This window comes from Triticum aestivum, chromosome 4B, assembly GCF_018294505.1.
Source record: "Triticum aestivum cultivar Chinese Spring chromosome 4B, IWGSC CS RefSeq v2.1, whole genome shotgun sequence".
NCBI classification, from domain to species: Eukaryota; Viridiplantae; Streptophyta; class Magnoliopsida; order Poales; family Poaceae; genus Triticum; species Triticum aestivum.
The window spans coordinates 403,902,410-403,974,498 of record NC_057804.1 but is presented as its reverse complement, the minus strand read 5'-3'; the positions used below and the strand labels follow the sequence as shown (position 1 = coordinate 403,974,498).

At 44.7% G+C, this 72,089-nt stretch overlaps 2 protein-coding genes across 2 annotated transcripts; both read right to left on the bottom strand.

Annotated features, from left to right (window-relative positions):
- Nucleotides 1-19,911: 19,911 nt before the first annotated feature.
- Nucleotides 19,912-26,392, bottom strand: LOC123092374 (acetate--CoA ligase CCL3). The gene is made up of 3 exons (XM_044514142.1): nt 26,025-26,392; nt 22,915-23,505; nt 19,912-21,078 (listed from the first exon to the last, which is right to left on the bottom strand). Exons 1-3 carry the CDS (start codon nt 26,238-26,240, stop codon nt 20,182-20,184), a joined length of 1,704 nt encoding a protein of 567 aa, XP_044370077.1. The 5' UTR covers nt 26,241-26,392; the 3' UTR covers nt 19,912-20,181.
- A 790-nt stretch (nt 26,393-27,182) lies between these two features.
- Nucleotides 27,183-30,862, bottom strand: LOC123092373 (acetate--CoA ligase CCL3). The gene is made up of 2 exons (XM_044514141.1): nt 30,509-30,862; nt 27,183-28,269 (listed from the first exon to the last, which is right to left on the bottom strand). The coding sequence occupies exons 1-2, from the start codon at nt 30,761-30,763 to the stop codon at nt 27,373-27,375; spliced, it is 1,152 nt and encodes a 383-aa protein (XP_044370076.1). The 5' UTR covers nt 30,764-30,862; the 3' UTR covers nt 27,183-27,372.
- Nucleotides 30,863-72,089: the final 41,227 nt, after the last annotated feature.

The following is a 72,089-nucleotide window of genomic DNA, read 5'->3' as shown; positions in this document are numbered from 1 at the left end:
CTCACAAAGCCATGTGTGCTAGAGGCATGGGTGTGAGTGCTGGAGAAAACAGATCAAAGGGGTTGCTCATCCCCAAAACACAAAAAAGGCTAACTCTCTGGAATGATGTTCCTTATCCTTGTGGCATCGGCCCTGGCCCAAACTGGAGAAAAATCCAAAGTAAGCCGACAGACCCCCCTCCCCCTCAGTCATAACAGTCGATGCATCGCGGAAGTCGTGGCTGGAGTGGAAACGATGAGGTTTCTGAAGCCAGGCGGTAGCCCTTTGTGCCGTCGTCGAGGTAGCCGAGAGCGTGGGTGGTGTAGTCGTGGTCGAGGTGGCCGTGCGAAGAATGTCGTGGTCAATGTTGAGTCAGGGTAGCCGATGTTGAGGAAGTGGCCATGGAGCCGCGGGCGCAAGGAGGCGTCGAGTTAGTCATGGGCGCAGTGGTGCGCCGGGAAGAAGACGTTGTTGACGAGGCGTCGCGACGGATTTGCCAAAACCGGGAACACGGCGTAGACGAAGGCACACGTCGGTGTTGCCATCACCGCGCATGCGTAGATGGACGAAGACGAAGTTAACGAAAGGCCACACCAAGCTTGTCAGGCCTAGGGACACGTCGTGGATGAAGGCACACATCGATGTTGCCAGCATCGGGCATGCGTAGACGATGGACTTGCATGAGTTGTACACCATGTCGAGGAGTCGGAGGGGCTAGCAAACAAGGAGACTCGGTGATGGTTGTGGCGCCATTCGGCGTGGGGCCAATGTCACCAACGATGGTCGGAGTAGACAAAGTGGTCAGGGAAGATGACAGCAGTGCTGGCGATGAGCTGGTGCTGGATTAAGACGGAGAGGGTGGACGTGCGGTGCGGCTTAGGTGAGCGAGCGGCAGCCGTGGCCTGACGACGACGGCGGCTAGGTTAGTAGCGCAGCAACGATGCTCGAAATAGGCGAGAAGGAACTCGACAGCATGACGAAGACCGGCACAGACAGTGCCGTTCCCACGGCGAGGAAGGCGGCGCGACGCATACCACAAGAAGTCGATGCGCGGGATGGCGAAATGGACCGCGTGCCGCAATGCTATGGCCCAAAGGGGTGACGCATCGGCAACGCGCGGGTTGGTGCGGCGGCACGGACCGCGTGCCACGCTTGCTACGGCCTGATGGGGCGACGCAGCAGCAGCAGCGCGAGGGTCGGTGCAGCTACGAAACAGCCTCGGGCGACGGCACAGCCGCGGAGAGAACCACAGCGTGACGGTGCTGCTTTCCGATATAACGATACAGCGGCAAGTCAGTGCTCGATCGGTGAAGATGTGCACTGTATCCGTTGACTCCTCAAGGGATCCTGCGAAGCTGCGCGCAGACGGCTGATCGGACCAGAGGCGCGGCGAGCAAGTCCGAGAAGACGTACGGATGATGAGGTGCGTTGCATAGTCGACGTAGGAGGAGCACCAGACCGGAACACGGGTCGGCATGCACGATCATCCGTGCACACGTGTTATACAAAGAAGTTGATTCATGTACATGCAAGGAGCAAGTCCAACGCGAGGTCCGGATGCACGGTCGTTCCGGGCCGTCGCTTAGCATGCAAGGCCCTTGAGCCAAAGAAGACGCCAGTGTAGTCAATGCCGATGTCGAAGTAGAGGCATGCGAGGGTGGACGGCGACAGCGGGCGACATAATCCGATCTTAGATAGGAAAATCAAAGGGGAACACCGATCAATGCGATCGACGGCAGAGAGAAAACCCAGATCAAGCAATCGGGGAAAAAGACTCTCTAGGACAGCCGATCAACATGACCGGCGGATGAACCCTAGGTACTGGTGTGCGTGTGCGTGTGCGTGTGCGTGTGTGTGTGACCACACCTACACAAGCTGGACTAACAACAAATGTTTGGAGAGTTGCATGATCCGTCCACTCTAGCAGATGAGAACCTTAAGGGCCTCTTTGATTCGCAGGATTTTAAAAATGTAGGAATAAGAAAAGTATAGGATTAGAGTGGCATGTCAATTTGAATCCTATAGGATTAGCAAGGAGCGTTTGATGCCACATAAAAAATAAAGGAATTGTAAAAAGAGGTTGGAGTGAATGTTAGATTTTCTATAAAATGTAGTGCAAAAGATTCCATAGGAAAGATTCCTATGGGGTCCAATCCTATAAATTAAAGGGCTAACATAGAAAAAAATCCTAAAGATTTCAATCCTTTAAAAATTCTATAGAATTACTTTAAATCAAAGAAGCCCTAAGTCCTTGAGTGCATTGTGTTCAAGAACGCAACCTTTGTAAGATAAACTATCGTATTGTTGCTCCATCGTCGTATTATCATGGAAGAAGATCGAGAACACGAAAGGATAAATAGGAGAATCACCAACCAAACAGGATTACCACAATTGTCATCTCCATCACCTTCGAGACATGCCTAAGCATCGAACGAAAAACCACTAGATCAATTGGGTGATGGTGCGCGAGACCAAAACACCACATGTTCTCCAATGTTTCTATCAGTTTGCACATAAATCTCACATAGAAGAAGCTTAATCTACACTTGAATACGATGATTCTTGGTTCATTCACCTTCCAATGTCGAATTGGCCACGAGGGCAAGAGAACCGACGTCCAGGCTTACCGGTGGCTAGGCTTTTCTGCCACCAGTCGCATTACTAGAAAAATGCTAATAGGTAGGGTCACATTAGTGGCGGGCCAGCTCAGGAACCAGCCACTTGTAACCTGGCCACATACTAGTGGCATATTCTAAGTTATGCCCTTTGTTGTAATTACTTATCAATGGCAGGCTATTAAAACCGCCCACCACTGTAATTATGGGTTAAGATTAGACGTACGCCATAATTATCAGTGGTGGGCAACTCACATGTGACGGCGAGCGCGACTGGTAGTTCCTGAAGTGGGGATCACTAAGCCTTCCCCGCCACTGCACAAATTTGTAGGTATTTTGGCTTTCTGTTTTTAGACTTTAGTCTATTATTTTCTATGACTGTGGTATTGCATGAAAACTTGTTTGAACTTTATAGGTTTCATTATTTGCTATATTTTGGACATTTTATTAATAAATTTGCATTTCATTCGATATAAAAATTAAAATTGAATTGCAAATACAGTTAAATTTTTCCAAAGATTGGAAGAAAGATCCTAAGTAAGGTAGTTAACATATATTTTAGTTCTTTCGTGACTAAAAATTTCATACTTTCAAATGTGTGTATTTAAAAATTCAAGTACATGAATTTAATTATAATTGTGTACAATTTTTTTAACTTTTAGAAAATTTAAATGTTTTCTGAAACCTATGAACCTTTGCATGGCGTCATCAAATGACATGTAGAGTATGTGGTATGTTTTTGCCAATATTTAGTCATTTTTTAATGTACAAGTAGTTCAAATTTAATTTATGTCTATGAAATCACTAGAAATGCATTAAATACCCTAAATATATCATATTAACCTAGAATACTCATAAATTTTACCATGCAACTTGCAATGATGTATATTCAACATAGAAAAAGTTTGAAGGAAAAAATTCTAAAAAAAGGTAAAGTTCCCTTCAAACCCGCATGTTTTCCTTCGAAACCCTAATACTTTCCTAGAGACTCTTCAATTTCTGGACGAAGTGCATCAGAATTTTCCTTAACTTACTCAACATTTTACCACACCCTCTAGGGACCATGCCAAGTTACACCATTTTAAGACTTCATTTACATCTAGTTTTAAATCAAATTTTTTATTTTTAATAGGTAGCAATTTGTTTAATGCCCTAAAAAGAGAAATCAACCTTAAAGTGACAAAAACTTCCCTTGACTCTTTTTATGAAGTAACTTCAACTCCAAAAAAAGTCACAAAAATCTACCCCTAAAACACTAAAACCATAAGATTATAAAAAAATTGTGGGCACAAGGAAACACCTTCTGTTAGTGGTTATAGGAAACATTTGGCAACCCCAAAGCAACCACCTGGTATCAAGGTCTACGATATTCTCATGGTCCCGAGACATGAGTAAACATTAACTTATTATATGATAATACTAACAACTAAGTGATGATGTGACACCACCAGTGAGTCCGCCCCTCGCGTGGCGGTTTGCATTTCGTCCGTAGGTCGCAGAGGCGATCGTGTTAGGGCTTCTGGTCTAGTGCGGCGCCTTTGTCACCGCGATCAGGTTGATATCTTGGTGCTAATCCTCCCCTGGTGATCGCAAACCATTCCCAAGAGTGATCCCCGTCCCATCTACCAAAAGGCCTTCTGTGTGATCCTAGGGCATACGGTCGTAAAACATGAACCCTAGGCGACAAAGGAGGAAGAGCTCGGGTCGGAGGTGAGATGGAGGATGTGGCAGGGTTGATGAAAGGGCTGAGGCTGTCAGAGGAGGAGAAGAAGGGGGTGAAGATCAGGATCTCGGTGAAGGAGAAAGGGAAGAGTGTGGAGCTGCAGGCGGTGGGAAGATTCTTTCGGATCGGCCTGCGCACCCGAAAGCAATCCGCCTGTATTTAGGGCGTGTCCTGTGCCCCATCAAGGGTATCGACTTCAAGGAGGTGGGTGAGAACTTGTTCATGTTCACATTTTACTAGGATTCGGGTAAGAGGAAAGCGTTGAATAATGGTCCTTGGATGTTTGACAAAGATCTGATTGTAGTGGAGGATTTCGTACCCAGCAGGAGGATCGAGGACTATGAGTTTAATAACATCCCGATCTGGGTGAGAGTGTGTTCAATCTACCACTAGGAATGATGAACGCGGACTCGGCGGAGCACATTGGAAATTTAGTTGGTCAATATGTGAGGCAGATACTGGAGCTGATGGTAATGCCATTGGAGGTACATGAGAATCAAAATATGCATTAGAATTGATGAGCCGCTGATGAGGGATTTCACGCTGGACGACGGGGAGGGGGACAGTGGAGAAGGGAAGAGGAAGGGGAAGAAGGGGAACGAGGAGCAGCAGGAGGAGGAAGGTGGATGGTGTCGTTTTGAGTACAAATTTATGCTGGGCTTCTGCTACACATGCGGCATCATAGGACATGGAGAGAAGGACTGCAACATTATTCTGAAGAAAGGGGAGAAGCCACAGTTTGGGAAGTGGTTAAAAGCTAATATGAACTACAGGAGGGGTTCTCAGGAGGATGGAGGTTGGAGGACTTGAGGAAAGGGGCCGGGAGGCAGCAGGAGCTATGGTTTCAATCGGCCGATTGGGAGGGCCGATTGGGAGGTCAAGGAGTGGCAGTGATAGTCTGTCTTGGCGGAAGGATGGGTCATGGGGTACGGGAGGTGGAGGTAGTAATGTGGAAAAAGGGGAAAAGGTTAACAGCCCATCAAAAGTTAACAAGGGTGGGGAGAGGGAAGGTACTCCACGACAGCTCTTACTGGGGGATGAAGACACTGGTTCGGAGAAGCCAGAGGAGGTCGGGGAAGGTGGCAGGAAACATGAGCGTAACAACAATAATAGTGAAGGTGCTAAAGGAATGGAGGTGGACAAACAGTTACTGGACGCGAATCGTATGGCCGGCGAGATGGCAAGTCAGGGGAACAACAAGCACAAACAAAGCAAGAAGTACAAGAAGGTGGTACGGGAGGACAAGGCCACGGTCAATGCTACAAGAAGAGAGAAGGTGTTGGGGGATAAGAGAGGCATGGAGGACGGTGTGGAGGAGAAGGATGGGAAGAAAGGGAGATTGATGGAAGGAGTAGGAGGAATGGAGAAGGGGGAGAGAAAAAGGAGTCGGACAACACTAATGGTATATCAGACGGGCTGCTAGAGCAGCCCCGCCGGGCACAATGAAAATCGTAAGTTGGAACTGCCGGGGACTCGGGAACGGCCCGGCAGTTCGTAGCCTCCTTGACATGGGGAGGAAGGAGGAGCCCGATATTTTGTCCTTAGCTAAAACGAAGATGACGGTGAAGGAGCTGGAGAGGTTTAGATGGATGCTGGGACTAACAAACATGAACGCTTGGAACCCTGATGGGAGGAGTCGAGGTGTGGCCATGTTTTGGATAAGAGGAGTTGATGTGACACTAAGATCGTATGGCCGAAGGCATGTTGATGTGGATGTATGTGAGGAAAATGGTATGGTTTGGCGCCTTACAGGAATCTATGGGGAGTCAGTGTCAGAGAGGAAGATTGAGACGTGAAGGACTATGAACATTCTCTGGCAGCAACAACAAACGGGCAGACCATGGCTATGCATGGGCAATTTCAATGAGATACTCACATGCGACGAGAAGTGTGGGGGTTCAGTTCGGTCACAAGTATGCATGGACAGATTCCGGGGGAAGTTGGAAAGCTATGAGCTAACTGACGTAGGTTACACGGGGGACAAATACACATGGAGAAATCATAGCAAGGAGTTGATGTCATACATATGTGAAAGACTGGATCGTGCAACGACGAATATACATTGGTGTGAGGCCTTTCCTAAATTCTCTGTGATTAATGGGAACCCGAGACACTCTGACCACCAGCCCGTTATTGTTTCCACGGAAGGAGGGGTAGTAGGGTGCAGAATGGTGTTAGAAGCTTCAGATTTGAGGCTTGGTGGCTACAGGAGACGGGGTGCATGGAGGTAGTGAAGGAGGCTTGGGATGAAGCTACTGCCGCAGGTGGGGGAGTGTGAGCCAAGGAGTAAAATCCATTACTAGGTCTATGAGGCGGTGGTAGAAAGAGGTGGTGGGTGAGCTCGAGGGATGGTTGAAAAAGGCCCGAAGTGCCCCAAAGGAATGCATGCATGCCCTAGTAAGCGAGGAGAAGATTAGGGAGGAAGCTGAGTTGAGGTGTGTGGTGGAAGATCTGGAAGAGAAGAAGAATACGAAGGCAAAACAATACTCACGGGTGTCTTGGTTGAAGGATGGGAATAGGAATACAAGGTACTTCATGGCGTTTGCGTCAGCAACGAAGAAGATGAATAGAGTGAAGGAATTGTGGAAGGAAGATGGGACAGTAGTGAAAGAAGGAGAGGAGCTTTCTAATTATGTTTGTTCGTTGTTTTAGGAGCTCTTCACATCCACTATGGGCAATCGGCTCGATGAGTTGATCGCTAAGGTTGAACCATGTGTTACGCAACCTATGCGTGCAATACTCGACACCGAGTTTACTCGAGAACAGGTGAAGGCTGCACTCGACCGTATCGGAGACCTAAAGGCACTGGGTCTAGACGGGATGCCTTCTATTGTGTATAAGAAGCACTGGGATTTTATGGGTGACAAGGTTGTGGAGGAGGTCCTGGCAGTTCTTAATGGGGGCCCAATTCCAAAGGGGTGGAATGACACAATGGTGGTGCTTATCCCGAAAGTTAAAAATCCGAATCGGATTAAGGATCTCTGCCCAATCAATTTATGCAACATTGTCTACAAGCTTGTGTCTAAGGTGATAGCCAACCGCCTGAAGATAGTCCTGCTGAACACCATATCCAATAATCAGAGTGCATTTGTCCCAGGAAAGCTTATCACCGACAATGTGCTAATCGCCTATGAGTTGTCACATTTCCTGTTGAATAAGAGTAAGGGGAAAGAGGGGATTGCTGTTGTTAAAGCTGACATGAGTAAGGCGTACGGCAGGGTGGAGTGGAAGTTCTTGGCAGCAATGTTAAGCAAGTTAGGCTTCAAGCAACACTGGGTTGACCTGATTATGAGATGTGTGACCTCTATGAGATACCAAATTAAAGTTAATGGCAACCTGACCCAACAGTTTAGTCCATCCCGTGGGCTGCAACAACGCGACCCGATTTCACCGTAACTCTTTGTTATTTGCGCAGGGGGCCTGTCAGCCCTCCTTCATGATGCGGAGAGAAGTGGTCAGATTAGTGGAGTAAAGGTGTGCCCTAATGCACCGGTGGTGTCGCAATTGCTCTTTGCCGATGACTCGGTGCTGCTCATGAAGGCCAAGCAGGAGGAAGTCGTGGCTTTGAAGAAATACTGGAGCTCTACGAAAACTGCTCGAAGCAATGCATCAACACTGAAAAATCAGCAATAAGGTTCAGTCCCAACACACCGGCGACAGTGAAGGACTTGGTAAAAGAAATCCTACAAATTGACAACGAGAGTTGGAATGCTAAATACCTCGGTTTGCCAGTCCACGTGGGGAGATCTAAAAGGAGAGCCTTTGCATACATAAAGGGAGCCATGGTTGGGCGGGTTTACGGGTGGCAGGAGAAGCTGATCGCGAAGACTGGGAAAGAAACATTGGTGAAAGTTATAGCGCAAGCAATTCCAACGTTCGCCATGTCATGTTTCTATCTAACCAAAACCTTCTGCCCAGAGCTAAGTTCTCTGATGGGAACGTACTGGTGGAGTCAACAGGAGAAGGAGAACACACTCCATTGGATTAGTTGGGATAAGTTGATTAAGCCAAAAGCACACGGTGGGTTGGGGTTTAGGGATATGCATGCATTCAACATTGCAATGCTGTCAAATTGAATGCCCGGAGTCCTTGTGTGCACAAATCCTGAAAGCTTGTTACTTCCCTCATACTCATGTGCTGGAGGCCAAAGCAAAAGATGGAATTTCCTATTCATGGCGGAGTCTCCTACATGGTTTACAACTGGTGAAAGAAGGATATGTGTGGCGAGTGGGTGATGGCACTAGGATCAGGATATGGAGTGACCCATGGCTTCCTAGGCCGTGGTCAAGGAAGGTAATTACTCCAAGGAGAGGGAACCTGTTGGAGGTTGTTAATGACCTGATCAGTCCCATCACTGGACACTGGGACGAACAGTTGGTCTGGGACACGTTTGGCATGTTGACGCAGAGAGCATCATGCAAATACCGCTCCGAGATGGGGTCGAAGAGTTCATAGCCTGGCAATTTGATCCCAAAGGAGTGCACTCTATCAAAAGTGCATACAAGCTGCATGTCCAGTTGGAGAAGATGGAGAGAGATGGGGTTGCAGGCAGCAGCACGACGCTTTCGGGCAACCTGGATAGTTGCCATGATGACTCCTGGAAACGAATATGGAAGCTTCCCTGCCCGAGGAATATTCAGATGTTCGTTTGGCGCATCAGGCATGAATCACTAGTGCCGAGGACAAATTTGGAAAGGTGGGGGGGGTCACAATTGAGGAGACTTCATGCTTATTTTGCGGACGGGCGAAGGAGGATGGGGCGCATCTGTTCATAAAATGCAAAGTGGTGAAGGGCATGTGGAGAGAACTGGCAATGGAGTCCGAGAGAATGGCGCTGGAGGATATCCCATCCGTGCATGCAATGTTGGATTTCTTGTGGGGGCTAGATGAAAGAAAACGAGTCATGGTCTTGACCTTTTGGTGGCTGTGGTGGAGCAATCACAACAAGCTGTGGGAAGGGGAACTTCCGTGCACAGCAGGCGAAGTGGCGAGGCGAACTAGAGGCAGCACCATGGAATACCAATAGATCTTTTGTGCTCGCGCAGGGCGGCAGGAGAACATTGCTGATGCGTTCGGCGCAGAAGTGTATGCTATGTCACAGGGTGTCTTGCTTGCTGCTGACTTGGGTATGCTTCCGATGATTTTGAGACTTATTCCCAGCTTGTCGCGAAGGCCATGGACCTGAGGAAGCTAGATTCGTCCACGTATTCTGCGGTCATTGAGGATACTAAACTCCGGCTAAAATTATGGTTCTCGCGTCATGTAGTTGTGTCCTGTAAGAGAAGTGCAAATTATGTAGCACATGAGCTCGCTAGTTTGAGTCATTTCTGTGATATGAACCACTCAGTGAAGTGGGAGTCAGACGTACCTGCCGCTGTGGCAGCCTGTGCCCAAGGTGATTTGCTTGGGCACCGTTAAGTATAAAGCTATGCTTTCCTTAAAAAAAGTGATGATGTGAGCTCATAATATATGATGAGTGTTGGGTCTACCCAACACCATTGTTCTGCCAACAATGTATTTTCACTACTACTGACATTCTTGTTACTTTAACAATTCCATGATTAGGAAAACATGATCATCAACAATACATGAGCTAGTCTTAGAGACTAGACCATTTTGGCATTTATGTTTCCACACATGCAAATGAGTTTTTCTCTGAATCTCTCATTTAAGAACCATTGCAATTATAGCACAGAAATATAAACTTAATTTGAACATGGAAATAAAATAATAATCTTGCCCCTAGGTTATATTTCCAACAAATATGTCGACACTACTTGAGCCACTGATTTGAGAAATACCTCTTTGCCTCTCGAGAGGGGTTTCTCTGTCCATCCTTGTATCTTGTTCCATAACCGACCCTTCACATATTTAAAGATGTCATTGGTGGACCGCCCTACATTAGTAGGCCTTCAATGATGCCTATCATGCAAAACTTTTACTGGATCTCCAAAATAGTTTTTATCTCCCCTCTTACCACCTCAAGCCATCCATTCGTAAAATGGATAGTGGACTTGCTCAAGTTCGTTCGTTGCCCCGAGGAATTTCAATAGGCTTTCAGTGACCATTTAACACCTAAAGCACCTTTCCAACTAACCCCAAATAAACCAGAGTATCGTCAGCAAAAAAATAAATGACTCGCAGCCACCGCCGATGGGGTTGTTTAAATCCTTCCAGATTGGCATAGGGTCCACTTGCTTTAAGCGCACACGACAATCCTACCGCTGCAACAAGAAATAAATATGGCGACGGTAGTTGAATATGATGACAATTCCCGAAATCTTGTCTGATTCTTGTGGTGAGTTTAAACTCTTCTAGGGGTTCTACATTGAAGAGAACAATAAACATGTCTAACAAAAAAAGACACGCAGAACACATTGGGAGTTGAATTTTTCAAGAATATGCACGAGCGTGGATATCATCTATTAAACATAGAGAAGGCTAGAAAGCCATTACAAAATCCGCGCAAAGATTACAAACATGTCAAACACATGTCCACCTACACACCATCAAGTATTATACAGCAAGATGCCCACTCAACGCAACACACTTGTAGTTGAATTGTTCGGAGGTGCTTTGTTGTGGCCAGAGTGGGTTATAAATCTTAGCCCAAAAAAATATTCTTGAGTAACTCTCAATAGATAGCCCATTTACATGACCATATGGCCACGTGCAGAGTTGTCTTTTCTTTTCTCAGGTGTTTCCTATTTTGCATGTAGCGCGTAGCCGTGACCTTGTCTAGCAAACGGGCACTTGCGCACGCTGGTGGGTCGTCCCATACTTTTGGTAAGCTTCGTCCAACGTTTGGGAAGTTTTCAATCATTTTTACTCTGCTGTTTTTTTTTCTTTTTTTTCTTTTTGTTCATTTTCTTAATTATTAATTCCTGAACATTTTTATTAATGTTCATGAACTTTTTTAAAATACAGTTATTCTAAAATTGTGAACATTTTCCTAATTTGTTTGAAGATTTTCTTAAATATGCGAACATCTCTAAGATTCACGATTTTTCTAAAATTTCATAACATTTTCTGAAGTCTATAAGCATATTTAAAATTCCAGAACATTTTTTTTGAATGGGTGAACATTTTTTAAAATTCATGAACAATTTTCAAGTTCTTGACTAAAATTCATGAACAATTTTCAAAATTCATGAATTTTTTTCATAATTAGTGAAAATGTAAAATCCATGAGTATGTTTTTTATATTTATGAAAAATTTCTAAAATTCACGATCAGTTTTAAATTTTTCCTGAACATTTTTTTTTCAAATTTCTTAAAATTTTCCTTTCCCGAAAAAGAGATAGCTTGACGAATATTAATCCTCTCTTGTATTGCGTGTTGGTCCTGCCTACGATTTTTGTCATGCTCCGCAAAATACAGGATGTAGCTCTAATTGTTCGTATACAACCGAGACAATAATACAAGTCAAATATTTTCTAGTCTTCTGTTATTGTCCATTTAACCAATAATTGTGTGGTGTGATGATCAGGTGCATTTGCACCTAGACTCGTGAACAATAAATTGAGATAAAATAGCTAAAAAATAAAAATAAAACAAAAAAAATTAGCAGCGAAGATGCTCCAATGCATAAGTGGGTGCAAAAACTCATGGTAAAATGACATTCAAGGAGCTCTTGCCAAAATTTCTAGTCTCACAGAAACTTTAGAAAAGAACAATGTTCAGAGCAAAACTTTGCATGCGCCTAGCACGTTGGAGCATCTTCGATGCCATTTTTTTTTACTATTTTTTTGATATATTGTTCATCTGGTGCAGATGAGCTTGGGCTCATATGCCAATTACCGAATAACTCCGTGCTTTGTTTTGTTTACAGGGTATAGATTGTGTTCATCAAAGAACCACAATGTCATTTTTAATAAAAGCCGAAATGAAATTAGGCATGTCATTTTCCTAGGCGGAACAACTCGTTGACATAAAGACTTCTTTAGTTAAGGAATATGCCACTTGGTTTGCTTCCCAGTTACATGCAGAGAAACAGAAATGTCCAAATTCTTTTGCAAGTTGTGAGCATGCAACGATTGTTGCAGCCCGCGCCCCAATGAATCAAGATGTGTCTTTAACAACATCAATTATGATCGAGTAATCAAATTCAGCTTCGATCTTGGAGCACCCTATATTCGCCGCCAAATTCAATCCATTCTGAAGTGCTATCTTTTTCGCTGTAGCAACATCAGGAACATGAGGGATAAATCATGTTGCGGCAGCTATAAACTGCCCCATTCTCCTCTCAGTATTGCTCTATAGCACCAGAAAGCTCCTCCTCATGACACGAAGCATCAACATTTACTTTTAAAAACCCGTACATAGGCTTTCTCCATTTTAGATCCTCCTTCCTCTCAACCTTGTACTTGTTGCTCGCATGAAATTTGTGACTAAAGCCTTGAGAAGTTGTTGTTCTCCCCGACGACTGAACAATCTCGCCCTTCGTCGATTGACGACGTTGTCAACATACATACCAAGAAGCCACGACTACAAGCTCAATAATTACTACATCACCTGGCATTGTCAGTAAGCAGCTAACTCGTGATGACTGAACCTGATCTATCTCAACAAGTAACTTTGGTAACCAACTCCATAAGGCCCAAGAGCTTCCAGATTTCTTGATGCGCTTACGCTTGAACAAGTAGTGCTTTATATCCTCGGACCCCAACCTACGAACTAGACATTGTGATAGAGGCAAAGGTGTCCCGTCTTTTGATGAGATGGTGATTATCGTTTCGGAGGAGTAGACTTTGATGATCCGACTACGTACGTGCGAGGCCGTCGCGCCTTAGCAATTGCTAAACCAACTCCGAGAGATTATTGACCACGCCGGAGCACGATCAACCTGACCACGAGGATCTATTTCCTGCGAGCAAATGAAGAACAAGCAAGAAACTGAGATTGCAATCTGGATATTGCGAATATAAGATGAAAGCTTTATTGATCAAGATGGGGTTCTATGACGTCTTGGTCTGGCTATTGAACACAAACAAAGTACGCGAAGTTGCAGCTATGGCGAACTTTTAATCTAAACAAAACCCAATGTCTAAACGACGCCCTAAGGGCTGTATATATGGAGGAAGAGGGGGGAATTTCGTGGCCCTTGGGGAAGGGGTCCGAAACCAACCCTCTCTCTTATTTCCCCACATATACAGACTCTAAAAACAGCTTATACTTATGTATTTCGAAATTACATGGACCTGGCCCAATAATAAGGTGACGCAACATCTATAATAGCCTCTGGACGAAATTTATGAAGTGGCATCTTGTATATTTTGTCCAAGACTTCATGCACTTGTTACGGTGGCTTCAAAGTCATGAAATCATCACTTGAAACTTCGTTCTTGTTTCCCTTGCGGATGCCATCATCTCCATGCTTGTTCTTGCTCCAATGTTCATCCTTCTCCAAGCTAGGCCCTTCATTTGTAAGCAAAACAAATGTATCCAATTTAGACAGCATCATATTCTCATGAACATTAAAATAATTACCAAGAAACGAAAGTACCATGGCAGGACCACAAGCCGACGAGATTGACTGGGAGAACATAACGAACAAGGAGTTGCATGATAAATTTCAGCAAATGATGAGTGGCCAGGTAAGAGATGTGCTAAACAGATTTGAAGAGACTATGGAGAAGATAGATGGCATGGAGAAGTCGTTCGATACAAAGCTGGATAACAAGTTTAATGAATTGCTCACGCGTCTTCCCAACCACCAGCCGCTACACCTATCGCACCTCTGCAACGACAACAACAAGGCACCCTTCTGAATCAGTTTGAACGAGCGAAGCGTGTTCCTCTTGAGGACGGCCAAACTTCTGGTGATGTTGTACCTACTATTGATGCTTCTTTGGCTCCTGCTATTGCTGCTGCTGGTGCCGAGGAGGATGACGATTAAAGACCTAAAGTTAATAATTTATCAATGGATAATGTTGCTCCAATACCTAACCGGGCGATTACGAGGATGAGGTTGATCAAAATCAGAACTACGTGCAACCACCAGCACCAGGTCGTCCACAGGCATATAATCGCAATGGTAGGGCTGCACTACCACCCCAGGTACGAGATTGTGACCATCTTCCTAAACTGAAATTAAATATTCCATCATTTGAGGGTAGATATGTTCCTGATATATATCTTACTTGGGAATTAGAAACTGAACAACGTTTTACATGTTTATAATACCCCGAGGAGAGACATGTTGCTGCTGCTCTTTGTGCTTTCACTAGTTTTGCTTGTGTGTGGTGGTTTAAACATCATAGATTATATCCGAATAATATTCCAACTACTTGGGCTGCTTTAAAAACTGCTATGCGTACTCGATGGGTTCCACCATATTATCAACGTGAATTACTTCAAAAATTACAGCGTTTAAGACAAGGAAAAAATTATGTGGAAGAATATTATCAAGAATTACAAACAGGCATGATTAGATGTGGTATTGTTGAGGATAATGAAGCTATGCTTGCATGTTTTATGGGTGGATTAAATAAAGAGATTCAGACCATTCTAAAGTATAAGGAGTATAATAATATCACTCGTTTATTCCATCTTGTTTGTAAAGCTGAACGTGAAGTGCCGGATCGACAAGCATTGGCGCGAACTAACTTTTTTGCAGGTTGACCTTCATCATGGACACCGCGTGCATCCTCTACTCCCACACGTCCTACTGCAGCACCACTGACTTGAGTTGCCAATTTCAACCGAGATACAAGAAAACATGCACCACCACCACCATCTGCCAGGAGTACACCTCCCGGTTCCGCACAGAGCTCTTCTTCATCCATGGCATCAACAAGGCAAACACATGATATTATTTGTCATCATTGCAAGGGTGGAGGTCATTATACGAGAGAATGCCCATCTAAGCGTGTGATGATTGCTACTAAGGATGGTGGGTATGAGTCCGCTGGTGACTATGAGGAGGAGACTTTGGCTCTTATTACATGTGAAGAACACGGTGGAGATGGTTCTGATCATGAGACACAATACATGGCTCCTGAAGACGCTGATAGGTACGAATGTTTAGTTGCTCAACGTGTTTTGAGTGTGCAGGTCACACAAGCTGAGCAAAATCAGAGGCATAATTTGTTCCATACAAAGGGAGTTATGAAGGAATGTTTTGTTCGCGTCATCCTAGACGGAGGGAACTGCAACAACTTGGCTAGCATGGAGATGGTGGAGAATCTATCTCTCACCACAAGACCACATCCACATCCTTACTATATCCAATGGTTCAACAACAATGGCAAGGTTAAGGTAACATGTACTGTTCGTGTGCATTTTAGTATCTCTACATATGCTGATTATGTTGATTGTGATGTGGTACCTATGCCAGCATGTTCCTTATTACTTGGTAGACCATAGAAATTTGATAAAAATTCTGTACACCATGGTAGAAACAATCGGTATACTCTTGTTCATAAGGATAAAAATATTACTTTGCTTCCTATGACTTCTGATTTCATTTTGAAAGATGATATTAATAGAGCTATAAAGCAAAACAGGAGAAAAAAAAGAGTGAAAATCAGATTGTGTCAAAAAAATTCGAGCAACAAATGAAGCCTAATAATAAACCATCTACCGTTGCTTCTGAAATTAAATTAAAAAGTGCATGTTTACTCGCCACCAAATCTGATATTGATGATCTAGATTTCAGCAAATTTGTTTGCTATGCTTTTGTGTGCAAAGAGGCATTATTTTCTTTCGAGGATGTACCTTCCTCTTTGCCTCCTGCTGTCACTAACATTTTGCAGGAATTCGCTGACGTCTTACCACAAGACGTGCCACCGGGATTACCACCTATTCGAGGGATTGAGCATCAAATTGACTTAATTTCCGGTGCTTCTCTACCAAACCGTGCGCCATACCGTACCAATCCAGAGGAGACGAAGGAGATTATGCGTCAAGTACAAGAGCTGCTCGACAAAGGTTATATACACGAATCTCTTAGTCCTTGTGTTGTTCCTATTATACTAGTGCAGGATGGTACGTCACGTATGTGTGTTGATTGTAGATGCATTAATAATGTTACTATTCGTTATCATCATCCTATTCCTAGGCTAGATGACATGCTTGATGAATTGAGTGGCTCTACAATATTCTTCAAAATTGATTTGCGTAGTGGATACCATCAAATTCATATGAAATTGGGAGATGAATGGAAAACAACATTTAACACTAAGTTTAGATTATATGAGTGGTTAGTCATGCATTTTGGGTTAACTAATGCACTTAGTACTTTCATGAGATTAACGAACAAAGTTTTACGTGCTTTCATTGGACGATTTGTGGTAGTCTATTTTGATGATATACTGATTTATAGCAGATCTTTGGAGGAACATTTGGACATTTACGTGATGTTTTTCTTGCTCTACGTGATGCACATTTGGTTGGTAACCTCGAAAAGTGCACCTTTTGCACCGACCGAGTATCTTTTCTTGGCTATGTTGTTACTCCACAGGGAATTGAAGTTGATAAAGCTAAGATTGAAGCTATTGAGAGTTGGCCGCAACCCAAACGGTCACACAAGTGAGGAGTTTTCTTGGCCTTGCTGGTTTCTATAGGCGTTTTGTGAGAGATTTCAGCACCATTGCTGCACCTCTCAATGAGCTTATAAAGAAGGATGTGCCTTTTGTTTGGGGTACTGCACTGGAAGAAGCCTTTACGGTATTGAAAGATAAGTTGACACATGCTCCTTTACTCCAACTTCCTGATTTTAATAAGACTTTTGAGCTTGAATATGATGCTAGTGGAATTGGATTAGGAGGTGTGTTATTACAAGATGGCAAATCTGTTGCATACTTTTCTGAAAAATTAAGTGGGCCTAGTCTGAATTATTCTACTTATGATAAAGAATTATATGCTCTTGTTTGGACTTTAAAAACATGTTAACATTATTTATGGCCCAAAGAATTTATTATACATTCTGATCATGAATCTTTGAAACATATTAAAAGTCAAGCTAAACTAAATCGTAGACATGCTAAATGGGTTGAATTCATTGAGATTTTCCCTTATGTCATTACACAAGAAGGGTAAAGAAAATGTTATTGCTGATGCATTGTCTCGTCACTATACTATGCTTTCGCAACTTAATTTCAAAATATTTGGTTTGGAGACCATAAAAGATCAATATGTGCATGATGCCGATTTTAAAGATGTAATGCAGAATTATAAAGAAGGAAGAATGTGGAACAAGTTCGTCGTTAATGATGGATTTGTGTTCCGTGCTAACAAACTATGCATTCCAGCTAGCTCCGTTCGTCTTTTGTTGTTGCATGAGGCGCATGGAGGAGGATTAATGGGACACTTTGGCGTGAAGAAGACGGAGGACTTACTTGCTACACATTTCTTTTGGCCAAAGATGAGACGGGATGTTGAACGTTTTGTTGCTCGTTGCATTACATGTCAAAAAGCTAAGTCACGACTCAATCCTCATGGTTTATATATGCCTTTGCATGTACCTAGTGTTCCTTGGGAGGATATATCTATGGACTTTGTTTTAGGTTTACCTTGAACAAAGAAAGGGAGAGGTAGCATATTTGTTGTCGTGGATAGATTCTCGAAAATGGTACACTTTATACCATGTCATAAAAGCGATGATGTTGTTAATGTTGTTGATTTGTTCTTTCGTAAAATTATTCGCTTGCATGGTGTGCCAAATACTATTGTTTCATATCGTGATACTAAATTTCTTAGCCACTTTTGGGGATGTTTATGGGCTAAGTTGGGGACTAAACTGCTTTTTAGTACTACTTATCACATTGAGCTTGGGTTACCACGTGTCTATTTGTGAGAGTACCCATGTAGAGCAAGACCACCATTGTGGGTTGCGTCTTCTCCAACATCATATAGCATTAAATTCTCTCATGGACTCGATGCACTTCTACCCCGCCCGATGGCACAAACCAGTTTATTCCAATGGTAGTCTGATGCCATGCAACAATCCCCACCCGGCCTGCGCAAGGGCTTGGCTTCGATCACCATCCTCACAACCCGGGAGATTTGGAAGCACCGGAATGCAATCATCTTTGATGGTGCACGACCCTCTATTGTCGTTCTTGTGGATGTCATCAAGGACGAGGCAAGATGTTGGGCGGCCGCCGGTGCCATAGGGTTAGATAGGTTGTTATCTATAAGCTGATCATCTGTATTGGCTTTGAGCATACCCTCCTACTGGTCACCAAGCATCCTCGACGTCGCCTAACAGTGTACGCCATTTGAGGATTACTCCATGTATTTTCTCCCCTCCTATCAATGCAAAGATACACACCTAGCATATTCATGAAAAAGAACATTCCACAGGAAGATCCTGACTTTCTCGGGAACCATCAGTTTCCAAACCAGACCAGCTAGGGTTCATGTTTATCTGTCTTTGTCCATTCTCCGGGTATAAACAATGATCACATTTGTGATCCCATTCCCTCTGATATGCCGAATGGACAAAGAAGGTCCCGGATTTAGTGTAATGCCATACAACAAAGTCATCAATACCTTCTACACTAAATGGGATCTGCAATAGCGGTGAGCATCAAATGGACAAAAAGTTTCTTGGATCGGAACTTATCCCATGCTCCAGTATATGGGTCAATAACATCTTCTACTTTTGATAGCGTTCTTTGACCTCTCAGCGTAATAATCTTCCTATCATTGCTTGGAGGGATCCATGGGTCATTCCATATACCCCCTCCATTTCTAAATATAAGTCTTTTTAGAGATTTCAATATAAACTACATGCAGATGTATATAGACATATTTTAGTGTTGATTCACTCATTTTTCTTCAAATGTAGTCCCTTATCGAAATCTCTAAAAAGACTTATATTTAGAAACAGTGGGAGTATTTATGTTTTGTTCAGTACTCACTCTCCAAATACATCCCCTTTCAAAAGTTTGGACTCCTACAAATGTACTCACCCATGTATTCGAAGTGGAGGCCTTCAAAATGTAACCATCTGAAAAATATCTTGCGCCAAGAACACGTGTACATAAATATTCTGGTTTCTGAATTAGTCATCAACAGTGCTTTGCCAACATAGCAAAATTAAAGCTCGAAGGTACCTAAAACCCATATCTTATATCCTCTTCAGAATGCACATATTTCACCACGCCACCCAATATACTTTTTTCTTCAAATAATCATCTCCCACAGTTCCACCAGAACGCTGAGTCCTCTAGTCATGTAAATTGTTTGTAATGTCGCGACACATATTCTAGCTACATCTTCTGAGTCCTCCGGTGACTCTATTTTTCATGAAACCCCGGATTGTATCCGGGAGGCACTCTCTCTTAATTATCCTTGATCAATAAAACATGATATTTCTCAAAAAATAAATAAAATAGACACTGAGATTTCACTAGTGATTGCCTTACCAATTCCCAAGGGCGCCTTAAGAATTCCCAAGGGCAGATTAAACACTGACATAGCATAAGATGGGTTTCCTTGTGCCACAACTTTTAACAAGATCTTCCTTCCTTCTAGGGATGGCATTTTCTCTTTCCGGCCTTTTAATTTCTGACAAACTCGATCAACAAGATATATGCAACTAAACTGAAGGAATCGCCTATTCTGAACCCCTCCACAAGAAAGAGCTGTCAGTAGTTGCCCGGCCTAATTTTCAGTTTTCACCAACACCATGAAAAATCAGTGCGTCTCTGCCTTCCAGAAGACTTACAACACTCTAATAAGTACATCCGGCATATACACGATAAGCAGCCAGTAAGAAACAATTCAGCAAGCACCTTAGTTCGTACAGAAGCTAGGTGATATAACAAAATACAGTGTGGTGTCCTAAGAATACAGTACACCGACGCCAAACGACAGCTCTGGAGTGGACGAGGGCACAAGGAGTTTTAGCCTAGCTCACATCCTGCTCTTCCGGACCGGGCCCAGCTCCTTGGCCTTAGCTCTCAGTTCATGCTTCTTGATCTTACCCGTCGCCGTCTTGGGCAGCGGCCCGAACACCACGGACTTGGGGACCCAGTAGCCGGGCAGGCGCTCGCGGCAGAACTTGATCACGTTAGCAGCCATTGCTGCTTCGTCGGAGCCGTCCACGCCGTCCTTGAGCGTGACAAAGGCGCATGGCGACTCCCCCCACTGCTCGTCGGCCCGCGCCACGACGGACGCCTCCAGCACCGCCGGGTGCAGGTACACCGCCTTCTCCACCTCCAGGCTGCTGATGTTCTCCCCGCCGGAAATGATGATGTCCTTGGCTCGGTCCTTCACCTCGATGTAGCCGTCGGGGTGTCGAACGCCCAGATCGCCGGAATGGAACCACCCGTTTTCGAATGCCTCGGCGTTGGCCTTGGGGTTCTTGAGGTAACCCTTCATGACGGCGTTGCCTCGCATGACAATCTCTCCCAGGGTGGAGCCGTCCGCTGGGACTGGCGCCATGGACTTTGGGTCGAAGACGTCGAGCCCCTCCAGGCCTACATAGCGAATGCCCTGGCGAGCTTGGAGGCGGGCACGCTCGTCATCTGGCAGGATGTCCCACTCTGGCTTCCATGCACACACCGTGGATGGCCCATATGTCTCCGAGAGGCCATACGTATGAGAGACACGGAAGCCGAGCTTCGACATTGCCGCAAGGACCGAGGGCGGCGGAGCAGCGCCAGCAGTCATGACATCCACAACGCGAGGCAGCGGGAGAATGGTGTCAGCTGGAGGGGCGTTGATGAGGGTGTTGAGCACAACTGGCGCCCCACAGAAGTGAGTCACTCCTTGGTTGGCTATCGCCGAGAAGATAGCCTTCGCTGTGACCTGTAAATAAATATGGGTCAACACAAGAGAACCATATATGCTTGTGAGATGAGATAGTTAAATTGCTCACTATACTGAACACAAGAATGAATGATTCAGAGAGTTGTCAACAACATTTAATCCCAAAGTTCAAAATCAATACAAGTGGTTCAAAGTGAACTCATCTAAGTGATTCTTTGTTTCAGCCACGGGGCTGTTGTCAAACTTGTTTTGCTTTCCCGTCTGTTTCTCATTTTCAATATTTCGTATGAACGTTGTGGCTCTGTGTATCCTACTGAGCAGCAAAAAGAAGAAGATCAGCCAAGCTAAATCCCTTAATTTCAAGCTTACACATTCTAGGCATCGACATCCTTGTATCAAAACAACAATCCAGTATGCCAAACTTGTTTTAGGTAGTTCATCACAAAGCAAGTTCTTGTTACTAGCATCTGGATCACAAATCGTAAGCTAAACGTGCAGTAAAACTAATCGTTATGGTGAAACGTCAAGTTGGCAATGAACTGGGTGCATAATCATATGGCATGAACAGCAATGGTCCAAATTCCAAGTTTTCAACCTATCAAATACAACCTCCTCCCGAATTAGTTGTCTCATATTTGTCTAGATACGGATGTATGTAGAGTTATAGACATGTTTTACTGTGAGTTCTAGACACGTTTTACTGTTAGATACATCCGTATCTAGACAAATCTAAGTCAACTAATTCCGGGTGGAGGGAGTATATGTTATCTTAATCATTTATTTATGTGGCAACTGCATCACATACAAAGGCATCAAGGAGCATTTGTTTAAGTGAACCTCCATCAGAAGCTGACAGTGGAAAAGAAAGATGATCTATAATTCTCCTCCAATTAAAAAAGAATCAAGAGATCAGGAAAGTAATCATCTTAAAATGCAGACCACGTATTGCACTGATTCTACTACTTGGGCTTGGTTCCGTGCGAGGCCATCCTTTTTACCTCCTTTTATATATCTTGGTGGGAGAGGATTTTTGGGACCTGGGTACAGCGGAATCCACTTCATAAAACTTGGTAGAAAATGTATTTCTATGTTTTGGAAAATTCCAAACAAACCATGCAGATAGGTATTTGTTAGAAGCTTACCCATGTAAGTTTTCGTAAAATAATATGGCCATTTGTAACCTAGATAAAGAAGAGAAAATGATAGTGCTACAATTTATGTTTCGAAACTTAAACTGCAGCAATCTCATTTTATCGTTTTCATACAGGTAGCTGATTGCCATATTATTTTGAGAAATTTTACATGGATAAGTTTCAACTTGATACCTATGTGCGTCATTTTTTCCAGAATTTTTCGAAAACATAGAAATATGTTGTTCTTTTGCTAAGTTTTGGAGAATGGGTACACCAGAACCCAGGATCGTTCTACTATTTTGCATATGTTGGTGTCATATTTTTTATGATTCAACTGCGTTGCTATTGCAGGTTTAGTGTTCAAAGTAAGGCTGATACAGTGAATCAAGCTAGTTATCATTTGTCTTTGAGTATTCATACTCAATGACTCGATGAATGATTACTTTCAGTAGAGTAGCATCATTTATTGTTAGAATTCATCATAGTATTTTACATTTATTGCATCAACCTATGAAATATACTTCTCAACCAGATCATTGTGGTCTCATACTTACTGTTCTATACATAAATAACTTCCATTCATATAGAAATAAATATTCGCTGAAGCATTATATTTCGTGAGTAGCTCATATGTGTACATTCGAAATAATGTTACTACTTAGTCTGTGCCAGGTTTATGTTACAGACATTTCACAGTAAGAAGGTCTCTAATGAAGCACGATTACAAGATAGTGAGGCATACCTGACGAAGACATATGCTTGTTCCACAGATAGCAGCAAGCGTCCATGTATAGCACCAGCCGTTGCAGTGGAACATCGGCAAAGTCCACAGGTAAACTGCGCCATCGTTCATTTTCCATACAAGAGCACCACTGAGTGACATTAGGTAAGCACCCCTGTGATGCAAAACCACACCCTTTGGGCTAGATGTCGTTCCAGAAGTATAACCTAAGGCAATGCTCTTCCATTCATCCTGCGGTGGTTTCCATGCAAATTCAGGGTCGCCAGTTTCCAAGAACTTCTCATACTCGATTGCCCCTGTTCTCAGAGCATCTTGGAGGGCTGAAGGATCACAGGTATGATCACCAATAACTATTACAATTGGCTTTTTGAAAGAACCTTTCTTTTGATCTGCTATAATCCTCAAAGAATCCTCTGCCAGGGAGAAAAATTCTTGGTCAACCATCACAACTTCAGCTGACGAGTGCTCCAACAGAAACGCAACAGTGGGAGCATTTAATCGAATGTTGACACAGTTGACCACTGCTCCAGCCATGGGGACTCCAAAATGAGCTTCATAAATTGCTGGGATATTTGGAGCTATTACAGCCACCTAACAGATATAAGAGAAGATAATCAATATAAACATAACAGAATATACTCTATGCATGCAGTAGTATTAGCTAGCACGAAATAGTCAATCAAACTACTATAGTAGCACTTGAAGAGATATTATTGTCTTCAAGGTGATTTCTGCAGTTAATCTTCTATATAACGCAAATCTATTGAACGTTCGAACTTAGAAAACACAAGTTTTGGTGTCGACAAGATGAATAGAGTGATGGGAGTAACAGGTTGTAAATCTTCTGCTCAAATTTTCTGTTGCCAATTGGGGTCTTTTCCCATCAAATACTTGGGTGTTTCACTGCACTATGATAAATTGCGTAGAGAAGATCTACAACCTATTATTGATATAGGGGAACGCATCCCTGCATACGTTATGGCAATTATTAAATTTCCAAAATGGGTGATAAATACAATCAACTCCCAGATGGCCCACTTCTTTTGGGAGAATATAGATGATAACCATAAATATCACCTTGCCAACTGGGGATTGGTGTCCAGAAGGAAAGATTTTGGTGAACTGGGTGTTCCAAATATTAGAGATTTTACTATGGCTCTTCTGGCCTCTTGCGGGAAAAAGATATTTTGATAGTGAGGGGACGGATTGGGGAATTCTGATTGATCATAAGTACAATACAGAAAACCCCAATGTATTGGTCTAGAAATGGGGTTGGATCTCCATTCTGGAAAGGCATTACCTGGGCTTTAAGTGCCTCTAACACTTTTTACAAATGGAATGTGGGGAATGGGAAAAGTGTTAGCTTCTGGCATAAGACATGGCTGGGGGATTGTTCCCTTAAAGTTAAATATTGGCCTCTGTTTGAAATTTGTAACCAACCTCTCTGCTCACTAGCCCAAGCGATGGTGCAAACTTGAAACTAACTGGTTGTACAGAAACATGGAAATGTTGAAATACATTGTCCACCCTTCTCCATCAGTTCGAACTTTTGGATGAACTCGCTGCTGTATGCCATTCATTCAATAGAAAAGACAACACCATGTGGATACAGCAATACATGAAACAATATCCTTTATAATTTCACTTTGAGAAGTATGCCACTCCATAACTGTATTCATGTGAACCATCAAATCTCAGCATGTGTTTGTTTAATTGAAATGCACAAGACATGTGTGTTGAAAGGAGAAGCTTTTAACATGCATTCCTATCATAGGAGAAGTTGAGGACTGAAGAAGTACAACATTCACCCACCCATCTATTAATACTCTATCAAATGATGGGGCCTCATATCTGTTACAAGAAATCCAAGGGCTGAAAGCTCATTTATGACCACAAATAGCTACGTATATAACCTGTTGAAGGTAGCATAAGGGAATAACGAGAATATATATATATTTCTGACTCTCCGAAAATAACGTTTTACCGCTCAAGGCAAGTTTGAATGATCAAATGGAAAGTTTCTATGTTATGTTTTTGCAATAAAAATTTGAAGGTAGCGTAAGTGAATCACGAGATGCTATCTATTCCTGACTCTCCGTAAATAACGTTTTACCGCTCAAGACAGGTTCGAACTTTGAATGGTCGAATGGAAAGTTTCTATGTTTTTTTCCTCCGAGTAGAATGCATATAGCCAGGTCCTTTCACTTGTGTGAACTTGAATCTAAACATTTCAGTCGATTATTTGTAAGTAGAGATGGTATGACACCTGAGCTAAATCCCAATTGAAATTTACCATGCGCTCAAAATTGAAATCAATGGGGAACTGTTATATGGAATTCAAACATTTGCTGAAAGTTTTACAAGATCTGGTCAATCTGATTAAGCAACTACAGGGTCAAACATTGGGTTCAATAGGGTTAAAGTGTCACAGGGTCATTGGTTGATAATCAAAACTGTTTCGGGTCTCTACTGACACACTCAGAAAAAAACATTTTACTGCTCAAGGCAAGTTTGAATGATCGAATGGGAAGTTTCTATATTTGTTTTTTCGAATAAAATGCGGTATAGCTAGGTCCTTACACTTGTGCGAAATTGGATCTACACATTTCAGTCCATTATTTGTATGCAGATATGGTACGGCACTCGAGCTAAATACCAACTGAATTTTATCATGTGCTCACGAGTGAAGTCAACGGGGGGCTGTTATATGTAATTCGAATATTTGGTGAAAATTCTGCAACATTTGATCGATCTTACTCCCTCTGTAAACTAATATAAGAGCGTTTAGATAACTAAAGTAGTGATCTAAACACTCTTATATTAGTTTACGGAGGGAGTACTAAGCAACCACATGGCCAAACTTTGGATTCAATAGGGTTAAAGTGTCACAGGATCATTGTTTGACAACCAAAATAACTTCGGGTCTCAACTGACACACTTATACAAGTTCGTAGGAGCTGATGTGTTGTAAAGTTGATAGGACACGAGCGTTCAAGTCTAGGGAGGTACGGCCTATGGCACAGTTCACTCAGAACACACCGGACCAGAGGCGCACGTGGAGGAAGGGGGAGAGGGGAGAAATGGAGGAGAAGAGAGATGGCATGACGTACCGTGCTCCCGTGGCCGACGGAGCGGCGCGCGAGGGCGGAGGCGAGGCGGCGGCAGCGGCGGTAGGTGTCGGCCCAGGTGTAGCGCACGGCGCCGTGCACGACGGATGCGCGGGCCGGGTGCGCCAGCGCGGCGCGCTCGAGGAACCAGAGCGGCGTGAGCGCCGTGTAGTTGGCCGCGTTCCGCGGCAGGTCGTCGATGTCCCTCTCCGCCGCCATTTCTCCCCAACGCCGCGGCCGGCTGCCCCCGCCCCCTTCTCTCTCTCTCTCTCTCTCTCTTTCTCACCTGAGTGGCTTGTGTTGCTCGCTCGTGTGACTTTGACTTGGCACTGAATCGCCGATCAAATGGGAGCGCTGCGCTCGGCTTGGCTTGCGTTTTATATATGCCATGCCGGTGGGGGTGGGGCGATCGTGCGGAGGGGGTGAGGAGCGGGTGGTGGGGATCCGCCGGCCCGGCTCGTGGCGCGGCAGCCGGCCCGGCCGGGGTGGGTGGGTGGCGTTCCGTTGTTAGTTTATCGGCGACGCCCGTCCGTCCGGTTCCGGTGTAATGTATGGTCCCGTTGCGAGCGGGGAGATCCTGCGACGTCGACTGGCGCCATGCGCCATCACGCAATTCGCCGCTCTGTACCGTAGCGGGGCAGTCTCCATGCGCCGCGCTTGTACAGTAGCGGGAAAGGTCTTGGATTGGACGTGCACCAAATGAAGCTCGCGTCTGTCGTTGCCGGGACCTGGCCATTGGTTTTCCCGGTCACACGATCCTTGCCTCGGTACCAAGGACGAGAAAAACTGAGGGCAACGATGCCGGAGGTTTTCCCGGTCGTTTCCAACGATGCCCGCGGCGAACGATTCGTGTCCAAACAAATCGAAGCTTCTGCAGCAACCTTTTTGCAGTCAGTGGCAGTGTCAAAAAAAAAAACTTAGGCTTCCACTCGATTGTCAAAAAAAAAAAAACTTAGGCTTCCGCTCTGTCAAGCCACGATGCTACAAGAAAATATTAATAGTCATAACACACGAGATTCAGATCGATACGGTTTCTAAGAAAACGATGCGCTTGGTGGGACGAAGTCAGGGCAAAAAGGTGATCTGCACGCTCAAGCGACCACAACAACCGCCTCCATTTGGTCATGCACATCACACAAGACTAGAAGAGGCTACACAGCGTAAGCACAGAAGCAAGAGTTCGTGTTCTGTCTCCCTCTTGTCTTCTACAGTATTTTCTTGAATGAAAATGAGTGCTTGAATTTCTTATACAGACAAGCCTTCACTTGGGAATTTCCCCAGAGCATAACTTATTCACGATGGCGCTAGCGTCCACGGTCCACTATACGTATATGTATCTCAACATCGGAGCTCACATCCTGCTCTTCTTCACAGGGCCAAGCTCCTTAGCCTTGGCCTTCAGCTCGTGCTTCTTGATCTTCCCCGTCGCCGTCTTGGGCAACGGCCCGAAGATGACAGACTTCGGTACCCAGAAGCCCGGCATCCTTTCCCGGCAGAACCTCATGATATCGTTCGCCAGCGCCACCTCGTCGGAACCACCGGCCCCTTCCTTGAGGGTAACGAAGACGCAGGGCGACTCCCCCCACCGCTCGTCGGCCCTGGCGACCACCGAGGCCTCCAGGACCGCCGGGTGCATGTACACCACCTTCTCCACCTCCAGGGTGCTGATGTTCTCCCCGCCGGAGATGATGATGTCCTTCATCCGGTCCTTGACTTCGATGTACCCGTCGGGGTGCTTCACGCCCAGGTCGCCGGAGTGGTACCAGCCATGCGCGAACGCCTCGGCGTTGGCCTTGGGGTTCTTCAGGTAGCCCTTCATCACGGCGTTGCCCCTCATCACGATCTCCCCGTAGGACTTGCCATCAGCCGGGACAGGGATCATTGTCTTCGGATCAACCACGTCCAGGCCTTCCAGCGCGGTGTACCTGATGCCCTGCCGGCAGTGCAGGCGGGAGCGCTCCTCCAGCGGCAGGTCGTCCCACTCGGGCTTCCACGCGCACACCGTCGACGGGCCATAGGTCTCAGACAGGCCGTAAGTGTGGGTGACACGGAAACCACGGATAGACAGCGCCGCAAGAAGCGATGGTGTCGGGGCGGCTCCGGCCACCATGACATTGACCACACGGGGGAGTGGCAGGAAGGTCTCGCTTGCAGGAGCGTTTATGAGGTTGTTCATGACGACGGGCGCAGCGCAGAAATGCGTCACTCCTTGTTTTGCAATACCAGTGTATATAGCCTTTGTGCTCACCTGCACAAGCACAATGGGTCTTGAGAATCAAATTCGACACATAGCATCAGATAAATGAATGTACCGAAAAAGGCTTACGCCCCGCTTTATAAATAAAGCAACCGCCACAGAGCATACATACCACATAGGTCCACACCAACACACACGAGTCTCAGGAAAAGTACAAAGGGTCTGCTGAGGGCACAGCTCAACAAGCCCAAAAAAGAAGAGAACAACAACAGCACATCGCACCCAACACAAGGTGGCTAATCGGGCTCCGGCGGTGGCGGCGGCGTCGGCGGAGAGAGGCGGACGGCCATCGATCGGAAGTCGGTGATGAAGGCGGAGATGGCGTCACGGTCCGTGGGGCGACTAAGCGGCCGCCAAAGCTGCAAGAAACCCGAGAATTTGTAGAAGGCGTCAGTAGGGCGACGAAGGGGAGCGCGCTGGATCACAAGTTTATTGCGAACGGTCCACAACGTCCAAGCAAGCACCCCAACTTCCAGCCACCTAATGTGGCGAGAGGATACGGGGGACAGTTGGAGTTCAACAAAAAGGTCCGGGAAGTTGGTGTGGCACCAACTCCCTCCGACCACCTCGCGAAAGCAGCTCCAGAGGAATTGTGCGGAGATGCAGGAGAAGAAGATGTGGTTTGAGTCCTCCAGGACACCACAGAGCGGGCAGATACCGGTGCCTGGGCCATTGCGCTTGCGGACCTCCACACCAGACGGAAGCCTACCACGGATCCATTGCCACATGAAGATGCGAATCTTCAGTGGCACCCGAACGGTCCAGACCATCGATAAGGGGAGGGGTGCGGAGGAAGGGGCGATGGCCGAATAGAGCGACTTGGTGGTGAACAAGCCCGACGGCTCGAGCCGCCACCGGGTACGGTCCGGCCTGTCATCCACCAGTGGCTCGTGCAATGCGACACAGTCAAGCAACTCACGCCAGGCGGCGGATTCCGCCGGCCCAAACGGTCGACGGAAGGCAAGGCGCCCCAGATCAAGAAGGGCCCTATTGACCGATATCATGGGGTCAACGGAAATAGAGAAAAGGACGGGGAAGCGGGCCGCGAAGGGGGAGTCACCAGCCCAACGATCATACCAGAAGAGAGTCGAGAGGCCAGAGCCCACGGAAATGGAGGTCCCAATGCGCAGCACCGGGAGAAGCTGAACAATGGACTGCCAGAACTGGGAGCCGCCCGATCTCTGGCAGAAGGCAAGGGGTTGACCCCGAAGGTATTTAGTCCTGATAATGTCCAACCAGAGGCCGCCATGGCCCTGGGCGATGCGCCAGAGCCAGCGGGAGAGGAGCGCGATGTTCATCCGCTTGGAGCACATGATGCCCAGGCCACCTTGCTCCCGGGGCTTGCAGATGTCAGGCCAGCTGACCATGTGGTACTTCTGCTTATCATGCTCACCAGCCCAGTAGAAGCGAGACTGGATCTTAGCGATCTCCTTATGTAGGGACTCATGGAGGCTATAGAAGCTCATAAGGAACAGCAGCAGGCTAGAGAGAGAAGAGTTGATAAGAATAGTTCGGGCCGCCTTGGAGAGCCATCTCCCCTGCCAAGGCTCACACCGGGACTGGAGCTTAGAGATAGCGGGCCTCAAGTCCGCTGCAGAAAGGCGTGAGTCGCTAATGGGGGTCCCTAAGTAGGAGGTGGGGAAAGAGCTCAGGCGGCAATTAAGCCGATTGGCGATGGCCAGAGACTCAGCGGGGGAGTATCCCATTACCATGACGTCGCTCTTATCAAAATTGTTTTATCTTGTTTCTTTTTTACTCTTGGAAGTGATATTCATGTTTTTTAAAATAAATGATATTCATGTTAGTAAACAAAGGTAAAGGTAAAGTTCTAGAAGTTCTGAGTGCCCCAATATAGAGAAAAAAGAAACAGTACAAATTTACTACTCCCACAATTTACTACTCCCTCCGATCCATACTAATTATCGTTGATTTAGTACAAAGTACAAAATACTTTGTACTCATATGGATCAGAGGGAGTAACTGAATTAATTTAACCTCAAGGTTTTAATTTCACAGGCAGCCAAGCAGGGTCGTATTCTCTGAAATATAGGAGTACTAGGTAGAACTCAAACACTCTAGGTCTGAATGGAGGTCATACAACACAGAATCTAGCCCGACTCACAGTCAGCTCTCTCGTGCTTGCTTTTTTGCCTCTCTAGATAGACTAGAAAGGGGACAAAACATGGAGCTCTTCAGGAAGGAATTAGGAAAGCAGGGGAGAGAAATTTACAGTGCTGCCGTGGCCGACAGATCGGCGCGCCAGTGCAGAGGCGAGGCGGCGGCACCGGCGGTAGGTCTCGGCCCAGGTGTACCGGACCGGGCCGTGCACGACGGACGCCCTGTCCGGCTGGGCCAGGGCGGCCCGCTCGAGGAACCAGAGCGGCGTCAGCGCCGTGTAGTTGGCGTCGTTCCGCGGGAGATCGTCGATGTCCCTCTCCTCCGCCGCCCCGGATCCGAACCCATGCCCCGGCCCCTCCGAGCCCATCCTCTCTTGTTCTGCTCTCCTTCTGTTAGGGAGACGAAGGCGACGAATCGGGAGTGTCGAAAGCGTGGGTCGAGAGTGTAGGTGCGAGTGACGGCACGAGACGCCCAGTGCCATTTATAGTTCGAAGAAGTGTCCAGGTGGCTGAGGTGGGTACGATCTGCGAACGGCTTGTACGCCGCGACGCCCGTCCGATCAAGGGCGGACGCTGGGGATCGGACGAGTGTGGTAGGCGAGAGACTTTAATTTGGATTTCGCCACCTTCATGGAATGGGCTAGACAGAATCACTGAAGACGCAGTGGCCACGGCCCACGGGCCGCATTTCCAAATATGACCTGTCACTCCGTCAGTCAGTAGCGTAGGTTGATGCGAGAATTCTCAAAAGAAAGAAAAACTTTCGAGGATGCGGATGAGATGGAAGGTATGGTCGCATCCTTTCAATATGGAGTAGGTGATCGACGTGGTTCCTTGTAAAGTTATGGGCGCTAACAGGCGCCGGCGCACCGGCCGAAACTTTCGGCCGGTCCCGCGTGGGCCACTGGATTTGTCTAACACGGAGCATGCGGAACCGCTCGATCACGCACGTATCGGACGGGCTCGATGTGGACCCGGTCATCGTCTTTCTCATCCGCCGCGCATTGTTGACTCTGGCCGCCGTCGCCGTCTGCCACACCCCGCGTTCCTCGTGGCTCGCTGCATCGGTGGCTCGCCGTGGCTGCCGCTCGCCGCTCGCCGCCGCTCGCCGTCTCCGCTACAGCAAAAAAGGTACCAGATGCATCAAAAACAAGCGGTGATGGCGGCCGCCAGGTCCAACAATGTCGGGGCCGCTGGTTCCAGCATCCGTCGCAGCACCATTGGTGCATAGAAAAACAGTCATGTGCATTAACGGCTCGCCGCTGCAGCTTTTTCGTCGCCGGTCTCTGGTTGAAGCTTTTGAAATATATGGTTGAAGCTTTTGTGTTAAGATTGTAGCTTTTTGCGTTTCCTGTCACCGGTTGAAGCATTCTATATCGCCGGTTGAAGCTTTTTTCTAGCCGGTTGAAGCTTTTTTCGTCGCCGGTTGCAACCTTTCTGATTTCCAGTCACCGGTCACCGCCGTGAAATGGTGGTACAATTACTGTCTATGGTAGTAGCAAACATTTTGTGTGGTTGCAGCAAAAAAAACATTGTCGTGGCTGTCAAAGGGTTGCATCTTCTTCATGAATGATGTAGCTTTTCTCTATCGTTCGGTTGAAGCTTTTTTCATCAAAGGTTATAGCATTTTATATAGATGGTTGTAGCTTTCCTCGATAGCACTGAATGCTTACAGCTTTCTGTATATATGGTTGAAGCATTTTAATCTTGGGTTGAAGCTTTCCTGTCAATGGTTGCAGCACTCGCCAGCCTCCCCAGCTATCGCACATCTCTGATTGAAGCAAAAAATACCATCGGTTCCAGCAAAAAATCTCTATGGTAGTAGCAAAACCAAAACACAGTTGTAGCAAAAAACGGTCATCCGCCATCTCGCCGTGACGTCGAGGTTCCAGCAAAATTTGCGCCGCGGGGTGCAGTCCTGCCATGGCTGGTTGCAGCTCCGGCGTGGCCGGGTCCGGCGAGGTAGGGAGAGCTCCGATGCACGCGGATCTGCACGGATCTGGTCGAGGGCGGCTAGATCTGCTGAACGGCGGCGCGCCTGAGAGGCTTGCGGGCGCGGGGCGATGCGTTGACCATGGCAGCGGGGAGAGAGAAAGAGAGAGATGCGCGAGAGGAAGAAGAGAAAAGGGAGGAGGACTAGTCGTCTCGGGTCCATCGCGCCACGTGGTTGCTCGTGAGTGGGTCGCATCGCGCGCGCGTGGACTGGACCGGCCAAAGCTTCGGCCGGTGCCTCGGCCCCAAACGTTTCCCTAAAGTTATTGCTATGATGAGCAACAAACTGACAGAGGAATACACCAAGGAAGGAATTTAAGTTGCCCTATTTCAAATGGCGCCAACCAAAGCTCTAGGCTCGGATAGTTACGATTACCCAGCCCACTTCTTTCAAAGGCATTGGGATTGTGCGGGGAGGAGACCGCTACACTCATATTACGTATTCTGATGGGAGAAAAGCATGTGGATGTTGAATATATGAGCAAATTACTTCGAGATTTAATCCAAACCAACAGTAAAAAATCATGACGACGAAAACAAAGATTAAACTAATCATGCGGACCAGCATAGTAGATGAACAGATCAAATCTAGGGCACAGACTAGAACTAAGAATTCTAGCACGATCTCGAACAAGGAGGACAAGATCACATACGGTGCAGTGGGAGCAGAACCGCCAGCGTTGATGTTGTCGCCCATGTCGTTGAGGAAGAGGTTGCCAAGGTCAGGGAAGAAGTCGTCGTCGGCAAGTCCTCGCTGCCAGCAGCCGCGCGAGTGCGCTTCCCAAAAACCTGATCACCCCTCTCCCGTAGAGGATCACATGAGGCGGGGTTTCAGAGGCCTGCCGCCCCTTCTTGCGGTGCACGCCGGAAGGAGGGATGGAGAAGACTTGCCTGGTGGCGCAATGATCTAGAACAGTGGTGCGAAACCATGCGATACGGTGGCGGCTAGGGTAGACGTTTGCCTGACTATATAGTGCGGGCCGGTTAAGTCGTGGGAGTAAACCCCATGTCCGAGTCGTCGCGATCCAAAAGAATCGGAAACGGTTCAGTAATTAACGCTTCCGTTAATTATTAATTAATGACTCATTAATTTTTCCCGGGCAGCAAAAATATAGACAACATGCATAGCTCTGCCCTCAGCTCGGCTCATTCATGCAACCCGCGGCGAGGCGAGGCGAGGCGTGGCGCGGCAAGGCGAGCGAGGAGGAGGAGCGCGCATGTAGGTCTCCTCTTCTCATGCTCTTTCAAGTGGTAGAAGAGCTCACCTTATAAAAAGGTGCAAGTCTCACTCAACTTCCGGGGTGGGATACTTTAGTCCCACTCACACCACTCACAAGCTATGCATGAATGGGCCAAGAGAATTTCAGAATTTTAGTTGGGCTTTGGGTCAAAGGCCTACTAGCAAATTCCAACAATCCCCCACAAAGTCTCATTGGCACATCTCATCACTTAGTTCCGAAACATTGTTTATATACTGATGCTTAGTGGAGACTGTAAAGTTGAACTTCCACTAAGAGGTTTATGCTAGACTAGATCACAACTTGAAGACTATGCCTTGAACTGCAAGTTTTCTGCGAGACTAGTTTCACACAAATTCTCGACCGATACTGGGCTGCCGCAAGGCTTCCTAAAAGTGCAACTATCCCTAGGTGATTTTGGTAATTCCTAACAACATATAGCTCATTGAGCTAATGCCATTTCAAGATAAATATTTCAGGAAAGCTCAATGATTGGCATGGCATGGATGAGAAAAATGGATCCCTCAAAATGCTAAGAACAAAAGGATTGGCTCAAGCTCAAAGCTCAAGACTCTACATTTTCTATTTTAGTGATCCAAGATCACATTGAGTCTATAGGAAAAGCCAATACTATCAAGGAGGGATGAGGTGTTACTTAATGGCTTACTTGCTCAAAATGCTTAGTGATATGCTCCAAAGCCCTCAACTACTTTATCATATCCACATATGACCTAAACCAAAAGTCCAACTCTGCCCCACCGATTCTTCCTATCCGGCGCCACCGAGTTCAAATGTCATATCCACTGCCACAAACCCTAGGCAAATCGGTCTCACCGATAGGGATCTCGGTCTCACCGAGATGGGATTGTAATCTCTCTGTTTCCCTTTGTAATGTTTCGGTCTAACCGAGATGAGCGATCGGTCCCACCGAGATTGCAATGCAAACTCTCTATTTCCCTTTCGTAATGTTTCGGTCTAACCGAGATGAGCGAATCGGTCCCACCGAGTTTGCCTGACCAACCCTCTGTGTGTCCATTACCAAAATCGGTCTCACCGAGTTTGTGTAATCGGTCTCATCGAGATTACGTTATGCCCTAAACCTAACCATATCGGTCTTACCGAGTTGCATGTCGGTCCCACTGAAAATCCTAACGGTCACATTATTTGCTAAATCGGTCCGACCGAGTTTCACGATTCGGTCCCACCGAGATTGGTAAGTTGTATGTAACGGTTAGATTTTGTGTGGAGGCTATATATACCCCTCCAACCACTCTTCATTCGTGGAGAGAGCCATCAGAACATGCCTACACTTCCAACATACATTTTCTGAGAGAGAACCACCTACACTTGTGTTGAGGCCAAGATATTCCATTCCTACCATATGAATCTTGATCTCTAGCCTTCCCCAAGTTGCTTTCCACTCAAATCCTCTTTCCACCAAATCCAAATCCTGTGAGAGAGAGTTGAGTGTTGGGGAGACTATCACTTGAAGAACAAGAGCAAGGAGTTCATCATCAACACACCATTTGTTACTTCTTGGAGAGTGGTGTCTCCTAGATTGGCTAGGTGTCACTTGGGAGCTTCCTACAAGATTGTGGAGTTGAACCAAGGAGTTTGTAAGGGCAAGGAGATCGCCTACTTCATGAAGATCTACCCTAGTGAGGCAAGTCCTTCGTGGGTGATGGCCATGGTGGGATAGACAAGGTTGCTTCTTCGTGGACCCTTCGTGGGTGGAGCCCTCCGTGGACTCACGCAGCCGTTACCCTTCGTGGGTTGAAGTCTCCATCAACGTGGATGTACAATAGCACCACCTATCGGAACCACGACAAAAACATTCGTGTCTCCTATTGCGTTTGCACTCTCCAAACCCTTCCCTTTACATTCTTGCAAGTTGCATGCTTTACTTTTCCGCTGCTCATATACTCTTTGCATGCTTGCTTGAATTGTGTTAAGATTGCTTGAATTGTGCTAAGTTGCTAAAAATTTCCAAGAACTAAAATTAGAAAAAGGCTAGATTTTTATTTGGTCAAGTAGTCTAATCACCCCCCTCTAGACATACTTTCGATCCTACAAGTGGTATCAGAGCTTTGGTCTCCATTTGCTTTGATTTCCATAGCTTTTGGTGGTCATAGCCTTGGTTTCACAATCTAGGAGAGTATGGCGTCTAGCGAGGGAAATTACCACCGTAGAGGTCCTTACTTTGATGGTACTAATTTTGCTAGTTGGAAGCATAAGATGAAAATGCATATTCTTGGGCATAACCCCACCGTTTGGAATATTGTGTGTATTGGCTTGGAAGGTGAATTCTTTGATGGGAGAGAACCGAACCGTGAAGCTACCGCGGAAGAGTTGAAGATGCTGCAATACAATGCTCAAGCTTGTGATATCCTCTTGATACGTCTCCAACGTATCTATAATTTTTGATTGTTCCATGCTATTATATTACCCCTTTTGGATGTTTATGGGCTTTATTTTACACACTTACATCATTTTTGGGACTAACCTACTAACCGGAGGCCCAACCCGTATTGCTGTTTTTTTGCCTATTTTAGTATTTCGAAGAAAAGGAATATCAAACGGAGTCCAAACGGGATGAAACCTTTGGGAGCGTGATTTTTGGAACGAACGTGATCCAGAAGACTTGGAGTGCAAGCCAAGAAGCAGCCGAGGCGGCCACGAGGGTGGAGGGCGCGCCCCCTATCTCGTGGGCCCCTCGAGCGGCCACCGACCTACTTCTTCCTCCTATATATACCCACGTACCCTGAAAACATTTAGGGAGCCAATAAAAAACAATTTCCACCGCCGTAACCTTCTGTATCCGCGAGATCCCATCTTGGAGCCTTCGCCGGCGCTCCGCCGGAGGGGGAATCGACCATGGAGGGCTTCTACATCAACACCATAGCCTCTCCGATGAGTTGTGAGTAGTTTACCATAGACCTTCGGGTCCATAGTTATTAGCTAGATGGCTTCTTCTCTCTTTTTGGATCTCAATACAATGTTCTCCCCCTCTCTTGTGGAGATCTATTCGATGTAAACTCTTTTTGCGGTGTGTTTGTCGAGATCCGATGAATTGTGGGTTTATGATCAAGTTTATCTATGAGAAATATTTGAATCTTCTCCGAATTTTTTTATGTATGATTGAGTTATCTTTGCAAGTCTCTTCGAATTATCAGTTTGGTTTGGCCTACTAGATTGATATTTCTTGCCATGGGAGAAGTGCTTAGCTTTGGGTTCAATCTTGCGGTGTCCTTACCCAGTGACAGAAAGGGTTGCAACGCACGTATTATTTTGTTGCCATCGAGGATAAAAAGATGGGGTTTATATCATATTGCATGAGTTTATCCCTCTACATCATGTCATCTTTCTTAATGCGTTACTCTGTTCTTATGAACTTAATACTCTAGATGCATGCTAGATAGCGGTCGATGTGTCGAGTAATAGTAGTAGATGCAGGCAGGAGTCGGTCTACTTGTCGCGGACGTGATGCCTATATACATGATCATGCCTAGATAATCTCATAATTATTTGCTTTTCTATCAATTGCTCGACAGTAATTTGTTCACCCACCGTAATACTTATGCTATCTTGAGAGAAGCCACTAGTGAAACCTATGGCCCCCGGGTCTATCTTTTATCATATAAGCTTTCAATCTATTTTTGTTTGCATCTTTACTTTTTGCATCTATATTATAAAATACCAAAAATATATTTATCTTATCATACTATCTCTTTCAGATCTCACTTTCGCAAGTGGCCGTGAAGGGATTGACAACCCCTTTATTGCGTTGGTTGCGAGTTCTTTGTTTGTTTGTGTAGGTGCGTGGAACTTTTGAGGAACCTCCTACTGGATTGATACCTTGGTTCTCAAAAACTGAGGGAAATACTTCCGCTACTATTGCTACATCACCCTTTCCTCTTCAAGGAAAACCAACGCAAGCTCAAGACGTAGCAAGAAGGATTTCTGGCGCTGTTGCCGGGGAGGTCTTCGCTCAAGTCAAGACATACCAAGTACCCATCACAAACTCATCTCCCTTGCATTTACATTATTTGCCATTTGCCTCTCGTTTTCCTCTCACCCACTTCACCCTTGCCATTTTCTTCGCCCTTCTTCCGTTCAGTCTTGTGTTACCATGTGCCTTCTTTTTGCTTGCATCTTTGCCTGCTAAGAGTTTATGGATCCTCATCCGCTTGCTAATCTTTTTAAGAGATCCAATTATGATGAACCAATTGCTAGTGAGTTTTGTGCACTAGATTTTCTTTATGAAGCTTTGCTTGAAATTCGTGAATCTAAAAATTATGATGAAGAAATTTATGAAGAGATTCACGATAACTCTTTGAATAAAAAGCTCGATTGCAATGATGTAACTATAAATTCTCTTGATGTAAATTGTGCTAATAATATGCAAAACCCTAAGCTTGGGGATGCTAGTTTTGCTATGTCTACTACTGGTTGCAATGATCATGATTGGGGTGATTCTTCTTTTGATCTTGAAAATTTATTTAACCCCCACGATGAATATGAGATTGATAATAGTGTTTGCAATATTATTGAAAGTGGGTTTGGAAGAGTGCCAACTTTAGATCCCACATATTTGAATTTTGATCAATCTTATGAAATTTTAGATAAAAGTGGGCTTGGAGAGGTCATGACTTTAGTTAATGTTAATCCCACTATTTTGGAAGAGTGTCAACTTCGCATGCATGTGGATCATGTTGAAAATATTTTATGTGATAGATATTTTGTTGAATTTGCTTATAATCCTACATGTAATTATTATGTGAGAGGAAAATATGGTTGTAGAAATTTTCATGTCACTAAATTACCTCTCTTCATGTTGAGATTGCTATCATCTCTTTGTTCTTCCTTGCATATACTAGTTTTTGCTTGCCTTGATAATTTGTTTGCTTACAAGATGCCTATGCATAGGAAGTATGTTAGACTTAAGTGTGTTTGTCACATGTTTTATGATGCTCTCTTTGTGCTTAAATTCTTGTCTTTCATGTGAGCATCACTGAAATCTCAATGCCTAGCTAAAAAGGCTTTAAAGAAAAGCGCTTGTTGGGAGACAACCCAATATTTTTCATTACTGTTATTTAATAAATTTTGCATCTACGTTTTGTTTAGATGAGTTTTTTTTGTTTTAATTAGTGTTTGTGCCAAGTAGAACCTATAGGATAACCTACGGTGATAGTTACTTTGATTCTGCTGAAAAACAGAAACTTTGCGCACACGAAATTAGTTTTGTTAAATCACAGAAACTTGATTTCGCGTTGATTCTTTTTGCTGTAGATCAATAGACAAATTTTCCAGGACTTCCTATTTTGGTAGCATTTTTAGAGTTCCAGAAGTTTTCGTTAGTTACAGATTGCTACAGACTGTTCTGTTTTTGACAGATTCTATTTTCCGTGTGTTGTTTGCTTATTTTGATGCATCTATGGCTAGTACTAAGTGGTATGAACCATAGATAACTTGAAATATAGTAGGTTTAACACCAAAATAAATAAAGAATGAGTTCATTACATTACCTTATGTGGTGGTTTTGTTTTCTTTCACTAACGGAGCTTGCGAGATTTCCTGTTGAGTTTTGTGTTGTGAAGTTTTCAAGTTTTGGGTAAAGATTTGATGGACTATGGAATAAGGAGTGGCAAAAGCCTAAGCTTGGTGATGCCCATGGCACCCCAAGATATTCAAGAGTAGCCAAAAGCCTAAGCTTGGGGATGCCCCGGGAAGGCATCCCCTCTTTCGTCTTCGTTCATTGGTAACTTTATTTGGAGCTATATTTTTATTCGCAACATGATATGTGTTTTGCTTGGAGCATCGTGTATTATATTAGTCTTTGCTTTTTAGTTTACCACAATCATCCTTGTTGTACACACCTTTTGGGAGAAGCCTACTTGATTGAATTTGTTAGAATATGCTATGTGCTTCACTTATATCTTTTGAGCTTGATAGTTTTTGCTCTAGTGATTCACTTATATCTTTTAGAGCACGGCGGTGGATTAATTTTGTAGAAATTGCTAGTCTCTCATGCTTCACTTATATTATTTTGAGAGTCTTTTAGAACAGCGTGGTATTTTCTATGGTTATAAAATTGGTCCTAGAATGGCAGGCATCCAAGTTGGGTATAATAAAAACTATCATAGGAAGTGAACTGGATGCTATGATCAATTTGATACTTGATAATTGTTTTGAGATATGGAGGTAGTGATATTAAAGTCATGCTAGTTGGGTGATTATGAATTTAAAGAATGCTTGTGTTGAAGTTATCAAGTCCCGAAGCATGCACGTATGGTTAAAGTTGTGTAACAAATTTGAAACATGAAGTGTACCTGGCTTGTGCATCCTTATGAGTGGCGGTCGGGGACGAGCAATGGTATTTTTCTACCAATCTATCCCTCTAGGAGCATGCGCGTAGTGCTTGGTTTTTGATGACTTCTAAATTTTTGCAATAAGTATATGAGTTCTTTTGACTAATGTTGAGTCCATGGATTATACGCACTTTTACCTTTCCACCATTGCTAGCCTCTTCGGTACCGTGCATTGCCCTTTCTCACCTTGAGAGTTGGTGCAAACTTCGCCGGTGCATCCAAACCCCGTGATATGATATGCTCTATCACACATAAACCTCCTTATATCTTCCTCAAAACAGCCACCATACCTACCTATTATGGCATTTCCATAGCCATTCTGAGATATATTGCCATGCAACTTTTCACCGTTCCGTTCATCATCATGACATACATTACTTTTGTCATATTGCCATTGCATGATCATGTAGTTGACATCGTATTTGTGGCTAAGCCACCATGCATAATTTTTCATACATGTCATTCTTGATTCATTGCACCATCCCGGTACACCGTCGGAGGCATTCATATAGAGTCATACCTTGTTCTAGTTTTGAGTTGTAATTCATGTGTTGTAAATCAATAAAAGTGTGATGATCATCATTAGTAGAGCATTGTCCCCAAAAAAAGGCCAAAAAAAGAGAAAACAAAAAGGGGCAATGTTACTATCTCTTTTTCCACACTTGTGCTTCAAAGTAGCACCATGTCCTTAATATAGTGAGTCTCATTTATTGTGCTTCAAAGTAGCACCATGTTTTTCATATAGAGAGTCTCATATGTTGTCACTTCTATATACTAGTGGTAATTTTTCATTATAGAACTTGGCTTATATATTCCTATGATGGGCATCCTCAAATGCCCTAGGTCTTCGTGAGCAAGCAAGTTGGATGCACACCCACTAGTTTTCTTTTGTTGAGCTTTCATTCATTTATAGCTCTAGTGCATCAGTTGCATGGAAATCCCTACTCCTCATGTTGACATCAATTGATGGGCATCTCCATAGCCCGTTGATTATCCTCGTCAATGTGAGACTTTCTCCTTTTTTGTCTTCTCCACACAATCCCCATCATCATATTCTATTCCACCCATAGTGCTATATCCATGGCTCACGCTCATGTATTGCGTGAAAGTTGAAAAAGTTTGAGATTATTTAAGTACGAAACAATTGCTTGGCTTGTCATCGGGGGTGTAGAATTTGGGAACATTTTTGTGTGACGAAAATGAAGCATAGCCTAATTATATGATTTTGTAGGGATGAACTTTCTTTAGCCATGTTGTTTCGAGAAGACATGATTGCTTTGATTAGTATGCTTGAAGTATTACTATTTCTTATGTCAATATGAACTTTTATTTTGAATCATTTGGATCTGAACATTCATGCCATAATAAAGAAAATTACATTGAGAATTATGCTAGGTAGCATTCCACATCAAAAATTCTGTTTTTATCATTTACCTACTCGAGGACGAGCAGGAATTAAGCCTGGGGATGCTTGATACGTCTCCAACGTATCTATAATTTTGATTGTTCCATGCTATTATATTACCCCTTTTGGATGTTTATGGGCTTTATTTTACACATTTATATCATTTTTGGGACTAACCTACTAACCGGAGGCCCAGCCCGTATTGCTGTTTTTTTGCCTATTTCAGTATTTCGAAGAAAAGGAATATCAAACGGAGTCCAAACGGAATGAAACCTTCGGGAGCGTGATTTTTGGAACGAACGTGATCCAGAGGACTTGGAGTACAAGCCAAGAAGCAGCCAAGGCGGCCATGAGGGTGGAGGGCGCGCCCACCCCTATAGGGCGCGCCCCCCTATCTCGTGGGCCCCTTGGGCGGCCACCGACCTACTTCTTCCTCCTATATATATACCCATGTACCCCGAAAACATCCAGGGAGCCAATGAAAAACAATTTCCACCGCCATAACCTTCTGTATCCGCGAGATCCCATCTTGCAGCCTTCGTCAGTGCTCCGCCGGAGGGGAATCGACCATGGAGGGCTTCTACATCAACACCATAGCCTCTCCGATGAGTTGTGAGTAGTTTACCACAGACCTTCGGGTCCATAGTTATTAGCTAGATGGCTTCTTCTCTCTTTTTGGATGTCAATACAATGTTCTCCCCCTCTCTTGTGGAGATCTATTCGATGTAAACTCTTTTTGCGGTGTGTTTGTCAAGATCCGATGAATTGTGGGTTTATGATCAAGTTTATCTATGAGAAATATTTGAATCTCTCTGAATTTTTTTATGCATGATTGAGTTATCTTTGCAAGTCACTTCGAATTATCAGTTTGGTTTGGCCTACTAGATTGATCTTTCTTGCCATGCGAGAAGTGCTTAGCTTTGGGTTCAATCTTGCGGTGTCCTTACCCAGTGACAGAAAGGGTTGCAACGCACGTATTGTATTGTTGCCATCGAGGATAAAAAGATGGGGTTTATATCATATTGCTTGAGTTTATCCCTCTACATCATGTCATCTTTCTTAATGCGTTACTCTGTTCTTATGAACTTAATACTCTAGATGCATGCTGGATAGCGGTCGATGTGTGGAGTAATAGTAGTAGATGCAGGAAGGAGTCGGTCTACTTGTCACGGACGTGATGCCTATATACATGATCATGCCTAGATAATCTCATAATTATTCGCTTTTCTATCAATTGCTCGACAGTAATTTGTTCACCCTCGTAATACTTATGCTATATTGAGAGAAGCCACTAGTGAAACCTATGGCCCCCGGGTCTATATTTTATCATATAAGCTTTCAATCTACTTTTATTTGCATCTTTACTTTTTGCATCAATATTATAAAATACCAAAAATATATTTTTATTATCATACTATCTCTATCAGATCTCACTTTCGCAAGTGGCCGTGAAGGGATTGACAACCCCTTTATTGCGTTGGTTTCGAGTTCTTTGTTTGTTTGTGTAGGTGCGTGGGACTTTTGAGGAGCCTCCTACTGGATTGATACCTTGGTTCTCAAAAACTGAGGGAAATACTTACGCTACTATTGCTGCATCACCCTTTCCTCTTCAAGGAAAACCAACGCAAGCTCAAGACGTAGCATCTCTTCAATGGATTGTGCCCCGGAGAATTCAACAAAATCAGCCGTCTTGAAAATGCAGAGGAAATTTGGGATACTTAGATTGATATGCACGAAGGGACCGACTCCGTCAAGGAATCCAAGTTGGATGTGCTTCAAAGTCAGCTTGACAAGTTCAAAATGAAGGATGATGAAGGTGTCGCTGAAATGTACTCTAGGCTTGCTCTTATCACAAATGAGATTGTCGGCTTAGGAAGTGAAGAGATGACCGACAAATTCATCATCAAGAAGTGTTGGGGAACGTAGTAATTTCAAAAAAATTCCTACACACACGCAAGATCATGGTGATGTATAGCAACGAGAGGGGAGAGTGTTGTCCACGTACCCTCGTAGACCATAAGCAGAAGCGTTATGACAACGCGGTTGATGTAGTCGTATGTCTTCACGATCCGACCGATCCAAGTACCGAACGTACGGCACCTCCGAGTTCAGCACACGTTCAGCTCGATGACGATCCCCGGACTCCGATCCAGCAGGGTGTCGGGGATGAGTTCCGTCAGCACGACGGCGTGGTGACGATGATGATGTTCTACCGACGCAGGGCTTCGCCTAAGCACCGCAACGATATGACCGAGTTGGAATATGGTGGAGGGGGGCACCGCACACGGCTAAGGAACGATCACGTAGGTCAACTTGTGTGTTCTAGGGTGCCCCCATGCCCCCGTATATAAAGGAGCAAGGGGGGTTGCGGCCGGCCCTAGGAGGAGGCGCGCCGGAGGAGTCCTACTCCCACCGGGAGTAGGACTCCCCCCCTTTCCCTAGTTGGATTAGGACTTGGGGGGGAAGGAAGAGAGGGGGAAAGGAAAGGGGGGCGCCGCCCCCCCCCCTCCTTGTCCAATTCGGACTTGGGGGGAGGGGCGCACGGCAGCCCCTAGGCCTCCTCTCCTCTTCCTCCACTAGGCCCAATAAGGCCCATTAGGTTACCGGGGGGTTCCGGTAACCTCCCGGTACTCCGGTAAAATGCCGATTTCACCCGGAACACTTCCGATGTCCAAACATAGGCTTCCAATATATCAATCTTTATGTCTCGACCATTTCGAGACTCCTCGTCATGTCCGTTATCACATCCGGAACTCCGAACAACATTCGGTACATCAAAACTTATAAACTCATAATAGAACTGTCATCGTAACGTTAAGCGTGCGGACCCTACGGGTTCGAGAACTATGTAGACATGACTTAGAACTATTCTCGGTCAATAACCAATAGCGGAACCTGGATGCTCATATTGGCTCCTACATATTCTATGAAGATCTTTATTGGTCAAACCGCATAACAACATACGTTGTTCCCTTTGTCATCGGTATGTTACTTGCCCGAGATTCGATCGTCGATATCCAATACCTAGTTCAATCTCGTTACCGGCAAGTCTCTTTACTCGTTACGTAATGCATCATTCCGTAACTAACTCATTTAGCTACATTGCTTGCAAGGCTTATAGTGATGTGCATTACCGAGAGGGCCTAGAGATACCTCTCCGACAATCGGAGTGACAAAACCTAATCTCGAAATACGCCAACCCAACATGTACCTTTGGAGACACCTGTAGTGCTCCTTTATAATCACCCAGTTACGTTGTGATGTTTGGTAGCACCCAAAGTGTTCCTCCGGTAAACGGGAGTTGCATAATCTCATAGTTACAGGAACATGTATAAGTCATGAAGAAAGCAATAGCAACATACTAAACGATCAAGTGCTAGGCTAACAGAATGGGTCATGTCAATCACATCATTCTCCTAATGATGTGATCCCATTAATCAAATGACAACACATGTCTATGGTTAGGAAACATAACCATCTTTGATTAATGAGCTAGTCAAGTAGAGGCATACTAGTGACTATATGTTTGTCTATGTATTCACACATGTATCATGTTTGCAGTTAATACAATTCTAGCATGAATAATAAACATTTATCATGATATGAGGAAATAAATAATAAATTTATTATTGCCTCTAGGGCATATTTCCTTTAGTCTCCCACTTGTACTAGAGTCAATAATCTAAATTACACAGTAATGATTCTAACACCCATGGAGTCTTGGTGCTGATCATGTTTTGCTCGTGAAAGAGGCTTAGTCAACGGATCTGCAACATTCAGATCCGTATGTATCTTGCAAATCTCTATATCTCCCACCTGGACTTGGTCCCGGATGGAATTGAAGCGTCTCTTGATGTGCTTGGTCCTCTTGTGAAATCTAGATTCCTTTGCCAAGGCAATTGCACCAGTATTGTCACAGAAGATCTTCATTGGTCCCGATGCACTAGGTATGACACCTAGATCGGAAATGAACTCCTTCATCCAGACTCCTTCATTTGCTGCTTCCGAAGTAGCTATGTACTCCGCTTCACATGTAGATCCCGCCACGACACTTTGTTTAGAACTGCACCAACTTACAGATCCACCGTTTAATAAAAACACGTATCCGGTTTGCGATTTAGAATCGTCCGGATCAGCGTCAAAGCTTGCATCGACGTAACCATTTACGACTAGATCTTTGTCACCTCCATATACGAGAAACATATCCTTAGTCCTTTTCAGGTATTTCAGGATGTTCTTGACCGCTGTCAAGTGATCCACTCCTGGATTACTTTGGTACCTTCCTGTCAAGCTTATTGCTAAGCACACGTCAGGTCTGGTACACAGCATTGCGTACATGATAGAGCCTATGGCTGAAGCATAGGGAACATCTTTCATTTTTTCTCTATCTTCTGTTGTGGTCGGGCATTGAGTCTGACTCAACTTCACACCTTGTAGTATGGGCAAGAACCCTTTCTTTGCCTGATCCATTTTGAACTTTTTCAAAACTTTATCAAGGTATGTGCTTTGTGAAAGTCCTATTAAGCGTCTTGATCTATCTCTATAAATCTTGATGCCCAATATATAAGCAGCTTCACCGAGGTCTTTCATAGAAAAACTTTTATTCAAGTATCCTTTTATGCTATCCAGAAATTCTATATCATTTCCAATTAATAATATGTCATCTACACATAATATCAGAAATGCTACAGAGCTCCCACTCACTTTATTGTAAATACAGGCTTCTCCAAAAGTCTGTATAAAACCATATGCTTTGATCACACTATCAAAGTGTTTATTCCAACTCCGAGATGCTTGCACCAGTCCATAAATGGATCGTTGGAGCTTGCACACTTTGTTAGCACCTTTTGGATCAACAAAACCTTCTGGTTGCATCATATACAACTCTTCTTCCAGAAATCCATTCAAGAATGCATTTTTGACATCCATTTGCCAAATTTCATAATCATAAAATGCGACAGTTGCTAACATGATTCAGACAGACTTAAGCATCGCTACGGGTGAGAAAGTCTCATCATAGTCAACCCCTTGAACTTGTCGAAAACCTTTTGCAACAAGTCGAGCTTTATAGATAGTTACATTACCATCAGCGTCAGTCTTCTTCTTAAAAATCCATTTATTCTCAATGGCTTGCCGATCATCGGGCAAGTCAACCAAAGTCCATACTTTGTTCTCATACATGGATCCCATCTCAGATTTCATGGCCTCTAGCCATTTTGCGGAATCTGGGCTCATCATCGCTTCCTCATAGTTCGTAGGTTCATCATGGTCAAGTAACATGACTTCCAGAATAGGATTACCATACCACTCTGGTGCTGATCTTACTCTGGTAGACCTACGAGGTTCAGTAGAAACTTGATCTGAAGTTTCATGATCAATATCATTAGCTTCCTCGCTAATTGGTGTAGTTGTCACAGGAACCGGTTCTTGTGATGAACTACTTTCCAATAAGGGAGCAAGTACAGTCACCTCATCAAGTTCTACTTTCCTCCCACTCACTTCTTTTGAGAGAAACTCCTTCTCTAGAAAGGATCCGAATTTAGCGACAAAAATCTTGCCCTCAGATATGTGATAGAAGGTGTACCCAACAGTCTCTTTTGGGTATCCTATGAAGACACATTTCTCCGATTTGGGTTCGAGCTTATCTGGTTGAAGTTTCTTCACATAAGCATCGCAGCCCCAAACTTTAAGAAACGACAACTTTGGTTTCTTGCCAAACCACAGTTCATGAGGCGTCGTCTCAACGGATTTTGATGGTGCCCTATTTAACGTGAATGCGGCCGTCTCTAAAGCATATCCCCAAAACGATAGCGGTAAATCAGTAAGAGACATCATAGATCGCACCATATCTAGTAAAGTACGATTACGATGTTTGGACACACCGTTTCGTTGTGGTGTTCCGGGTGGCGTGAGTTGCGAAACTATTCCGCATTGTTTCAAATGTAAACCAAACTCATAACTCAAATATTCTCCTCCACGATCAGATCGTAGAAATTTTATTTTCTTGTTACGATGATTTTCCACTTCACTCTGAAATTCTTTGAACTTTTCAAATGTTTCAGACTTGTGTTTCATTAAGTAGATATACCCATATCTGCTTAAATCATCTGTTAAGGTGAGAAAATAACGATACCCGCCGCGAGCCTCAACATTCATTGGACCACAAACATCAGTATGTATGATTTCCAACAAATCAGTTGCTCGCTCCATAGTTCCGGAGAACGGCGTTTTAGTCATCTTGCCCATGAGGCACGGTTCGCAAGTACCAAGTGATTCATAATCACGTGATTCCAAAAGTCCATCATTATGGAGTTTCTTCATGCGCTTTATACCGATATGACCTAAACGGCAGTGCCACAAATAAGTTGCACTATCATTATCAGCTCTACATCTTTTGGCTTCAACACTATGAATATGTGTATCACTACTATCAAGATTCAATAAAAATAGACCACTCTTCAAGGGTGCATGACCATAAAAGATATTACTCATATAAATAGAACAACCATTATTCTCTTACTTAAATGAATAATCGTCTCGCATCAAACAAGATCCAGATATAATGTTCATGCTCAACGCTGGCACCAAATAACAATTATTTAGGTCTAAAACTAATCTCGATGGTAGATGTAGAGGTAGCGTGCCGACTACGATCACATCGACTTTGGAACCATTTCCCACGCGCATCGTCACCTCGTCCTTAGCCAATCTTCACTTAATCCGTAGTCCCTGTTTCAAGTTGCAAATATTAGCAACAGAACCAGTATCAAATACCCAGGTACTACTGCGAGCATTAGTAAGGTACACATCAATAACATGTATATCACATATACCTTTGTTCACTTTGCCATCCTTCTTATCCGCCAAATACTTGGGGCAGTTCCGCTTCCAGTGTCTAGTCTGCTTGCAGTAGAAGCACTCAGTTTCAGGCTTAGGTCCAGACTTGGGTTTCTTCTCTTGAGCAGCAACTTGTTTGCTGTTCTTCTTGAAGTTTCCCTTCTTCTTCCCTTTGCCCTTTTTCTTGAAACTGGTGGTCTTGTTGACCATCAACACTTGATGCTCCTTCTTGATTTCTACCTCCGCGGCTTTTAGCATTCCGAAGAGCTCGGGAATAGTCTTGTCTATCCCTTGCATATTATAGTTCATCACGAAGCTCTTGTAGCTTGGTGGCAGTAATTGAAGAATTCTGTCAATGACACTATCATTAGGAAGATTAACTCCCAGTTGAATCAAGTGATTATTATACCCAGACATTTTGAGTATGTGTTCACTGATAGAACTATTCTCCTCCATCTTGCAGCTATAGAACTTATTGGAGACTTCATATCTCTCAATCCGGGCATTTGCTTGAAATATTAACTTCAACTCCTGAAACATCTCATATGCTCCATGACGTTCAAAACGTCGTTGAAGACCCGGTTCTAAGCCGTAAAGCATGGCACACCGAACTATCGAGTAGTCATCAGCTTTGCTCTGCCAGACGTTCTTAACATCGTCGGTTGCATTAGCAGCAGGCCTGGCACCCAGTGGTGCTTCCAGGACGTAATTCTTCTGTGCAGCAATGAGGATAATCCTCAGGTTACGGACCCAGTCCGTGTAATTGCTACCATCATCTTTCAACTTTGCTTTCTCAAGGAACGCATTAAAATTCAACGGAACAACAGCACGAGCCATCTATCTACAACAAACATAGACAAGCAAAATACTATCAGGTACTAAGTTCATGATAAATTTAAGTTCAATTAATCATATTACTAAAGAACTCCCACTTATATAGACATCCCTCTAATCTTCTAAGTGATTACGTGATCCATATCAACTACACCATGTCCGATCGTCACGTGAGATGGAGTAGTTTCAATAGTGAACATCAATATGTTGATCATATCTACTATATGATTCACGCTCGACCTTTCGGTCTCCGTGTTCCGAGGCCATATCTGTTATATGCTAGGCTTGTCAAGTTTAACCTGAGTATTCCGTGTGTGCAACTGTTTTGCACCCGTTGTATTTTAACGTAGAGCCTATCACACCCGATCATCACGTGGTGTCTCAGCACGAAGAACTTTCGCAACGGTGCATACTCAGGGAGAACACTTCTTGATAATTTTAGTGAGAGATCATCTTAAAATGCTACCGTCAATCAAAGCAAGATAAGACGCATAAAGGATAAACATTACATGCAATCAATATAAGTGATATGATATGGCCATCATCATTTTGTGCTTGTGATCTCCATCTTCAAAGAACCGTCGTGATCACCATCGTCACCGGCGCGACACCTTGATCTCCATCGTAGCATCGTTGTCGTTACACCATCTATTGCTTCTACGACTATCACTACCGCTTAGTGATAAAGTAAAGCAATTACAGGGTGTTCGCATTTCATACAATAAAGCGACAACCATATGGCTCCTGCCAGTTGCCGATAACTTCGGTTACAAAACATGATCATCTCATACAATAAAATATAGCATCACGTCTTGACCATATCACATCACAACATGCCCTGCAAAAACAAGTTAGACGTCCTCTACTTTGTTGTTGCAAATTTTATGTGGCTGCTACGTGCTGAGCAAGAACCTGTTCTTACCTACGCATCAAAACCACAACGATAGTTCGTCAAGTTAGTGCTGTTTTAACCTTCGCAAGGACCGGGCGTAGCCACACTCGATTCAGCCAAAGTGAGAGAGACAGACACCCGCCAGTCACCTTTAAGCACGAGTGCTCGTAGCGGTGAAACCAGTCTCACGTAAGCGTACGCGTAATGTCGGTCCGGGCCGCTTCATCTCACAATACCGCTGAGCCAAAGTATGACATGCTGGTAAGCAGTATGGCTTGTATCGCCCACAACTCACTTGTGTTCTACTCGTGCATATGACATCTACGCATAAAACCAGGCTCGGATGCCACTGTTGGGGAACGTAGTAATTTCAAAAAAAAATCCTACGCACACGCAAGATCATGGTGATGCATAGCAACGAGAGGGGAGAGTGTTGTCCACGTACCCTCGTAGACCGTAAGTGGAAGCGTTATGACAACGCGGTTGATGTAGTCGTATGTCTTCACGATCCGACCGATCCAAGTACCGAACGTACGGCACCTCCGAGTTCAGCACACGTTCAGCTCGATAATGATCCCCGGACTCCGATCCAGCAGGGTGTCGGGGATGAGTTCCGTCAGCATGACGGCGTGGTGACGATGATGATGTTCTACCGACGCAGGGCTTCGCCTAAGCACCGCAACGATATGACTGAGGTGGAATATGGTGGAGGGGGGCACCGCACACGGCTAAGTAATGATCACGTAGGTCAACTTGTGTGTTCTAGGGTGCCCCCATGCCCCCGTATATAAAGGAGCAAGGGGGGGTGCAGCCGGCCCTAGGAGGAGGCGCGCCGGAGGAGTCCTACTCCCACCGGGAGTAGGACTCCCCCCCTTTCCCTAGTTGGATTAGGACTTGGGGGGGGGGAAGGAAGAGAGGGGGAAAGGAAAGGGGGGCGTCGCCACCCCTCCTTGTCCAATTCGGACTTGGGGGGGGGGGAGGGGCGCGCGGCAGCCCCTAGGCCTCCTCTCCTCTTCCTCCACTAGGCCCAATAAGGCCCATTAGGTTACCGGGGGGTTCCGGTAACCTTCCGGTACTCTGGTAAAATGCCGATTTCACCCGGAACACTTCCGATGTCCAAACATAGGCTTCCAATATATCAATCTTTATGTCTCGACCATTTCGAGACTCCTCGTCATGTCCGTGGTCACATCCGGAACTCCGAACAACCTTCGTTACATCAAAACTTATAAACTCATAATAGAACTGTCATCGTAACGTTAAGCGTGCGGACCCTACGGGTTCGAGAACTATGTAGACATGACTTAGAACTATTCTCGGTCAATAACCAATAGCGGAACCTGGATGCTCATATTGGCTCCTACATATTCTACGAAGATCTTTATCGGTCAAACCGCATAACAACATACGTTGTTCCCTTTGTCATCGGTATGTTACTTGCCCGAGATTCGATCGTCGGTATCCAATACCTAGTTCAATCTCGTTACCGGCAAGTCTCTTTACTCGTTACGTAATGCATCATTCCGTAACTAACTCATTTAGCTACATTGCTTGCAAGGCTTATAGTGATGTGCATTACCGAGAGGGCCCAGAGATACCTCTCCGACAATCGGAGTGACAAAACCTAATCTCGAAATACGCCAACCCAACATGTACCTTTGGAGACACCTGTAGTGCTCCTTTATAATCACCCAGTTACATTGTGACGTTTGGTAGCACCCAAAGTGTTCCTCCGGTAAATGGGAGTTGCATAATCTCATAGTTACAGGAACATGTATAAGTCATGAAGAAAGCAATAGCAACATACTAAACGATCAAGTGCTAGGCTAACGGAATGGGTCATGTCAATCACATCATTCTCCTAATAATGTGATCCCATTAATCAAATGACAACACATGTCTATGGTTAGGAAACATAACCATCTTTGATTAATGAGCTAGTCAAGTAGAGGCATACTAGTGACTATATGTTTGTCTATGTATTCACACATGTATCATGTTTCTAGTTAATACAATTCTAGCATGAATAATAAACATTTATCATGATATGAGGAAATAAATAATAACTTTATTATTGCCTCTAGGGCATATTTCCTTCAAGAAGATCCTAAGAGCTTTGGACAGAAAATATGATACCGTGTGCACATTGATCCAAATGATGCCCAATTACAAAGATCCCAAGCCAACGGAAGTCATTGGAAGAAGTGTTGCTCATGAGATGTCACTCAAGGATAAGGAGGAGCTCCACAACAAGTCAAGTGGTGCTTACAAAGCCTCATGTGAAGCTCCCACATCATCAACTAAGATACAAACCTTCAATGAAGAATGGAGCCTAATGGTGAAGAACTTCAACAAGTTCTACAAGAGTAGAAGCAAGGAAAGAAGTTCTAAGTCAAGGTCCTACAATGACAAAAGATCTTCTAGTCGTGAGTGTAATTGCTACAATTGTGGGAGACCCGGACACTATTCCAATGAGTGTATGGCACCCTACAAAAGAAGAGAAGATTTTCCAAAAAGAAGAAGTGGAAGAGAAGAATCACCATCAAGAGAAAGAAGGAGTAGAGATGATCGTTATGAACGAAGGACATCCCAGAGAAGCAAGGATTCGGAAAGGAAGGACAAGTCATCAAGGAGCTACACAAAACGAAGACATCAAGCTCATGTTGGTGAATGGGTATCCGGCTCCGACTCCGACAATCACTCCGAGAGAAGCTATCACTCCGGATCCGAATATACTCAAGATGAAGGTGTTGCCGGTCTAGGACTTGTGTCAACCAACTCCTATGACATATTTGATTCACCAAATGAAGGACTTGGAAGATGCTTCATGGCTAAAGGCCCAAAGGTATCACACCCCGAGTATGTTGATTTCAATAGTGATGAAGATGACTTGTTAGGTGATGATGATTTACTTGTTGACAACTCTAGTGATGAATACTATGATGAAACGTAAATTAATCATGCTAATCAAGATAATTTGAATGAGAATGATAAGGAGAAGATTGAGCTCCTAACTAAAGAACTAAGCACTCTTAAGTTAGCTCATGAAACTATCTTAGGAGATCATCGAGAACTTTTAAGGACTCATGAGAAGTTACGCTTTGAAAAACTCAACCATGAGCAAGAACATGCGTTCTTAAAAGCAATCAATGATGATCTTCGGAAGAAAAGTTCTTCTTACATTGCCAAGCGTTTACTCTTATCTACTTACATGCCTCAAGTCAAGTCTAGTAACAAGAACAAGAAAGATTCTTCCTCTAGTAGTAACAATAATCATGCTAAATCCAATGTTGTTGCTTCTAGTAGTTCTCTTGATTCCACTAATGATTCTCTTAGCCAAGTTACACTTGAGCAAGAAAATAGCTTATTGAAGGGAATTATAGAGAAAGGTGTTTACAAGAGCCTTGCCGGGAGTAAGCAATTCGAGGAAATTGTACGCAAGCAAGGAAGGCACCAGTAGAACCTAGGTGTTGGTTTTGCACGAAAGTTCAATGCTAATGGAGTTGAGTGGGAAGAAGATCAATACCCCAAGACAAAGTTTGTTCCTCAATAAGAGAAGTATGATCCTACTTCTTTCAAGGGGACACAAGCTCAAGATGATCTTCCACCACAAGACCACAAGCAAAAAGGCAAGGATAAGCTTCAAGAGGAGATTGATGCATTTGAAGAAGCTCCTAAGGCCTTGGTCAAGTGGGTTCCCAAGACTACATCAAGTTCTTCTTCATCAAGTACGACTACAACTCCAAGGATTCCCATCAAGATGATGTGGATCCCGAAGAAGAAGAACTGGAGAGTTCTTGAGGGTGACTCCGCCAACATATTTCACTCTTATCATTTGGCAATGACAAGTGCAATCAACTTCCACGTCTTGCACTAGTTCAAGGAGTCACAAACCCTCTTGTTGGTAAGACAAGGGGCAAGGTGACCATAATGCTTTCATAGACATCATCTTGTGTGTGTGCATCATTCTATGTCTATGGATATCCTTGTTTGTTCCTTGTGGGACTAACCCGTGTAGGTATTGAAAGTGCAACTCACTCCAGTGGATTGCTCCAAATGATCTACATCAACATTGAGCATCCACATCTTCAACACCTACATGAAGTCATCATCGACAAAACCCAAGGTTAGTTCATCCCTCTTAGGGGGGATCTCACATCTAGGGGAGCTTTACTCAAAGAATTGAGCCAAAGCAACTCTAATGGTGTGAACACAACAATGCTTTATGTAAAAGTGGTAACCCCACTTGTGCTTAAACGATGAGTATGACCTATGATCAAATGTTCTCATTTGACTCCTAAGTCAATATACTCATATATAGATGACCTAGTCATCGCCAATTGCTTGATAGATGCTAGTATTGGTTGTGCATGCTTTGCCACATATTTCATTTGCCATTTATTGTGTGAGCATGTTGGTTGCATAGTTTACTCATTCGAGGACATCCACTTGTAGTTTTGATTGTTTGGTTTCTTTTCTTTTGCCAAGTGGATGGACAAGAATGCCTAAGAACCTTCTCTAGCTGTCTATGCTTTTCTTGTCTCAAACTCTATTCATGCTACATCACAAAGTTTTATCAAGTCAGATTCGAACCACTCTGTGTGAGGAGCACTCAGAGTCCCCGATTCGTCATAGACATAAACTTCCAAAACCTCTTTGTGCGTTTTGGTCTGACCGATTCATCCATTTCAGTCATACCGAGATCACTAAGTTGATCTAGGTTTTCAATCTTGGTGCAACCGATTTGAACTTTTTGGTCACACCGAGTTGCAGTAATTGCTTGCAGTAATGCATCTCGGTGCCACCGAGTTGTTCCACTCGGTCACACCAACAGGGTCGGGCTATATATGCCCCCGGGCCAAAATTTGGAAAATTTTCCAAACCTCTTCGCCCACGCACAACCTACTCTGCTTCCTCGGGTCTCCGGATCGTCCTCCTCGTCGCCAGCGACCTCCCGCCGCTGGTCTCCGCCGCCGTCAACAGGATTCTGCTCTGCTGTTGTCACCGTAGCAAATCCATCGCTGAACTAGGGTATGGATTTGAACTTTGTGCTATTCCTAACTCCGATCCCTAGCACATTGCATTGCCATGAATCTTGCCATGTTTGAAATCACTCTATCCAGCGAAATCTCTCCGTAGATTAGTTTTGGATTGAAAGTTTAGGTTTAGGTTTCCACCGAACTCATATCGGACCGACCGAGTTGTAGAAATCAGTCTCACCGATTTGGCTCAGGCCATTGCACATGTGATTCTCGGTCTGACCGAGAATTGCAAATTGGTGTGATCGATTCGATTCTTTGTGAAACCCTAGCAGTCTCGGTGCCACCGAACTGTGACTCGGTCTGGCCGAGTTCACTAGTTTAGGTTCCAAAAGCTGCTTCGGTATCACCGAGTTTACAAATCGTAGCTCCGTAATGCTTTCTATGGAAAACTAAAACTAAGTTTTGACTCAATTTTTTGCAAAAAAACCTCTATGCTTTGTGATGCTCATCTACTCTACCTCATCTACACCTATTCACAGGGTCTGCTGTCAGAGTTTGCATCATGTCAGATCAGAGTGATAGTCAGAACAAGTCTGAGGAGCAAGTTCAGATGAGTGAGGGCACTAGTCCCTCTAGTAGTTATGATGATGGCAGCAGGAGCACACCCAGCAATTTGCCCAAGGTAGCCACCAGGGCCAGAAAGAAGAAGACCTCAGATTCTGAAGATGAGGACTATGTGGCTGTTGGGGATGAGGCCACATCCAAGAAGAAGGTGCTGAAAAAGGAATATGGCACAACTGCATCCACTAAGCCAGGAATGCAAAAGAAGGCACCTGCAAGGAGAATTCCAACTTCCAAACCTAGGAAGGTTGCCATTGGTGAAACCATGAAGTTCACCATTGAGTCTGATAATGAAGCTGCTGGCCAAGATAAGAAGAAGAAGATTGTCAGAACTACTACTGCCAAAGTACTTGGCAAGCCCTCTATGAGGAGAGACTCTGAAGAAGAAGAAGAGGAAGAGGTTGCTGCACCAGCACCCAAAGCTCAAAAGCTGATGGGAGATGCTATAAGATCAGGGGCTGCTCCATCTAAGCCCAAAGATGCTCCCAAGGCTGCTGCTCCTAAGCCCAAGTCTGCACCTAAAAGGAACACTAGGAGTATTCCAGCTGCAGAGAAGAACAAGGCCCTAGTGCCTGAAGCTACTGAAGAAGAAGATGAAGATTCACTTGTCTTGAGAAATTTGAAGCCCAAGATTCCTGATCATAATGATGCTCATCCAGTTGCAGAAGATATGAAGCTCAGGAAGGATGCAGGTCTGAGACTCTGGAGATAGACTGATCCCTATGCTATCAAAAGAAGAACTGCTCTGGACTACAGGTTCCACACTAAGGAACAACAGGATTTCTATGAGGCAGTGCTGATTGACAAGAAGCCCATTGTATGTGACATGAGATGGGTTGACTGGGATTACATGAAGAAAAATGAAGAGCACTATCCAGGAGTTTATGACCGTTTCAAGTCTTGTGGAGTAGAAGATTTTGTTGGACAGAAGCTCACCAAGTGGAATGATGAGCTCATTATGCAGTTTTACTCCACAGCTCATTTCTACACAGATGGGAAGATAGTCTGGATGTCACAGGGTACCAGGTACCAATCAACAGTTGAGGAATGGTCTGAATTGATAAATGCTCCAAAAGAGAATGAGGATGACTTGGATGTCTATGCCAAGAAGAAGAAAGACCACAACTCCATGGCTCACATGTACAGAGAGATCCCAGATGCTGCACTAGAGACACATAAGTTTGGATCTGTACATTATCTGTTGTCAGGATTGCCTACTATCAACTGGATCTGAAGGCGCACTTTGCTGCCCAAGTCAGGTGATCACAAGATGATTAGAGGCAATGCAATCAACTTGCTACATATTTTTGATGTGCCTCAGAAATTCAAAGTCATGAGCCTGATTGTGGAAACAATCAAAAGGACTGCTGCTGATCAGAAGAGGAGTTGTGGGTATATGCCCCACACATTCAGGAGCTTATAAACTCCAAGATGGGCACTGACACATATCTTTTGGACAAGGAGCACCTGCCCATCTACCCTGATTTTGAGGACAACGCCATTGTGATGGATGAAAATGAACCATCATCTGTGTAAGCACAAGAGAAGAAAGAGAAGGCAAGGGCTGAGAAGGCTGCAAAGATGCCAACTGCTGAAGAGGCATCTCAGATTTTCCTGAAGAGCAAGCAAGATCAGCTTGGCTACTTGATTGCCTCCCCTTGAGGATTGAGAAGGGCTTGGCCACCCTGACTCAAAACCAGGAGAGCTTGGAGAGAATCATAGAGCAGAAGTTTTATGCTCTTGATGCCAAAGTGACTGAGATCCAAACTACAGTTGAGCAACTTCAGGAGGATGTAGAGGAGAAAAAGGGCAAGTCTACTACTGATGCTTTTGCTAGAGTGCCCAGAGGACAGAGATCTGCTGTAGTGCCTGTTCCAGACACCAGAGCTACATCATCTGCACCAGCTACAGCTTCAGTACCTCCAACTCCAGCACCCACTCCACCAGCTCCAGCTACATCAACAGAAGACTTCGTCCGTGGATCCATCTCTATACCATCACATGAAGACCAAGCCTGAGAGTCGTTTAGCACTATGCATTTTTTCTATGAACTTTTTGGTAACTTGTTGCCAAAGGGGGAGGAAAATGTATAGATCATAGGCTTCGAGAGAGAGTGTTGCTTTTGACCTCTCTTGTCTTTTTGGTGGTTGAACTTTATTTTTTGTGTGTTTGCTTGATACTTGGATGATCATGTGTTTGATCATATGCTATGCTACATTAATGCTTGTTGGATGATATTATCTCTTATATTCTCATATGATCATTCAGTTTGCTTGGTGATGAGTGCATGTGTTTAATTATTATCATTTTGAGTGCTCCACCAAGATGTATGTGACATGGGAGAGTAACCCATGATCCTAACTCATTGTGCACTTGCAGTCCAAAGCAAATTTTAAATAATGCACAAATTTGGGGGGAGCTCTTACTTTTCACATACTTCTCAAAGCGACAATGTTTTTCAATCTTATAATCATTTGTCGAAGCTTTGATCTATATGTTGTCATCAATTACCAAAAAAGGGGAGATTGAAAGTGCAACTATCCCTGGGTGGTTTTGGTAATTCCTAACAACATATAGCTCATTGAGCTAATGCCATTTCAAGATAAATATTTCAGGAAAGCTCAATGATTGGCATGGCATGGATGGGAAAAGTGGATCCCTCAAAATGCTAAGGACAAAAGGATTGGCTCAAGGTCAAAGCTCAAGACTCTACATTTTCTATTTTAGTGATCCAAGATCACATTGAGTCTATAGGAAAAGCCAATACTATCAAGGAGGGATGAGGTGTTGCTTAATGGCTTACTTGCTCAAAATGCTTAGTGATATGCTCCAAATCCCTCAACTACTTTCTCATATCCACATATGACCTAAACCAAAAGTCCAACTCAGCCCCACCGATTCTTTCTATCCGGCGCCACCGAGTTCAAATGTCATAGACACTGCCACAAACCCTAGGCAAATCGGTCTCACCGATAGGGATCTCGGTCTCACCGAGATGGGATTGTAATCTCTCTATTTCCCTTCGTAATGTTTCAGTCTAACCGAGATGAGCGATCGGTCCCACCGAGATTGCAATGCAAACTCTCTATTTCCCTTTTGTAACGTTTCGGTCTAATCGAGATGAGTGAATCGATCCCACCGAGTTTGCCTGACCAACCCTCTGTGTGTCCATTACCAAAATCGGTCTCACCGAGTTTGTGTAATCGGTCTCACCGAGATTATGTTATGCCCTAACCCTAACCATATCGGTCTTACCGAGTTGCATGTCGGTCCCACCGAAAATCCTAACGGTCACATTATTTGCTAAATCAGTCCGACCGAGTTTCACGACTCGGTCCCACCGAGATTGGTAAGTTGTGTGTAACGGTTAGATTTGTGTGGAGGCTATATATACCCCTCCACCCACTCTTCATTCGTGGAGAGAGCCATCAGAACATGCCTACACTTCCAACATACATTTTCTGAGAGAGAACCACCTACACTTGTGTTGAGGCCAAGATATTCCATTCCTACCATATGAATCTTGATCTCTAGCCTTCCCCAAGTTGCTTTCCACTCAAATCCTCTTTCCACCAAATCCAAATCCTGTGAGAGAGAGTTGAGTGTTGGGGAGACTATCATTTGAAGCACAAGAGCAAGGAGTTCATCATCAATACACCATTTGTTACTTCTTGGAGAGTGGTGTCTCCTAGATTGGCTAGGTGTCACTTGGGAGCCTCCGACAAGATTGTGGAGTTGAACCAAGGAGTTTGTAAGGGCAAGGAGATCGCCTACTTCGTGAAGATCTACTCTAGTGAGGCAAGTCCTTCGTGGGCGACGGCCATGGTAGGATAGACAAGGTTGCTTCTTCGTGGACCCTTCGTGGGTGGAGCCCTCCGTGGACTCGTGCAGCCGTTACCCTTCATGGGTTGAAGTCTCCATCAACGTGGATGTACGATAGCACCACCTATCGGAACCACGACAAAAACATCTGTGTCTCCTATTGCGTTTGCACTCTCCAAACCCTTCCCTTTACATTCTTGCAAGTTGGATGCTTTACTTTCCTCTGCTCATATACTCTTTGCATGCTTGCTTGAATTGTGTTAAGATTGCTTGAATTGTGCTAAGTTGCTAAAATCTGCCAAGAACTAAAATTGGGAAAAGGCTAGATTTTTATTTGGTCAAGTAGTCTAATCACCCCCGTCCAGACATACTTTCGATCCTACACTTCCCCGCGGGTGGAGCGTATATGTCATACTCCAGGGCCTTTCATGAATTTATTAGAGAACACCCAATTCTCACAGACTGCAATGTTAACAGTCAAATACATATAGGTGTGTTCCTCCGGAGATGCTCTACAGGACAACATCTCTGCTTACTCAAATAAGCCACTTGGAACACATTAAGATAACTATCAACCTGCCATGTAGATCAGGAGAATATTGCATCTTCACGGAGTGGGATACTTGAAATAGGGATACTCTCCTCTCAGCTGACCAACAGCCCGTCTCCCACTTCTACTTCACGGGATCTCCGCTCACATAGAGTGGGTTACCACTATGGGCAACTCATGCGGTGGGTCTCAAACCCATCTCCATCGATGCATTATCTATCACATTACGTGATAAACCCTTTGTGAAGGGATCTGCCAAGTTTTTCGACATTTGGATATAATCCAATGTAATAACTCCGGAGTTCCTCATTTTTCTGACATATTTTAGTCTCCTCTTCACATGCCTTGAGGACTTCATATTATCCTTAGAACTGTTTATCTTGACGATCACAGTTTGATTATCATAGCTCATCAGGATAGGGGGTATTGGTTTTTCAACCATAGGTAAGTCCATTAAGAGCTCACGAAGCCACTCTGCTTCAACATTGGCAGTGTCTAATGCTGGGAGTTCTGCTTCCATAGTTGACCTCATTAAGATGGTCTGCTTGCAAGACTTCCAGGAAACCGCGCCACCACCAAGTGTAAAAACATAACCACTTGTGGCCTTAATCACATCAGCATCAGATGTCCAGTTTGAGTCACCTTAACCCTCTAGTACCCTTGGATACCCGGTATAGTGAATCCCATAGCTCGCAGTGCCTTTCAAGTAGCGCATAACTCTCTCAAGCGCATGCCAATGATTATTGCTACATCTTGAGCTTGCGTTGGTTTTCCTTGAAGAGGAAAGGGTGATGCAGCAATAGTAGCGTAAGTATTTCCCTCAGTTTTTGAGAACCAAGGTATCAATCCAGTAGGAGGCTCCTCAAAAGTCCCACGCACCTACACAAACAAACAAGAACTCGCAACCAACGCAATAAAGGGGTTGTCAATCCCTTCAATGCCACTTGCAAAAGTGAGATCTGATAGAGATAATATGATAAGATAAATATATTTTTGGTATTTTATAATATAGATTGGAAAAGTAAAGATGCAAATAAAAGTAGATTGAAAGCTTATATGATAAGAGATAGACCCGGGGGCCATAGGTTTCACTAGTGGCTTCTCTCAAGATAGCATAAGTATTACAGTGGGTGAACAAATTACTGTCGAGCAATTGATAGAAAAGCGAACAATTATGAGATTATCTAGGCATGATCATGTATATAGGCATCACGTTCGTGACAAGTAGACTGACTCCTGCCTGCATCTACTACTATTACTCCACACATCAACCGCTATCCAGCATGCATCTAGAGTATTAAGTTCATAAAGAACAGAGTAACGCATTAAGAAAGATGACATGATGTAGAGGGATAAACTCATGCAAAATGATATAAACCCCATCCTTTTACCCTCAATGGCAACAATACAATACGTGCCTTGCTGCTCCTGCTGTCACTGGGAAAGGACACCGCAAGATTGAACCCAAAGCTAAGCACTTCTCCCATTGCAAGAAAGATCAATCTAGTAGGCCAAACCAAACTGATAATTCAAAGAGACTTGCAAAGATAACTTAATCACAGATAAAAGAATTCAGAGGAGATTCAAATATTTCTCATAGATAAACTTGATCATAAACCCACAATTTATCGGATCTCGACAAACACACCGCAAAAAGTGTTACATCGAATAGATCTCCAAGAAGATCGAGGAGAACTTTGTATTGAGATTCAGAGAGAGAGAGAGAAGAAGCCATCTAGCTAATAACTATGGACCCGAAGGTCTGTGGTAAACTACTCACAACTCATAGGAGAGGCCTTGGAGATGATGTAGAGGCCCTTCATGGTCGATTCCCCCTCCGGTGGAGCACTGGCGAAGGCTCCAAGATGGGATCTCGCGGATACAGAAGGTTACGGCAGTGGAAATAGTTTTTCATGGCCGATTCTGATTTCAGGGTACATGGGTATATGTAGGAGGAAGAAGTAGGTCGGTGGACGCTCGGGGTCCCACGAGGGTGGGGGGCGCGCCGGGCACCCTCGTGGCTGCCTCCTTTGTTTCTTGACTTCCACTCCAAGTCCTCTGGATCATGTTTGTTCCAAAAAGATTGCTCCCGAAGGTTTCATTCTGTATGTCGTGGAATTGTCACGTCAGATGTCCTAGTGAAAGGACTTAGTCGTGGAGCCATCACAACTAGGAAGCTTGAAGGGGTTAATCAGGACAAGAGACACGAGTGGTTTATACTAGTTCGGCCCCTTACGATGAAGGTAAAAGCCTACGTCTAGTCGTGATTGGGATTATGTATGTCTCGATAACCAGGAAGCAGAATCGCTTGACCTAGCTCTCGAGCCATTGTTTTGTACCCTGAACCGCCGCCGGGTCGTCCCTTTATATACTGAGGTCAACGCCCAGCGTCTCTACAGAGTCCCGGCCGGCTTATAGATTGTATCCGGCTCGGCCTCTTAATCTTTCTTGCCTTACAGTACAAGTTACATGATCAAGGCGGTTTAACACTACGGGCCTTAGGCCACCTCTGGGCCGTTGGGCCTTTACTAAGCCGCCGTCTTCAAGCTTGAGCTTCTGTCTTCAAGAATGCTTGTAAGTATAGCCCGGCTCCTTTTGACGGGTCATACTAGTAGTTATATCCCCAACATTAGGCCCCAGGTTGATTTGAACTAGTTCATGTCAGTCTTCAAAAAAGTTCTCCGCCTCTTATTTAAGAAGATTCATATAACCCGCCATGACGTCATCCTTCAAATTTGTGGTAATCCGCCATGACGTCACATGTCATAAATGTATGCTTTGTCCAACACATCTCAACGGATCTTTGTCTTAATGACCATCCGAAAATCGAGGCGCCTTTGTAGCTGGATAACTATGTTTTTCGGCCTCCTCGTTTTTGGCGACCACTTCACAGGTTTTTCCTTATAAATAGACCCGACTAGGTATTTCTTCATTCTTCCCTTTCTTCGTCTTCTTCCTCTCTCCCCTACTGTCGCTCGAGCTCCGCCGCCCCCCAGCGCACCTTCGTCTCTGTCGACTTTGGCCGCTGCATCAACCTGAATCCGTACAGAGAACGGCGGCGCCCCTCCGCAACAAATCTACCGCTGTAAGTTTTCCCCTTTCTTCATCTTAGATCCATGCTAGGGTTAGCGAGTTCCTCTGTACAGTTCGTAGTTCATCTCAGTTCTTCGTGTTTCTTCTGCCATGGCTTCTTTTGATCCAACACTAGCATAGATCCCATGCGGTAGCTATTCCGCATCCATTTTAGGCACTAGCAGATCCTCTTTCTTTGTAAAGAATCCTCATTAGAACGCATGAACTCCTCTGTACCATGTTTCTAGGTCTAGAAATTTTTCTTTTCTGAACCTTTGTTTGATCCAAAATAATTACTACAAACTGTGAAACTTGTTTGTCCTACACTTAAAGAAAATCCATAACTTGTTAGACTTGCTAGTCATGGCGGCTCTGACTGCCGGTTTAAGAAAGTGATAATCTAAACTTCTCATGTTAGTTGAAATAACATTGATGGCTTTAACACACTTATGGCGGCTTACGTAACCCGGATGTAAATATCCTTATACCATTAGGCCCCTTCATAAGTCGCCATAGTTCATTTCAGCAATATTTTTCCTGCCCGGCTTAAATTTGAACCAGCCTTATTTACCTTGCATTTAGGCTTTCAAATGTAATGGCGCCCAAGGCACCTACCACTTGCAATTGGGTGAAATCCATTGTCACTGACAGCACTTTAGATGACTTCGTCAAAACTAGGTATCTGCCCAAGAAAGAAGTCATGCCTTACCGTGCTCCTCACCCAGACGAAGAAATCCCTCGGCCCAAAGACGGAGAGGTGGTTGTTTTTACCGATCATATGAACCGGGGCTTTACTCCTCCCGGCTCAAAATTTTCCAGAGATGTGCTGAAGTTTTTTGACCTTCACCCCCAAGACATTGGAACCCCCAAGACATTGGACCCAATTCCGTGTCTAACATCTGCAACTTCCAAGTGTTCAGCGAAGTTTACCTTGGTGAAGAGCCAAACTTGTTACTTTTTAGAGAGCTGTTCTATTTGAACCGCCAGACAGAGTGTGCCAGTGGTCAGAGCTTGGAACTCGGTGGGATTTCAATTCAGCGCCGCAGGGATGCACTTTTCCCCTATGCCAATCCGCCAAGCCATCCAAAAGACTGGAACATGATGTGGTTCTACTGCAAAGATACCTCCCCGGCTGACGAGAATCCTCTGCCCGGCTTTCCTGCCCTCCGTCTTGACACCAATCATCATTTGCCCAGACAAGATTACTTCCGCAGAACGCAGATCCCTCTCTCCTACTATAGCCAAGATCAAAGCTCTGCTGGGGAATGGGTTGACGGGCATTGACCTGGTCCGAGTCTGGCTCGCCTGGTGGGTTATCGCTTTAAGCCGCCGCACCGTCTTAATGTGTGAATATACTGGCGCCGAGAAGGACCCCCTGCGCCATAGCTTTGTCGACTTACCTGCTCATGTTGTTGATGACATGACAAAATCTCTTCTCAACGAGACTCTGGCGGATTGTGGCAGAGTGGGTCTCGCCCCGTTCTGCAAAGACAACCCGGCTCCAAAGGTAAAAACACCCCTATATAAAAAATGTTTACCTTATTTTCTTAATGCTTCACCCATATTCTCAATACACTTAATCCTTGCAGGCGGGTGATAAATTTTGGAAGGTTAAATATGATCATGAAGTGGCTAAGAAAGCCAGGAAAGAAAAAAGAGCCGCCAGGAAAGAAGATGCCCAAAGTAAGGGCAAGAAAGCTACTGCTTCCGACTTGCTTCGGCTGTCAGATTCTTCTGAGTCAGAGGTAGCCCTTGATTCCCTTGGCTTATTCTTTAATCATCTTATTGACACTGATCATCAGTAGGAGGACACTGGGACAAGTCGTAGCAAGGCTGACGAGGTAACTATCCTTTCCTCCGACTCCGAGCCTTTGCCAAGACAGAAAATCCGCAGAGTGACCCGGAAAGTAAGATTTTCTCATCCTCTAGCTCATCACGATCCTCAATTTCTTTTGAAGCGGCAAATTCATGAGAGCCGAAGGCAGACCTGGACCAGCAAGGACGTGGAGCTCTCCTTCGGCTTACCAAATACTCCTAGGAAACGCCGAAACGAGGTTACCTCTGTTTTAACTAAATTTTACCCCTTGGCGGGTCTTTTTCGTCAATCACTAAATTCCTCTGACTCGGATTATCAGGATACTTCCCCTCCCTCCGGCGTGTCATTGCAATCCAATATGCCGACTTTCAAGACTGTACCAGGGTATAATGAACCACTCTCTTTTTGTAGTTATTGTAATCTTCTTACTTCTGTATTAATCTTTTGATTTGAATGCAGTGTTCAAGTTAAACCCAGCAAGAGGGGTAGAAAGAATAAACCGGCTGATGAGAGAGCCGCCGCTGATGAGCCGGCTCTTGAAACAACCGTGCCGGAGTCAAGCACTCATGAACCGCCACCTGAACTAGCACAAGATGTGTCACCTACTGACCTGCCTACTAATCAAGGTGCTTCCGGGTCAGAAAATCCTCAACCTCCAAGCCCAAGCCGGACAGCTGATCCTTCCAATACAGATGTTGAAATTATGGGAACTGGCCATGCTGACCCGGGGAGGCCAACCGTACTGGCCAAATGCTCCGCCAAGGAAGAACTTCTAGACCAGCGCCAAGTCAAGATGGACGTCACCAATTATGCTCATATGAGTATTGGAGATATCTTCTCTGGTTATATGAGCCAAGTGCACAATATCCGGACCCTCGAGATTGACATGGTGAAGCAAATGCATCATAAATTCGAGGTATAACTTGTTTTGTCTTGTTCCTTGTCCTTCAGTATATTAGCCCCCAAGTCTGCTGCTTAAGATACTTATGATGTAGACTTAGACACGAATTTAACAACATGAAGACAAAATAAACTTCCGGCTTAGCATTTAGTCCCCAAGGGGGCGGCTTAACCAATTTGGTTGAGCCGGCTCTTTATATAGAAATTCTTATGGGTCTTTTAAACAGCAATATGCATTAGCCCCCAAGTGCCAAGTGTTATTGTTTACAAAATGCTTGGGACTTACTCATATGAATTACCGTATAATGAACCGTCGTAGATCAGAAAAATCTCTGCAAGACATTAGCCCCCAAGTGCCAAGTATGTTGCTGGCAAAATGCTTGGGACTTAAATAGTGCATAAATAACTTACTTGATTTTATTCTTGCATAGGCTACCACGAGTCAACTTGAATCGGAGGTGACCAATTTGAAGAGCCGCCTTGAATTCCAAGAGTCAGAACTTGAGAAGGCCAACAGTAATTTCGAGTTCAGTGTTTCTGAACAGGATAAACTGAAGAAAGACTTTGAGACTGAAAAGAAAGCCTGGGCGGATGAGAAGGCCGCATTGATAAGCCGGGCTGATAAAACAGAAGCGGCTCTTGAAGAAGTCACTGGAGAATTGTCCGGGTTAAAATGCCATATTTCCCAAATGGTCGCAGCCATCTTCGGTAAGTTGCCTTTTCATTGTGTTCATATCTTAAGCCGGGCAATAGAGTATGTGCCAAAAATTAACCTTTCTGAGTATGCTTGGTACAGGCCCCAGAAGCGCAAATTTAAACCACAACATGCTGACGAAGTTAAAAGCCGTGTATACCTTGGTGGAACAATTGTACACCGGGTCACAACGTACACTTGCTTCGGTAGCCTTATCCAATGAAGTACCAACCCTCCTACCACGGGTCTTGAGTAAGCCTTCAGTCCTCCCTCAACGGATCAATGAATTGAGACGGTCAGCTGCAAGAGCCGGAGCCATAAACGCTCTAAGCCGGGCTAAGGCCTGGCTACCTGAATTAGACCCAGAGGATATTGCCATTGGTTACCCAAATCTCAAGGAAGATGGCACGCCATTTGAGGATGCAGATTTCCTTGCCTGTGTTAAAGAGGTACGCCCCATGGCGACTCTGATAGCCACTGAAGTAGATTATACCAAGTACCAGGCGGGTTATGATGACCAAAATCGAAGGATTCCAACACTTGAATACAACGTGACCAGTCTGATTCCCCCAATTCGTAAGCATACCTTTGCTTCTAAAGTTGACCCGACCGGTCTTGTTGATGATGAAGCAGAATTTGAAGCCTTAAAGAACATTGACTGGTCATCATCAACCTTCCAGGAAAAGGAGCCGAGCGGAAGCGCGGAGAGGGCTAACCCAGACGCTTCCGGTCAATCTTGAGGGTAAAGCTGTCATGGCGACTCAGGACCTGGTGTTTAAAAAACAATGCAAACTATTTGGACTTAATAAGTCCTGTAATAGGGTAGATATAACTCTGTTGTGGCCATACCATCGTGCATGTTTTTGATGCGTAACATTTTTAATCCGCCTTGTTATATTCATGCACACAGTTTGATCATTGTTGAAAAACTGTCCTTCAAATAAGCTGCTAAGCCGGTCAAAAAATGTGATAAACATAGATTAGCTGGTTGATGAAAACACAACTAAAATAAAATTTTCCACTGGCTCCACCGGTTCATATGACCCGGCTAATAATGATGAAGATTAGATATTTGGATACCCGGAAAGTATATCTATGTTTAAGGGTCGGCGTCTCATTAGTCGATATTGAACCGGGCTGCAAATACTATATTTATAGTTGTAAGCCTCAGGAAAAAATCTTTAAGCCAGATAACGGGGCTTCCAAAGAGAACTTAAACCAAAAAAGAGAAGTAATAATGGCAAGGCTGCTGATTCGAATACGATCAGTGAATCGTCCCAAAGGGGTTTAAGCTAGGATTCAAATATGATCATGTAGCCCCCAATGGCTTTGGCATTGCGCCGATCAAGAGGGTACCGACAGCTGTGTTCTCTTTGGTTCGAATACGACCTATGTTTGAACAAGAAGCCCCCTAATGACCTTGAGAGTTTTTTAACGACTCTGATTCGAATACGATCAAAGTCGGTTCCCAAATGGGGTTAAGCTATGATTCGAATACGATCAAGAAGCCCCCAAGTGAGCTCGGCAGTGTGTCAATCAAAAGGGTATCGACAATTATGTTCTCTTTGGTTCGAATATGACCTATGTTTGAACAGGAAGCCCCCTAGTGATCATATTTTTGAACAGCTAGATTTGAATACGATCGTAAGCCGGATCAGAACGGGCTGAGCCGGGTCAAATATGACCCACCCCCGAGCGATCATGTGAGAAATTGATGACAATTATAATGACAAAGTTACCTTGTGATAAGGGAAAAAAGGACAGAGGTCCTGCTTTATTATTCATCATAATATGTACATTGGCGAAATATATACATCAGTGGAGCCTATGGCTCAAGTGTAGTAGGGCCGGAGATGAGCAATATTCCACGGCCTCCGGGTCTCCTCCTCTGACTTACGTGAGTCTTTGTGCTCTCGAACGTCAATAAGGTAATATGACCCGTTGTTCAAGTTCTTGTTGACCACAAATGGCCCTTCCCAAGGTGGGGATAACTTATGAGCATTAGTTTGATCCTGAATGAGCCAGAGCACTAAATCACCTTCCTGAAAGGATCTAGACTTAACTCGGCAGTTGTGATAACAACGCAAGTCCTATTGATAAATCACCGAACGAGCTGCTGCCAAGTCCCGATGTTCATCCAATAGATCAAGAGCATCCCGGCGTGCTTGTTCATTGTCTTCCTCGACATAAGCCGCCACACGAGGTGAATCATGACGGATATCACTAGGGAGAACCGCCTCCGCTCTGTAGACCATGAAGAAAGGCGTATAACCCATAGATCTGTTAGGAGTAGTGTTGATGCTCCATAACACAGAAGGTAACTCCTCAACCCAACAACCCGGCGTCCGTTGCAAAGGGACAAAGAGCCGGGGCTTAATGCCTTTCAGGATCTCTTGATTGGCTCTCTCGGCTCGACCATTGGACTGAGGGTGAGCCACTGATGAAACATCAAGCCGGATATGCTCACGTTGACAGAACTCCTCCATGGCGCCTTTAGACAGATTAGTGCCATTGTCAGTTATAATGCTGTGTGGAAAACCAAAACGAAATATCACCTTCTTCATGAATTGAACCGACGTGGCTGCATCACACTTACTGACCGGCTCTGCCTCGACCCACTTTGTAAACTTATCAACTGCCACCAAGAGGTGAGTCTTTTTATCTTTGGATCACTTGAAAGGCCCAACCATGTCAAGCCCCCAGACTGCAAACGGCCAAGTAATTGGAATCATCCTCAACTCTTGAGCCGGCACATGAGCCCGTCTTGAGAACTTCTAACAACCATCACATTTACTGACCAGATCTTCTGCATCCGCATGAGCCGTCAGCCAATAAAACCCATGGCGAAAAGCTTTAGCCACAAGAGATTTTGACCCGGCGTGATGACCGCAATCTCCTTCATGAATCTCACATAGAATTTCTCGGCCTTCCTTAGGAGAGATGCAACACTGAAAATCCCCTGTAACACTGCAATGATGTAACTCGCCATTGACAATCGTCATGGACTTAGACCATCGGGTTATCTGCCTGGCCAAGGTTTCATCTTCAAGCAACTCGCCCCATGTTTTATAAGCCAGATACGGCACCGTCCAATCTGGGATGATATGAAGAGCTGCCACTAACTGTGCCTCAGGGTCAGGAACAACCAAATCTTCCTCTGTAGGTAGCTTGACACAAGGGTTATATAAAACATCCAAGAAAGTATTAGGCGGCACCGGCTTATGTTGAGATCCCAGCTGGCTTAAGGCGTCGGCCGCCTCGTTTTTTCTTCGATCAATGTGTTCCACCTGATAACCCTTGAAGTGCCCCGTAATTGCATCAACCTCTCGGCGATAAGCCGCCATGAGAGGGTCCTTTGAGTCCCACTTGTCTGACACTTGCTGAGCCACTAAATCTGAGTCGCCGAAGCACCTTACCCGGCTTAAATTCATCTCTTTAGCCATCCGGAGACCATGGCGTAAGGCTTCATACTCGGCTGCATTGTTAGTACAAGGAAACATCAACCGGAGTACATAACAAAACTTATCGCCCCAAGGGGAAGCCAAAATAACTCCAGCCCCCGAGCCTTCCAATTGCCTAGACCCATCAAAATGAATTGTCCAATAGGTATTGTCTGGCTTTTCCTCAGGCATCTGCAATTCTGTCCAGTCATTGATGAAATCCACCAATGCTTGAGATTTAATAGGTGTGCGTGGCACATATTTTAAACCATGAGGCCAATCTCAATGGCCCATTTGGTGACTCGCCCTGTGGCCTCTCTGTTCTGAATAATATCCCCAAGGGAGCAGAACTAACCACAGTGATGGGATGGCCCAAGAAGTATTGCTTAAGCTTCCGGCTGGCCATAAACACCCCATAGACAAGTTTCTGCCAGTGCGGATATCGCTGCTTGGACTCAATCAGTACCTCACTGATGTAGAAAACCAGCCGCTGAACTGGGTGCTCCTTGCCAGCCTCCTTGCGTTCCACCACAATAGCCACACAGACAGCATGTGTGTTAGCAGCCACATATAGGAGCAAGGGCTCCTTATCAATTGGAGCAGAAAGAATCGGCGGCTCAGCCAACTGTCTCTTTAGATCTTCAAAGGCAGTATTGGCGGCATCATTCCAAGTAAAGCTATCCGCCTTCTTCATCATCTGATACAGCGGCATAGCCTTCTTCCCTAACCGGCTTATGAACCAGCTTAAGGCGGCGATACGACGCGCCAAACGCTGGACATCATTAATACACGCCGGCTTGGCCAGGGAAGTAATGGCTTTGATCTTCTCCGGGTTAGCTTCGATGCCTCTGTTAGAAACCAGAAAGCCCAAAAGCTTGCCTGCAGGCACACCGAAAACACACTTGGCCAGGTTAAGCATCATCTTATAAACTCGGAGATTATCAAAGGTTTCCTTGAGATCATCGATCAAGGTCTCTTTCTCTCTAGACTTAACCACGATGTCATCCACGTAAGCATGAACATTGCGTCCGATCTGATCATGGAGACAATTCTGTACGCATCACTAGTAAGTCGCCTGGGCACTCTTAAGCCCAAAAGGCATTGAAACATAGTAGAAGGCTCCAAATGGAGTGATGAACGCCGTCTTCTCCCAGTCCTCAACAACCATTTTCATCTGACGATAACCAGAGTAAGCATCCAAAAAGCACAAACGCTCACAACCCGCCGTAGCATCGATGATCTGATCAATATGAGGGAGAGCAAAAGGATCAGCAGGACAAGCTTTGTTTAAGTCCGTGTAATCCACACACATACACCAAGTGTCATTTTTCTTAAGAACAAGCACCGGGTTAGCCAGCCACTCTGGATGAAACACCTCAATGATAAACCCAGCCGCCAAGAGCCGGGCCACTTCTTCACTGATAGCTTTCCTTCTCTCCTCATTAAACCGCCGAAGAAATTGCTTGACTGGTGTCAGGACCCCGACCCTAAGTCACACCGATCTAGCATGTAACACATCATATCACTTTGCGGCCTCATGCACGGTACTCCCACGGGTGCCACCTTACCTGGCCCGGGACCGTTTGCGCCTTTTGGCTCACGTATATGATAGTGCCGCTAGCATCCATATGACAAAGAACCCGGGCTGACATGGCTAGTCGTGAACCCAAAGTGGCACTAACTTACAGGGACAGGCATACATGACCCAACAACGAACGTGTCGGTCATCAGTGAGTGAATCCAGGCTGTAGCATTGGGCTAGCAGGACTCCGGTGAACCGGGCTGTAGCGGGCTAATAGGACTCCGAAATTCATCGCGTGACATTTCCCCGAGGGGACAGACACAGGAACGAAGAAGGACACATGCCGGCTAGCCTAAGTGTTCCGGAGCAGTAGCAAGCTACCATGGCTCAGTGGAAACACTAGGAGACATTTCCCGGTAAGAGAGGCTACTAAGGATAAACAACTAGATAGTCAGATCCCACACATACCAAGCATTTCAATAACATACACACAATATGCTCGATATGTGCAAACACAACATGGCATCACAACATGACTCTACAACTCAAGTATTTATTCAATAGGCTCCGAGGAGCGAGATATTACAATCATGGGTCTCATGACCCAACAATCAGAGCATACAAGTCAAAGCACATGCGGAAGCTTAACATGTCTGAGTACAGACATCTACAAATGAAAAAGGCTGAGAAGCCTGACTATCTACCAGAT

Excerpts from the sequence above, each read along its gene's own strand:
- LOC123092374 (XM_044514142.1), bottom strand. The coding sequence starts at position 26,240 with ATGGCGGCGGAGAGGGACATCGACGACCTGCCGCGGAACGCGGCCAAC. Across the intron at positions 23,506-26,024 it reads CCGTCGGCCACGGGAGCACG|GTGGCTGTAATAGCTCCAAA; the intron begins GTACGTCATGCC and ends TATATCTGTTAG. Across the intron at positions 21,079-22,914 it reads CAAGCATATGTCTTCGTCAG|GTCACAGCGAAGGCTATCTT; the intron begins GTATGCCTCACT and ends ATTTATTTACAG.
- LOC123092373 (XM_044514141.1), bottom strand. The coding sequence starts at position 30,763 with ATGGGCTCGGAGGGGCCGGGGCATGGGTTCGGATCCGGGGCGGCGGAG. Across the intron at positions 28,270-30,508 it reads CTGTCGGCCACGGCAGCACT|GTGAGCACAAAGGCTATATA; the intron begins GTAAATTTCTCT and ends GTGCTTGTGCAG.